The sequence below is a fragment of the Equus caballus genome, chromosome 3, assembly GCF_041296265.1.
Source record: "Equus caballus isolate H_3958 breed thoroughbred chromosome 3, TB-T2T, whole genome shotgun sequence".
Lineage (NCBI taxonomy): Eukaryota > Metazoa > Chordata > Mammalia > Perissodactyla > Equidae > Equus > Equus caballus.
This window is the reverse complement of record NC_091686.1, coordinates 66,452,428-66,503,274: the sequence shown is the minus strand read 5'-3', so window position 1 is coordinate 66,503,274 and position 50,847 is coordinate 66,452,428. Positions and strand designations below refer to the sequence as shown.

Sequence of the window (50,847 nt, the reverse complement as noted above, 5' to 3'; positions counted from 1 at the left end):
GACAAACCTCTCAACCAGACTCCAGCATGACCTGATTCCTCTCTACTAGTTTGAGAGGTGTGATACGATCACATTTCAATCAATATGTTCTAGTACGAAACACTGCTGGGGGTCTTTTCAAGGAATTTTTGCACATACAAGTACAGACATTCTATCAACTTCTTATGTAGTGAAAACTTGGGAACAAGTGTTTTTTTAATCTCACCAGAAATTCAACAAATTCTTACGAGCAAGGTATTATAAAAGATGAAAAGTTCCATCACTGTCCTCAAAAAGTAACAGGCTCTTCCTCTCACCCCCACCCGCACCAGCACGCGCACCAGATTAGGGAGCTTTCACAGCCCGCCTTGCTTGCCTCCACTGTAGCTTGCATCCTGTGTCTCCCGCACACACGTCACCTGCTAGAGGGCTTTCAGTAGCTTAGTTGTACCCCACCCCCTTCACCAGCTTTGTCCCTGGGAAGCTTTATATATATTGTTTCGTATACAATGTTAAAATGAGGAAGGGAAAGGCAAAAAATGAGCCAAGTAAAGGAAATGCTAATTCCTTCAAGACTGGTACAAAGTGCTGCAGTTTAGAAGAGCAAGAGGTTCCCACAGACTTTTGAATATTTATTAGCATTTATGGAGAAAGTAAACCTGGAACTGGACTATGAAGAAGAGGCAGGCCTTTGACAACCACATTTTTCTAAGAATGACTGTTCCATGAGGGATCAAAATTTCAGAGGTGTGTTTAAGAAATATATGTAAATGACTAAGGAAAAGTAAAACTGAAAAGATAAAATTAGAACAATATTGTAAAGACTTGAAAGCAAGTAATCTGGGCTTAAGACACAGTAGGGAAATTGTACATTATTTTGACCAAAATTATAACAAGTCTAAGCTTAGGAAAAGTAATCCGGCAGGATGAATGTGAGGGGACACAGAGAAGTGAAACTGGACATAAGACAACCAGGTAGGTATGAGATTATTATGGGAATGAAAACAGATATGTAAGAACAAACAAAAAAAGCAGACCTGCCAAATGGTGGCAAAAAATCCAAAGGATTAACTAGGCAAACACAAAGAGAAAATCCACATTAAAATGACAGTAAAAAACAAGTCCACTAGGTAAAAAATAAATCCAGTGAATATAATGCAAACAGCAAAACTTTAAGAGAACTTAATTTATAAGACCATCTTTCTTATTCACAGGAGAGTCAACTAGCTCCAAGCTGGAAATATAACTGGTGATTAATAAACACCCTTCAATTGATATGTACACATTTCGCTTCCTAACCTAAAGCTTTTTATAAACACGCAAAGTTGGATACTGGACACTACTGCAAAAGTTGCAGGATCATCTAGCATTTTCATGTACTTTGTTCTTGAATTAAGAGGTACATTTAATTTCATTACTTGAGCCCAAAGAAGTATTATAAAATCAGAGATCTTGTCAGGAATATTCTATGACCCTTCTACACATCTACACATCCATACCTACCTACCTGCAAGCATTCAAAGAAAGAATCTATTCATTTACAATACAGACAACCACTGCATGCATTAAAAAAAACAAGGAAAAGGCTAGTCAAGTACAAGGAACACCACAACGTACCTCCATGAGGGCAGGGACTTTTTATCTGTCTTGTTCACTGTTGTCTCCACAGCATCTAGAACCATATAGCACCCAGAGCTGCTCACTAAATACCTGCTGACTGACTGACTGAATTATTCTTTGAAGAAATATTTTGGATAACCAAAAGAAAATAATTTTCAATGTTGATGGTTTCTTAAGGCTTGGAAGAGTTCTATTATTTTACACATTTCCCAACTACTCTGATGGAAGAATATCTCAAAAGAAAGAAAAGAGGATTTATTTTACATTATAAGGCTATATTGCCCAAATTGAGCCAAAAATGGATAACCCTGGAAAAAACTTTCCATAAAATAGTTTCAATATAATTTTATTAGCAGTTATTACATCAAAATTCACATTTACAGGATCCATAGGACTGTCTTAGAAAATTCTAAAGCATATGTAGATTTTATCAGTAAGACAGAACACATTCTCATTACAGCACAGCCCTTACAAAGTCAAGAATAACACTTAGAATTAAGTGCAGTTCTATCAAGAACTAGAAATGAACTCTGCGTGCATAGTGTCACTTAAAGCAAACTTCCATGGAAGTATAACATACTTCTATGGATGTGAATTTCAGTGGCAGACATCAATGGCTTCCAAACAACTGACACTAAAGGAACTTCCAATCAAAACACAAGCACAGTGGCTTTTATCCAATATAGAGCTATGATAATCCTACAGAGAGACCCTGAATCCTCAAGTACTTGTTATATGATTTTATGCTGTGACACTAGTACAAAACACATCAACTCTAATGCATAGATTCTGACACATTATGACAACAGGATACTAAAGATAGCCTTTTTCTATATCAGAAAATGCCGAGTCTTCCAGTGCAGTATAGGCTGGTCATTGCTGACCTAGTGAAATTCTACATCCTCCAGCTTGAGCAGTATTGTAGGAGTCACAAATATTACATTTCATGCCTAATATATGGAACTGGACAGTAGATCTTCCATTGCAATCATTGCAGAGAATCTGAAAAGAGATGAATTCAAATTAGGTATATTGAACCTTATAAAGTGGCACTGCTCAAAAAAATTCCTCAAAAATCATATTGAAGATACGAAAACATATATATATATAAATCTAAACATTTTTATAAGTAGAAATATCTTTTATTTGTTCACTGAAAACTCTAAGGGGCTATTAAGGTAGCTTTGAATTTTGAAAATGAAAATGTGGATTTGAGCCAAGAAGTCTTACTTTAAAACAGCTCCCAAATAGTATAAATAATACTAATACGAAAATTAACATAGGCATAATGAAATCAACACCTATACTTACAATTCAAAATAGCATATGTGATTTCACTGTTTTTCATTGACACTTAGAAAATTATCTTAGTTAATAAAACAAATTTTTACATACTTATCATAATATTTTGCTTAAACTTTAGGTTTAATGTGCTAAGTTTCTAGTCTTCTATGCCTCAGGAATGAATTAAGTCCAAAAGAGTAGTTCCTAAAATTGAATAAAGAGAAGCTGTTGGCTTCTCTCTAAAATGACAATAAGATACTACTTAGGAACGACCCTCTTCTAGTACTAAGTGAGATCTTGAAAAATAAAAAAAGGAGTTAACCTGAAAATAGATCGATACATTATTATGTGAGAAAAACATCAGCTTTAGAATAGTCATACCATAATAAGTAGAAAACTTCTAAATTTGCTCTAAACTATAATTTGAAAAGTAATTCTTTTAAGAAAATGATCTAAATGTAGAAAGTAGATTAATGGTTGCCTAGAGGTAGGGGATTGGGGAATGATTGCTAACGGGTACAAGGTTTCTTTTTGGGGTGATGAAAACATTGTCATGTTGGTGATGTTTGCACAACTCCAAGAACATACTAAAAAGCAGTGAATTATACACTTTAAATGGATGAGTTGTATGGTATCATGAATTATATCTCAATAAAGCTGTTATTTTAAAAAATGGTCTACATCGAATATAGCAAACTGCAGCCTCTAGTAAAAAAATCACGATTATCAGTTAGTATTCCAAAAGTGATCTTTCCTGACCTTACTAACAATTTAATTATCCAAATGAATTATAAAACGCTCCAGTGTAAATAAAACGAAACATAATTTTTACCTGGCTTTGTTAAGTGGTTTTTAACCTTTGGTGTAGAAGTATCTGAACAACACTAAAGATGTTTAGAAAATTTATAATAAGCCCCAAAATTATTAAAGCACCAGAAAGCTATCTAGGTTTCTAATTCTGATCTATAATTCAATATACCATGCTGAGAACAGACAGCAGCACACCTCAATTAATGGAAAAAAGATGATCATTCTCTGTAAGGCAAAAGGCACAGAAATACTTCCTGTATTTTAGGGTGCAGGCTAATTAAGGCCAAATTTTAAAAGTCTAAGATAGAATAAAAAGAGTAATAAACATTAAAATCCAAAAAATAATCTACAAAAATCAGCAAATATGTTCACCTGAAATAAAATTTTAAATAATTAAAAATAAAACATAATTAAAATAAAACATCAGACCAGTAATCCACTTCTACTCAGTTACATAAGTGACTGACTCCGGCAAGTAATGTCTAAACAATTCAGAATAAAGTTTTTGCCTGCCATCTAGTGTTGAGAAGAACGGCACAAAGGTATTCTTAGGACTTTTTTTTCTCGTCTTCTGAGTTCAAAGTAACTAAAATTTAAAAAGATTATTTTGTCCTTCCCATTAATTATCACATTGGTATCTATGCCAAAGCAGTAGTTTTCAGACAGAGTTGACAGAGGGCAAACATAAACAAGAACATCATCAAGGAACCTGAAAAGTTTTAAGGATTGATTCTACTCACATCCACAGTCATGTTCTGATATTCTGACGGCATAGGCGTCTGTGCCACCTCATCATCCAGCTGTCTCCAGTACCGAGTCATGTCTAAAGCAGAGTGCATACACAACGGACATCTGTAGCCTCTAGGAAAGACAGAAAGGTTATTTTACAAACATTGAACAGGGAGCATATCAACTCAGGTATATAAGAAGATGCATGCTAACTAGTACACAGACCATCCAAGACAAGGCATTATTCTTCATTTCAAGGTAAACTGTTACGAACCTGGGAACCTTTACACTATAAAAGGTTCCAATTAAATCCTGTATCATGGTATTTTTTAAACGTACTTCTTTTCCCTCAGTTCTCTAAAACAGAAAGGAATTAATCTATATTCTTTGCAGAATATACTTGATATATTTTTTTAAAACCCACTAAGTTGCTTTTTAGCAAAACAACCTCAATTTCCTAACATATTTTAAGCAAAGAAGAAATTGTATTCCTTAAAACAGATCATATTATTTCCTTTCTAAAACTTCTGAGTAAGTTCCCTTCCATCTGGCTCTCATATTAAATTAAAATTTCTGCTCATCAATTTGCAGGACCAAAATACATTTACAAAGTCTCCTCTTTCCTAACTATTCTCATCTCATTCTAACATCCTTCCCCCACAATAAAGTCTCAGCTTTAGGTAATGTTGTCACCAGCTTTCTTTGCAGGTCACTAGACTGGACCAATATAAAGTCTTAACAGAATTTTGAGCAACACACCTCAGCATTTTTACAATGCTATGACTGCCTCTGGCAGAGACTGTGCTCCCTGGTAGGTACAGCCAGACAAGAAGAGGCATCTGCCTCAAGTGGTGAGATGAGATTGGAGACAAAGGTGTAGTCCTACAAACCCCAAGATGCTCTGCCCAGTCTAACATCACACATCTACCCTACCCAGCTCAAGACAAATATCTGCCACACCCAAGAAGGGATAAGCATCAGCAATGTTTGCCCACTTCCCTATCCCCACAACAAAAAAGCCCAGACATCTTACAATTTTAATTTTCTAAAATTCCATTAAACACTCACTCTTTCAACATTTCTTCATAACACGTTCTGAAAGAAAATGCAATATTATTTTAGTAAAGCAAAAACCACCTCCCCTATTTTCAAACATTTTTGAGGGGAAAAAAACAATGTTACTTTACCTATGTAAAAGATGTCCACATGGCAAGACATGAGCAACAACACGGGATGTATGAATGTCCTAAAGGAAATAAATGTTAGTCTTTGCATGGAGACAATACAAACACTCAAGTATTTTAAATTCAAGAGGGCATATTTCCAAAGGAAAAGATATTTTAAGTTTACCTCCAAACATATTGGACAATTCTGCCGGGAAACATTTTCAATACACTGTTTCAAAAGAGAAACTCAAGTTACCAAAAGTTTAAGTAGATGGAAATGACAGGCGTAACAATAGCATTAATAAAAACTAACAAAAAGGAAATAATAATACCAACTTACTAAGGATAATAATTAACATTAATTCATGTTTCTTATTTGTCAGACAAGAAATGAACAGATAACTCTCACAACTACTTCAGGCTTTGCACATTTACCTGAAACAATGAAACTGCTCAATGCATCTTAATTACTCAAATTACCTTCATTTTACAGATAAGCAAACTCAGTGAGTCAAGATTTACCAAACAGGCAGAGATATTAACATTTGGAACCTTTCTATTTTGTATGTGTTTTACTCCAAAGCTAAACTACTTAATATTGATAATAACAACACTTCATATTATTGAGATCTACTACATGCCACATGCTAAGTATATTACCTGTATTAGCTCAATTAATTCTCACAACTCTAAATGAAACAGGTACAATTATTACCCCATTCTACAGATGGGGCATTTGAGGCCTAGAGAAGCTAACTAACTTCCCAAGTCACACGACAGTAACAGGTAGAACTATATTTGAGTTCCAACAGGCTGCCTTCATGGCCTGAGTTCTTAACTTGACAAGACACTGTGTGAACAGATGTGGGGAGGTAGACGAAAGCACCAAGCCGTGGCTGATGCCCATGTTTGTTCAGTAAGCACTTGAGTAGATGGTGGGACCATTGCTAATACAGACAATAAAAAATAACTGAAAAATAAAACAAAAATACCACAAGAGAAAATGGTACGTAGTTTTTTAAAGACAACACAGCATATCTTGCTATCACCGCAAACTCAAGCCTATAAAACCAAACTCAATCTTTTATCTCCAACGAATTCACAATCTTTAATCAAGTACCTTAAGCCAAGGCTAAAAACCTTGGCAGTCATCTTTACTCAGCCCCATTCTTCCTTTATCCCTTGTCACCATATCCCATATGTTCACTATTCATCTCCATTTCTCTTACCACTCTACTATTTTAGGCCAGTTATTACCTAATATCTATTAATATCTCTAATTTCTATATTAGATAGAATCAGTACTATAATAAGACAGTTTATTATAGTCTTTTCTAAACAATGAAAAATAACTTTAAAGGCCTGGGATGACAACTGCTAATCCAGATTAAAAATATTTGTCTAATTATGAAAGGAAATATAAAAATATTTTCTGTATTTTCTTGGAATACTGTGCTAACAGATTATACTTAATATTTCTCCTGTACTATGTATGCATTTTTAAAGTTATTCTTAAAATCAGTACTAACGATAAGAATCCATAAACCTATTTAGAAGTTGTCAACATTATGCTCATAACTCATATAAGTAATCTCACACTATAGAGAAGAAAAAGAACCATAGATCAGATATTCTGAGGCATATATTTTGAAACATCTACTTCTTAATACTGCTTACAAATAAAAAGTGACATAGCTGTACCTGTCAATATCTGAAAATCAGTATGCTTCCAAACATACTAGGATAAGCTGATTTTTCAAAAACACCAACTTTTAAAATTATGCAAACTGAATTGCATACCTTGTGCTTTCCTTGGAGATTCATAGCTAGACATAAGTTACATTTCAAACAGTGGAAAAAATCTTCCTTTGGACCAATCCTAAAAAAAAACATAGGAAAGCCAAAAGATTTTATTCATTTGTTACTACAGTGCTAGTTTGCTCATTATATATGTTTAGTTTTCTTGTAAAGAAAGTTCAAACCACAGTGAAGAATATGAGGTAAACCCCGACCTCCACAACATCACTCCCCAAATGTAAGCACCGTGAACAGAATGGTGTCTACCCTTCTAAGTTTTTCTATAAAATTGCATACACACACACACACACTTTGGGTTTTATTTTTTACACAGATTCTTTCCAGATATCCTGTTCTGCAATTTTGTTTTCATTTAACAATATATCCTGAAGATTACTCTACCTCTGTCTACACAAAAACACTTCATTCTTCTTCATAGCTACATCGGATTAAATGGAATGGATATATCATAATTTTAAAAAATATTCTGTTGATATAATTTACTATCTTTAATACAATTATATAATAAATATCCTTATACAGACATCACTTAGCCCACAGGTTGATGATTTCTTGTAAGATTCCTAAAAGTGAAACTATGGGGTCAGAGGGTATTGCATCATCAGTTTTGATACTGCCAAACTGACCTCCAAAAAGACAGTACCAATCTGTACTCCCACCAACAGTGTATGACAGCACCTGTGTTCCCCACATCTTAATCAACAGTGATTACCTATATGATGGACAAATAAAAGACATCATTTTAAGCTGCATTTCTCAGATTATGAGACAGGGAGTATATTTTAATGTTTATGAACCATTTGGAGTTCTGTGAATTGTCTGTTCATGTGCTCTGTTCATTTTTCTATAGGGTGTCTTTTACCAATTTAAAACAGTTCTTTATATACATCCTGGATATTAATCTTTTTCACTTGTATATATTACAATTACTTTTCCAGTATGTCATCTATCTTTATATATCTTTTGTCATGTAGCTTATGTGACAAAAGGCCATTGATATTTTTTTTTCCCTGCTTTTTCTCCCCAAATCCCCCCAATACAGTTGTATATTTTAGTTGTGGGTCCTTCTAGTTGTGGCATGTGGGACACTGCCTCAGCATGGCCTGACGAGCAGTGCCATGTCCGCGCCCAGGATCCGAACCAGTGAAACCCTGGGTCGCTGAAGCAGAGCATGCGAACTTGACCACTCGGCCACGGGGCTGGCCCCAATACTTTTCTTTAGGGCTTATGCTTCTGATTCTTGTTTAGGAAAGACTTTTGTAACCTATAGATCATAAACATATTCTCCTATCTACGTCTATACTTAAGGATTTAATTTTTATGCTTTTCTTTCATCCATTTGAAATGTATTATGTATGTAAAGGCGAGATTGCTAATTGTCCCCAAATTTCTATTATCCCCTTCTTCCACAACAATAGGAGATTTAGCTAAGCTAGGCACAGGGCTGTCCTGAGTAAAGACTATTTTCCAACTTCTCTGGAGGTTGTGAACTGGAGATAAATGAAAATTCTGTGTTGTGCCCTTAGGAGAAAAGGATATACCTTCTCTTCACCATTTGCCCTGTTTCCACTGACCAGAGTACGTGCTCTTTTAAGCTATGTAGATAAGAAAACATCTTATGGATGGCAGGGCAAAAAAGTAAAGAGGAACCTGGACTCCTGTTTAACTACATGGCTCAGACTTTTCCATGAGAAATATAAACTTGTACCCTTTTTTAGCCACTGTTATTTTGGGTTTCTGTCACAAGATGCTAAAACCATATTCTAACGAATGCATACAGTTTTAGTAATCAATTTTTTGTTTCCCAAATGGATAATCAATTACCCTCATACTCTTTCCCCTGATTTGAAACGTCATTTTTGTTATAAATTCAGATGTATAAATATGTAAATGTATATACACACACTATGTTTTTCCATTTATCTGTCTATTCCTACACAAAGAGCACACCATTGGAATTACTCTAGCTTTATTACATTTTGATGTGTAGAAAGCCAATCTCTTCTCTGTCACTCTTCCTTTTCAAAATCTACTTAGCTATTGTGAATTTTATCTTCCAGATAAACTTTAGAATCAGCCTGTCAAATTCCAAGGGTAAAACCCTTTAGCGAGGCTTCCACTACTGCCCAAGATAGAATCACAGAGACTGGATCTACCCTCCTGCTTAAAACAACAACAAAAAAACAGACAAAACATATGACACAACAGTTTCACTGAACATCAGGCAATGAAGGACAGTGACGTGTGAAAGATGGGAAACAAACTAAGGGAGTCTTACAATTGGCCCAGTTTATTGCCTAGAGAGTTTTCAGGCAGTAGGACAGGGTGGAGAAACTGAGGCTTCAGCTGGAGGAACTGAAGACTTCCTGATTGAGAAGACAAGCTGAGAGTCCAGGGACAGCAGGGCAGCTAGAGGTCACAGGACAGAGTAACAGCAAGGAGAGAGCTGCACAGAGGAGCCCCTCAAGTATGTAGCAGGATCCACATAAGCACACACACGTGAGGAAACTACCCAAGGCCAGAGAAAGAACCATCCCAGAGGGCTAGAAGGAGCAGTGTTTGGTACCCAACAAGGCGAGGATCAGTGCCTACTGCCATCAGCCATGGGGAAAACCTTGTAATTCACGGGATACTGGGCAGAGTACCAGGAAGGTAGTGCCTCAATAGGGAGGAATAATTAGTGCTAGAATAAGCACTTCTCCAGATCCACCTAACAAATTATAAAGCAAGTCCCAGAAGTACCAAACTGTTTCCCAGTAACTCAACTGCAAAAATAAATAAGTTTCCAAGTACCTTAACCCAAAATAAAGCTCAAGAAGATTTATAGGAATACGAAAAAATTCAGCACCCAACAAGGCAAAAATCACAATGTCTGGTATCAATCAACAATGACCGGGCATGCAAAGAGGCAGAAAAACACAACTCAAAACAAGAATAAATCAATTAATCAAAATCAACCCAGATCTGACAGAGATTTAGAATTAGCAGAGAAAGACATTGAAACAATTATAACTATATTCCATATGCTCAGAGAGTTAGTATAGACATGGAAGATTTTAAAAAGACCCAAATCACACTTCCAGAGATAAAAACCAGAACAGTAGATTAGACATTGATAAAGAAAAGATTAGTTAATTTGAAGGCACAGTTACAGAAACTAACCAAAGTGAAAAAGAAAAAAGAATTTTAAAAAATGAACAGATCATTAAGCAAGCTGTGAGACTTCAGGCAACCCAATACACATGTAATTGGAGATCCCAAATGTGGCGGGGTAGGAGGAGGAGGCAGACAAAATAATATCTGAAGTAGTAATGGCCAAAAATTTTCTGAAATTGATGAAAACTGTAAACTCACAGGTTCAAGAAGCTCAACAAACCCTAGGCACAAATAACGTGGAAAAAACTATACCATGGAACATCATAATCAAACTGCTCAAAACCAGGATAAAGAAAAAAATCCTAAAAGCAGCCAGAGGAAAACATACAAGGACAAAGGAACAAAGATAAGCATGATACCAGACTTCTCACTGGAAACAATGCCCATGAGAATACAACAGAGTAACATTTTTAAAGTACTGAAAGAAAAAACTGTCAGCCTCGAATTTTATATGCATCAAAAATATCTTTCAAAAATGAGAGCAAAATAAAGATGTTTCAAATATACAAAAGTCAAAAGGATTCATTACCAGGAGACCCTGTTTCCATAAAAACAGTTAATTTGGTTTCAGCACTGAGAGTCACAGTTAGGGGCGATCCGGCAGGCTCTGGAGCAGTGTTTCTCAAACTTAACCTCAACACACATTAAGAAATATTTTTACATCCTGACCCAGTTCTTCCTTCCTCCTCTCACATGCATATCCACAGACACACTCAAAATGCTAACAAAAGTTCCACAAAACAATATTTACCCTTAGCATGTGTTTACCTATCTTTTATTCTTTTTCTAAATAGTGGTAATGATTCACTAGGTTCATTTCAGTTTAAAATATTCAATATATCCTTTTTACTTCTATCCTCAACCCCAGTCTCTAATACCACCTCCACTGCCCCTGACTCCACTCTTTCACTGCCTTCTCTCAGGCTTGGTTATTTATTTATATTTATTTATACCCCAGCCCACTCTGATCTACTCAGCCCTGGCCTATCCCTATTAAACTTTTACTTCAACTTTCCTACAAAAGACAGCTCCAATCCCGATAATCCAACAAACTCTGTGGTAGTGATTGCTCATTAAGCCCATTCTTCCAGAAACAGAACATAAATTTAAAGACAAAAATCCTGCCTTCCAATCCAAGTGTTCCATACATAGCAAAGATTTGTCTGATGTTTATTTCATAACTTGCAGACGTGAAAACACACATCCTTCCCTTGATTTAAAGCATTGTTTAATTAGTGGATGTTTTATTTCCCCAAATCAGTTATAAATTTATATTAACTTTTTAAATTTTAAAGGCAATATTTGTTCATTATTTAAAATGTGTAAAACTCAGAAGAACATAAACCAACAAACAAATAGACCAACTAAAACTTAAAACCACTCATGATCTCACCCCCCATGGGTAACTACTGCTAATATTTTGGTCCATGATGTCCTGACAGACTTTTTTACCATTCATTTTCCCAATCCCTAAAAATTACTCAAGAACATTACTTTTAATATGGGTTTGCAAATTTAACAGTCTCAAAAATATATAGGTTGTTTCTAATTTTTATTATATTTATTGTTACAATACATATTCTGTACATGATTCTTGGTATATATCTCTATTTCCTTGAGATAATCTCCTAAAAATAGAATTACAAAGTCAAAGAACTGGCACATTTTTAAAGATCAGAATCAGAACACAGGAACCACATCTGTATCATACTGTCATAAACACTAAGTACTCTGGTGCTTATTTAATAACAAAGGGAAATGATATTTCCCCATTTTTTATAATAAGCTCATTCTAGTACACTTCAGTAAGGATACACGTGCGCCCATTGCCAAAAGATTCAAGATCAGATGTTTGCCCCTGATTGAAGAAAAACTGAAACCCTATTTTTAGGCACATCACTCTTCTAGAAATAATGCCACAGTCAAAAGATAATCTATCACTACAACTATCATCAAGCTATTTTAAAATATATAATCAGGAATAATATATTATTAATTCTATAAGCACTGATTTCCTTGCAGTGATTATTGCTTAAGGATGAACAACAATTTTTCAAGCCCACACCTCCAGATCAGAGTCAAGGACAGCCTAGAAGAGCTGCAAGCACCAAGAGAAACAGAAATCTGAGCAGGAGAGCTACGCAAGGAAGACCTGGTCACCCTTGCCCTGCAGATTTATTTAATGGACCAAAAGCAATGACTAAGTTTTGTAATATACTTAAGACAAAAATGTTTGTTTTTAACATCCAAAGGAGGAATCGTCATAAAAGACTATCAAGAAGGTACAGCTACAAAGTAAAAAGACTGATATTTTAACAGAAATATAAGAACTCATACATTCAAATGACATAATCTCTTTAAATGTTATCATGAGAGGGTAAAGAGTTTCCAACAATGCTGCCATTGCACATTTTTTAACTTACCTTTAGATATTTTTACTGTTTAAAAATAAAGTCATTATTTGATGATAATATGTCATTTCTGATTAAATACGGTATTTGCCAATCTTATTTAATAGATTTTGCTCTTTTAGCAATTTTTTAAAAAATAAAAACAAACAGTTCTGAAAATCCTCGAGGGGGGTGAATTTTCAGTGCACCATAGGTACTCATTGAAAGAACTGTACAATAGACTTTTCAAAGATTTCTGAGCAATGACAACAGAAATAAGGCCTCCTAAAATATCTACCTGAAGTGATCATAATCATTTGTCTAAAACCTGACTCACATTACTTTGATACCCATAATATAAAATATGAAACTTCTTTATTTGAAAATCTCCTATTTATTTCATATTCTTTAGACATTTCCCAATTACAGTCCACTTAAAGTGACACTCCCAAAAAGGATTCTATAACCAAGTATTAGAAACCCTACAATCTCAGAGGTTTACACTGCACAATTAGCAAGTTGAAAGCTCTGAGAAGGAAAGTAGATTAAATGCAGCATTTACCAAAACTGTATGACTGCAAAGCCTTTTTCATACAATATCCATTTTGTACCAAGATCCAGTTTCTTTTCTAATCAATTCTGTTTTAAAGATGTCTTATGAGTTTTATGCTCTCTTAGAGATATTCCAAAGAATAAAGAGAAAATCTACTTTTTAAGAGCATCAACTCACTCTATTTTGCAATTACCATGTGGGTCCATTAAACCCTTTTATGAATCTGATACATTATGGGATCTTAGTGATCATATTTTTCCTATATTTTGAAATATTTTGCTATTTCAGCATCCTAGGAATTCTTTCACATTAGTCATCAATTATTGCTAATTATCCTAACAAAAAGACTAAAATGCAAAGTATGGTAGAAAATGGAAGTGAGGCAGAAAAACTTGAAAGGATGACACAATATGAAATAAATCATTACTATTACATCATCCTTTAGTTTTCTTTGTGCACTGCTCAAAGTATTACATCATCTTTCAAGATTAAAACAAAAAGTCTGGAGACATCTTCCTCGTAGGCTCTTTTTGTTTTCCTTGAACCCAGTTGAGGAATCAGAATTTTTTATTTTTCACCTATAATGGCAAATTGAAAAAACTGAAAAAGGGAAAAACTTCAGATAAAGCAGAAGATAAGTGCAAAGAGACACAGCAGCACCCTGGACTGGGGTTTCTCCACCTAGGCCCTACTGACATTTTGGGCGAGATAATTCCTTCTGGTGGGGGGACTGTCTTGCACACTGTAGGATGTTAAGCAGCATCCCTGCCATATATCCAATAGGTGCCAGTAACAGACAACCTACCTCCAGACTACCCACCAACAACCAAAATGTCTCCAGATACTACTAAATGTCCCCTGGGGGCAAAGTCATCCCTGATTGAGAACCACTGTTCCAGACTCTAATGATGATGGTGAAATTGACCACATAAGCAATAAATCAGATTATGGTTTTCAGATGATATCCTAGATGAATGGTCTCAGTCAAAAGAATGAATATCTTTCTAAGGACAAAAAGAGAATACAGTATCCTCATCTAGTTAGTCATTCAACAGGAAGGACTTCAGTTCACAATATTTTGTGAACCTGGATCGTTCCATTTTGCGAAAATAAAATGTGATAGAATTCTTCCACCTTTTATGATGCTTGTACACCAAAATTTACTTGATATGGCTCCTAAGTGGATAATGTTGAAGAGAAGTATATGTATAAAGTATTTGGAAGGAAACAGATGAAGTAAAAATTGAAAAAATTCATAGGATTGATCATCCTAGTAGGTGTTTATAAATTTAAAAATAAAAAAGGTTTTGCTATATTGGAGCTAAGAAGATAGCCACCTTTAGACAAAATTATGAGCTCTCGGAAGGTTTCAAAAGTACTGAATTTGGCAATGCATAGACAGAGTAACGATAAGCCAGAATCTATCAGTGATGTATTTGAGATCTGGAATCAGTATTGTATTTTGATGATACAAGTACAAGAAGAACCAGAAGTCATTATAAGCTAGAACCTATTAGAATTGTATCTAAAATCTGGAATTAGTTCTTTACAAGATGGATATTGCCAGACTCATGCATGACAAATAACCAGTAAATAATTACATTCAAAGGATACTGCCAAATTTAGTACATACATCTTCAAAACTAGGAAAATATGTAATCAAAATTTAGGTTTGCAATATTTAAAATCTTATTAAATTTCCAATGAAGTTGTTTTTCACTATGTTTACTCTTCCCTTGTTATGTTATTTGTAAAAGGACTTAAAAATATTACAAAGTAAAAAGAATCTATTGGACTTAGATGCTAAATGTCGATGACAAATTTTCCTCCTGTACTGAGAGAAATCATAACACCAAAAATATTTTGGCTAAAGATACACTGCCTACACATTACTGAGCACCTACTGCATACACGGCACTCCCATGTACAGGAATTTAAACTTTGAAAATATCCTGATCTCATGAAGCTTAGTATTTACCAGGTATAAGAATTTAAAATTTGAAAGTATCTTGATCTCATGAAGCTTAATATATACTAAGTAGGATGAGATATATATTTTTCAGTCTCAACAACTTGAAAGTCAATAAATCAACAAGAAAATGTGATTCCTTGGTTGTGATAGCAGTAATTAAAAGCTGTGTGCAGATCTGACACACAAAATAACACAACAGTGAAAATGAATTGGAATCAAATAGGATGAATCTTAAAAACAAGCCTCAGTCTAAAAAAAAACCCACAGAAGAATATATAAAGTTATGATTTTACTAATAAGCAAAACTGAACTCCACAATGATAAAGTAGTTTGTGGAGGACCAAGCTCCCACTGAGAACTACAAAGGCTGGATTTAAAGAAAACAAGCTGTTTGAAAGCAGTAAAGAGCAACTAAGGGCTTGAAGGATCAATTTCCCAGAGAGAAGGGAAATATACTGAGGCAAAGCTAATTCTCTGCTTCTTCCTTCTTGGGGGCTTTGCAGACCCTAAACTGTCCTGTGAGAAGCTAATAAGCTAAGCAGCAGGTAAGAGGCTAAGAGAAACCAACTAAAGCCTCTGGTAGTTTCCCTATGCTAGGGAGGCAAAAACTGGAGTCCAGGTTCCACCACAAAAGAAATGCCCTGGTAAACACCTTGGCTTTAAGTCAAGACCCATGTCCTAAGAGCCTGAGTGTAAGGGAAAACAAAACAGAACAGGACTTACAACTGAAACGTAGCCACTAACCATCTCAATCCTTAACTGGATTAAGGTGATCTGTCTCTACATTACTCCCTACCAAAAGAAAAGTAAATTCTCTCTGGAGAAAAAGAGCATAAAGAGTTTATACAATTTTTTTTACATATTATGTCCAACAACTAACTAAAAAAAATATCAAGCATGCCAAAAGGCAGAACCAAACACCAAGGCAGGTGGTGGGGGAATAGAACTGACCCACAAGTAATCAAGATGTTGACATTATCGAGCACAGCCTTTAAATTATCTGTGATTAATATGTTCAAGAAAAAAAAAGTGAACAATTTCACCTGAAAACTGGAATGGGGGAGTGATTAAATGTAAATTCTATAATAATTAAAAAAAAAACCTAAGATGAAAAACTCAATAGGTTTAATAGCAGATTCAACAGAGACTTGGAAGATAAATCAATAGAAACTATCCAACTTAAGCATGGAGGAAAAAAACGATAATAGGAAAAAAAATTTAAGAGAGAGATGAAATATGGTGAAAAGGTCTGTACCTAGAGAGCCAGGAGAGGTGAGAGAACAGGGCAAAAACGTTATCTGAAGAGATACTGGCCAAGAATATTTCAAAACTGACAGAAGACATCAAGCCACGGATTCAACAAAGTCTACAAACTGCAAGCCAGATAAATATCACATACACCTGGACACATCATAGAACAACTGCTAAAAACCAATCACTTCAAAACAGCAAGAGAGCAATAAAAGCCAGATTACCTTCAGAGAGGCAATAATAATTCTGATAGGTGACTTTTAAACAGAAACCATGGCAACAGAATATCTTTAAGATATTGAAGTGTCGAAGGAAACAAACTGTCAACTTAGAATTCTATACCCAGCAAAGATATAAGTTAAAAATGAAGGTAAAATAAAGACATTTCCAAGAAGACAGAAAACTTCATCACCAGCAGAATTTCACTAAAAGTAATACTAAAGAGAATTCTTCAAGCAGAAGGAAAATAATCCCAAAAATACAGGGGATGCAGAAAGGAAAGAAAAGCAATAGAAATGGAAAGCATGTACATAAATCAGAGAATACTGACTGTTCAAAACACTGTCTTACAGAGTTTAAAATATACATAGATTAAAATACACGACAACAATAGGATGTAAATCCTCTTAGTGTTCAAAGTTCTTGCATTGTCTGGGAAATAATAAACATAAGCCAAGGATGTATATTATGACTTCTAAGATAACCACTAATAATGGAAAAATGTATAACTAATGAGCTTATAGAGAATAAAAATAGAATAGAAAAATTGCTGATTAATCTAAAAGAAGGCAAGGAGAGAAAAGCAGACAAATACTAAGGCAATAGAAAATACACAAATTGTAGATTGAAATAAATTTATAATTATATTAATAATAATAAATGGACTAAATATTTTAATTAAAAGACAGAGTTTTTTGTTTTGTTTTGTTTTTTTAAAGATTTTATTTTTTTCCTTTTTCTCCCAAAGCCCCCTGGTACATAGTTGTATATTCTTCGCTGTGGGTCCCTCCATGTGACATGTGGGATGCTGCCTCAGCATGGTTTGATGAGCAGTGCCATGTCCGCGCCCAGGATTCGAACTAACGAAACACTGGGCCGCCTGCAGCGGAGCGCGCGAATTTAACCACTCGGCCACAGGGCCAGCCCCAAAAGACAGAGTTTTTATCAAACTCAATAAAAAGAAACTCAACTATACTCTGCTTACAAGACATATGCCTTAAATGTAAGTATACAAAATGTTTGGAAATTAAAAAATAAAAAAGATAAACATGCAAAATCTAATCTAGATATGAATATAGCAAATCTTTTTTTTTTTTTAAGATTAGCACCTGAGCTACTATCTGTTGCCAATCTTTTTTTTTGCTCCCTTCTCCTCCCCAAAACCCCCCAGTACATAGTTGTATACTACAGTTGCAGGTCCTTCTAGTTGTGCTATATGGGATGTCGGCTCAGCATGGCTTGATGAGCAGCACCATGTCCGTGCCCAGGAACGGAACTGGTGAAACACTGGGCTGCTGAAGCAGAGCATGCGAACTTAACCACTCAGCCACGGGGCCGGCCCCTATAGCAGATCTTAAGGCAGAAAACATTACTAAAGATAAAAAGAGACATTATATAATGACAAATGGTTCAATTGTAAAGGAAAATAGAACAATCCTATGTAAATATCTAATATTGCCTTAAAATGTATAAAACAGGGGGCCTGCCCCATGGCCCAGTGGTTAAATTCGTGCGCTCCACTTTGGTGGCCCAGGGTTTCACCAGTTCAGATCCTGGGCGTGGACATGGCATCGCTCATCAGGTCATGCTGAAGTGGCGTCCTACATGCCACAACTAGAAGGACCCACAACTAAAAAAAATATACAACTACGTACTGGGGGGATTTGAGGAGAAAAAGCAGAAGGAAAAAAATGTATAAAACAAAACACTACAGAGCATATACCGTATGATTCCATTTATAAAAAGTTCAGAAAGTCAACAGAGTGGTTACCTTTCGGGGAGTGTATTGACTTGGATGGAGCATAAGAAAGGACACTAAGATGTTATGAATATTCTATTTTTTGATCTGGGGGTAGTTAAAGGGTGTGTTCATAAGCAAACTCATAAGGTTGTTTGCTTATGATTTCTGCATCTTTTGGTATGTTTGGTACAGTATCCTTCCTTAAAAACAAACTACATAAAACAAAACCAAGAAAGTGATTAAAAATATTCAAATAGTGGTTACCTCCAATGAGAACAAGGAGAAAGGATTGGCACAGAACACTTGGAGCATCAACAGTATTGGTAACATTCTATTTCTTAAATTGAATGGCTTGTTGTTGTATTAGTATACTTTATAACATACATACAGTACATATATGCTTTTGTATATAGGTAATACTTCAGAATTTTTAGAAAGACAAAAATTCCTATATGCCAACATGGTCAATAGTAGCTTGTCAGCAGGTGGTTGTACTATAAGTTGTTTTATTTTTATTCTTCCTAGTTTTCTGTAATTTCCAATTTTTATAAAATCAACCTACACTTTTTTTTTTTTTTTTTTTTTTTTTTTTTTTTTAAAGATTTTATTTTTTCCTTTTTCTCCCCAAAGCCCCCCGGTACATAGTTGTGTATTCTTCGTTGTGGGTTCTTCTAGTTGTGGCATGTGGGACGCTGCCTCAGCATGGTCTGATGAGCAGTGCCATGTCCGCGCCCAGGATTCGAACTAACGAAACACTGGGCCGCCTGCAGCAGAGCGCGCGAACTTAACCACTCGGCCACGGGGCCAGCCCCCAACCTACACTTTTTGGTAATTTTTTTAAAAAGGAAAAATTCACCCTAATTTTCTGCCTCAGTTGCCTGCAAAACACTTCATATAAAAGTATATTTTATATCCCAAAGTTAAAATTTTAAATAGCCACCCAATAGTTGATGGGCTAACTAAATGACTATTGTCAAAGAGGCATGAAGAAATATTTTAGAATAACCAAAATGTTTTTTATCTTGATTGTGTTAATAGTAACACAGACATATATATTTGTCAAAACTTACTAGACCCTTAAAATGCATTGTATTTTATGTAAATTATACTCCAATAAAGTTGATTTTAAAAACCATTATTGCCTAGATATATTAGAAGTAATCAGAAAAGAACATTTTACATACAGTACCTACAAATTCCACAGTTTTCACAATGATACTGTTTCTTGTCTTTGTCAAACAGATGGCATATACTGCAATAATATTCTCCAAACAATGTGCTACATTCTTCACAAGTCTGTTGGGCCTAAAAAAGACACATGTAATTAAAATTTGGAATAATCTTACCAAAACATTTTGTATCACTATTTGAATATCCAGAACTTATGCTAAAGTATATGCAATTTTATTTTTACAAGTTTTAAAGCATTTAAATCAAAGATATTGCTTACTTTAAGAGTTAAAGAAGTCTTATTTGCAATATGCTTGACTAAATTTTTAAACCACCTTAGTAAAAAATTTTTAAAAGAAAATAGAAGTATGTGATAAAATCTTACATGCTGAATTTTTTCACAGTTTATGCACTGCACTTCCTTTACTTTAAAGCGATCAAGCTGATGATCTTCATTGTTATCATGACACAAGCGGCAAGTATAAAGCTTGTCACAGCAAGGTGCCTAACGCCCAGGGGAGAAAAAGAGTTATAAGAAGCAAGAGAAGACAAGTTTGCGATGCAAAAAAAATTTTCTTCCTCCTCCTCCTGGAACAAGGTCAAAGATGACAACCAATGGATCAGCTGGTAAACTGATCATACATGTAACATTTCACTGTTTTCTCCACATTTCAACTATTCCCTTCAACATCTATGACTGTATGAAGTTGAACACAACCTTGTCTTTAATGACAAAAGAATTACAAAGGATGGAAATTATGAAGGACTGAAAAACTAATCTCACAACACCCTAAACTCATTCTCGGCCTAAATGGCAAGCAGGCAACTTCTTAGACATTTCCAGATAAATTCATTTACCTACTCCAACCTCTAAACATTAAATATTACAAAGATTATATTTTAATTCTCTTGAGTTGTCTATATGCCTGATATTTGAAAGGATGCAATAAATGTAAGAGATAGCCCTTGTTTTCAAGAATGTCAAAGACTGCCAGCTGTCCACCAAAATCTATTCTCTCCTTCTGAGGCATACGATTGCCCAGCTATACTACAGTTCCCAGCCTTCCTTGCTGTTAGGTGTGGCCAAATTAAGCTCTTACCAACAGAATACGATCAGAAGAAATCAGCACCCCTCCTGGGCCTGAGAAACTTAAGAAACTGGGCCTGCCTCTTCCTCCATGCTCCATTTCCCCTGTCCATCAAATGAAACCTGGACATGGCAGCAACCCAGCTGATAACTATATGCCCTAAAACATGGCAAAATAATACAATGGAAAAAACTTGTCCCTGGAGTGATCATGTGGAACAGAGCCTCATCGCCAAACTTGATCACCCACCTTGGAATTGTTAGGTGGGAAAGAATAAACTCTTTATTTCTGTTGGGTGTTTTTGTTACAGCAACTTAGCCTTACCCTAACTAGTACATCAACAAGTTTCCAGGCCAGTAAAGCTAACCCAATACTTTCTGGTACACTGTGACCTTGCAGATCCACTCATTTCTCAAGACTTCCTATGCTGTGACTTACCACAATACAGTTCATTCCTTAAAGATTTTAACACTCAACTGGTTCCCTTTCTCTCCAACACTACTCTTCTCCTAAATCTTTGTGATCTGCACATCCACAATGATAATCCCTCCAACACCCTGAATTATCTTCCTTGACTTTCTCACTTCCAATGGCCTTGTCCTCCAACCCTCCTCAGCCACATATTCCCTTAGTCATACCATAGAAGAGTGGTTCTCAGACGTTTTGGTCTCAGGACGCCTTTACACTCTTAAAAATTACTGAGAATCCCAAAGTGCTTTTGTTTATGTGAGTTATATCTACTGACACTTATTACCATATTATAAATTAAAACTAATACGTTTTTAAAATATTACTTGTTAAAATAATAGTAACAAATTCATTACACATTAACATAACATTTTAATGAAAAATAACTGTATTTCCCCAAAAAATAGCAGGATTCTCATTTCTGCTTCTGCATTCAATCAGTTTTGGTTGAAGTATATGAAGAAACTTTGGCCTCACACAAATATGTAGCTGGAAAAAGGAAGAGTATTTTAATAGGCTTTTCAAAGAATTATGGATATTCTTCTCTGATACTATGCCAAAACTCAACAACTCTTATAATCAGTTAGTTGTAACATGGAATCTGAAATCCCATCAGTGAACTTTTCTCCCTCTGTTACACTAGAATCCACTCACCTATCTTGCACTCTGAATGTATCTTTTACCCATGCATTGGTCATTTGGAAAATATCAGTTCACTGAGTTACGCAGATCCTGCAAATGTTCACACATTTGACACGCAATATCAAAAAAGTCACATTTGTTACTATCACCACCCATTTCATCAGAAAAGTCTTTAGGTATTCAGAAGCTTTCAAGCTCACAGAGGCTAATACAAGTTTCCCAAAATTCTAGTTTTTATATGAAAGCTCAAACTTTATCAGTGCCAACTGTTTTCCTTGTAATGACAGTCTCACTTTCCTCCTTTTCAAGAAAATGCCCACCAAATACCCAAGTGTTAATAACCATAGTTCAAGCAAAACATGTTGTTCCATGAAAAAAGCAACCAGTTCAGTTCACAATCAAATTGCACAAGAGCTTTTCCTCATGAAACCACCAAACTTCAATTTGCAGAAATGTTTGATAAAAACATCCGATTTCATCAAACATGTATTAAAAAAATGCATTCAAGGGTTGAGATTTTATAAAATTAATCACTGTACCGCTTTAATGTTATCAATGACATTCTAGCTTTTTTTTTTTAAACTATAGGTGTTGTACAGGCCACTAACTTAATTTGTGCTAAGGTGCAACAGTTTTAATCATTGCTTTTGCACACACTGAAAAAGACAAATACCGTCTTAGTATTAGACAGTAATTTTGACCTTGAGGATCCCCTAAAAAGGCCTCAGGAATCCCCCATGGTCCATTCACCATACTTTGAGAACCACTGCTCTGGAAGAAGAACTGAATGCTATTTGTATCTTAATTTCAAGCATGAAATTCTCTAACCACTACCTACTCTCTTTCCAATTAATTCCATTTCTTCCCTTGTACATACCCTGGTTTCTTCCTTCCCTCTTCATACTCCTATCCAAAATCCCCACTCTGATTACATCCAATTCTCTCCTACTCAATCTACACAGGAACAGTTGAATATGGCTAAAGAAAGAGCACCACCAAAATGACTGGTCTTACTTTTAAGTCATAACCACTAATAAAAAGCAGGCTCTTACTACCATATTTCCCTAGTCAATTTCCTCATTCTTCTCGAGTCTAGGACCCAGGATCTAAACGGTTATTTCACACCTTCTCCTCTCTCTTTAAACCTCGAACAATCTCTTCCTCACTCCTTACACTCTGATGACCTTGCTTATTTCACTAGGAAAATAGAAATAAACAAGAGACTATCCTCCCACAAACTCTATCAACCTACTCGCAAATCTACCTCATACTCCCACTTCCCTTCTGTTAGAGTCTGCAGAGTCCACGTTTTTATCTAAGACCAACTCCTCCACTTGTGCACTAAATGTCACCTTCTCTTTGGCTTCTCAAAGACAGTACTCCTACAGTTTTTCCTCTCCCTCTTGCATTGTAACACATTCTCACTTTACTGGGTCATTTCCAAGAATATACAAACATGCTGCAATATCTCCCAACTCAAAGGGGAAAAAAGTCCCATGATGTCACATCTCCCAACAACCCACAGGCTCATTTTCTTGCTCTCTTTCACAGCAAAACTCCAAGAATTGTCTATAAAGGCTATTTCCAGTTCCACCACTTCTCTCCTCTCTTGAATCCTCTCTAATCAGGCTTTGCCCCCATCTCTCCACTCAAATGTTTCTTGTCAAGATCACCAGCTACCTCTTCTTTGCCAAATTAAAGGCCAATCTTCAGTTCTTATCTTACTCAAACAGCAGCATTTGATTTAGTTGATTACTTCCTCCTTAAAACTCTTCACTTGGCCTCTGGTATTTAAGAATAATGGAGGGAGAGGGCAAAAAGCATTTCACATTCAGGGCGAAGCATCTTAAGTGCTATGACACACAGATGTGTTTGTGTGGTTTCTTGGGGGAAGAGGGGCGGGCCAAGATGCTGAATTCAGTTTTAGACCTCAGGTTTGAAAGAATAACAGAACATCTCAGTGGAAATGAAATCCTAAGGATAGCATTCAATTTCCTTACACAACACTTGGTGAATGACCAACTTTGGAAGAGCTTCATCCAGTGCAGTTGGAGGAATGTTCACCAAACCACGGGCCACAAATAAGGCTTTAGGCTGTCCTTTCGGGCCCCATACTTTATGCAAGAACTTCCATCACCCCTGTTTTACATATGGCGCAAAGAGTAGCTTGCTCAAAAACACTGAGCTGTTAAGAGGCAAAGCTAAGATTTGGGAGAAGGGCTGTGGGACTCCAAAGCTTAAGCTTTCTAAGAAAAATCTTTACACTGCTTCTTGCAAGAAAAATCAAAAACTTTAACAGAATGGGTGCCAATTTAAAAAACTCTAGAGTGACGAGGAATTTTCCTCAAAGTAGACAGCAAAAGTAACAATATATGCATACTAGGCACGTTCCCATACATAATTTCCTAATTAGTGGCAATTACGTGATTGTCTTCCTCTTTCACATGTACATTTTCCCCTTGGCAGGTTTAGGCATACTCAGTGACTCTAAAATGAAGCTGCAAACTGTAAAACTTGTTTACGACAGGAGCTGAAATCGTATTCCGATTCTCCACCGGCTTATCGCTTTCCATTATATCATCAAACACCTGAAAATAATCCTGGGGAAAAGCCAGCAGAGGCCCGGGGCTGCCTCAGTCTACTTCCAGCAGCAAAAGACTAAATAGAGAAACTCATTGATAAAGTGACCGATGTGCAAGCTCAGGCTCTTCCCAAGCAAAACGGGCTTTGCCTGCAGACTACAAAACAGGAGGAAAGGTGGGGCGCGTGGTCGCCTTGCCAAAAACGTCCTCTACGGCAGGAACCCAGGTCGAGGTGGAGAAGGTATGCTGATAAACAGCCTAGCCTCAAACTTAAGCCCAAGCCTAACTGCCTTGCCCACCCGGCCCCCAGCCCAGCCCGGCGGCAGCTCGCAGGGGAAGAGCCCATTGAAGTCGTCACCTTCAGGAGACATCCTCTGTCATAGTGCTCGCAGCCCCGCCGCCCTTGCTCTTGGCCGCGGGCGCCATCTTCCCGCGCCGAGGCCGCCATCTCCTCCACCTCCCCTCACACTGCACCGACCCTTCCCCCAGGATGAAAACGACGCCCAGAGAAGCTGCGCCGCGCTAGCGCACCCCCTCACGGCGGCAGCTGCCACCCGAACCAATATGGCGGCTGGGCACGTGACCCGGGGCAGCCGGATTTCCGGTTCCCGCGGCGACGGGGCGGAAGCGAGGAGAGACGCAATCTCTGCCGTCGACGTTAGTCGCTGCCTTCGCTGTTAACGGTAATAACTCTTGGTTGACTCTTCTTTTCCCCCATCGCTGCCCGCCCACACCCCGGGCGTGGCTCGGGGCGAGGGAGAGCGCAGCCGTGCGGAGACGCGCGATGACCCCTGAGGAAGGGCGGCTCGCCGGCCGCATCCGCACCTGTGACTGGGCGGCCCCGCCCTCTCTCCCTGCGGCGGCCCCGAGCCGCGAGAAAGGGGCGGAGCCCGCCCGACCCCGGGCTCCGAGCGCGCCCGCGCGCGCTGCTGCTTGGCGGCCGAGTTCTCGTCTCCTTGACTTGCTCTTCATTACTTCCAAATACGTATTAACGTTTCCTGTGTGCCAGTCACCAGGTAAACCGTGGGGACAAAAAGTGAGAAAAAGCACACGCCCCCACCATGCCCTCGTGGAACTCACTCGCAGGCTGGTGGGGGAGGAAGACATTGATCAGAGAATCTCTGGGATAAATGTAAGATTACAACTTTGTGAAGTGCTGGGAGGGACACATGTGTGTTCTACGAGGGCTAATAATAGAGGGGATCTGACTTGATCTGGGTGTCAGGGAAGGTTTCCCTGGAGAAGCAACACAGGCTGAAAGATGAGCAGGAGTTAGTATGCCAGGAGGAGTCAGGGTGCAAAGGCCTAGTGGCAGAGGGAACGAGGTGCCTGGAAGAAGCGGTGGTTGGGAAATGTGCAAGCCTACGGAACTGAAATCAGACTCCTCAGTGCATAGCTAAATATGACTTGGCTTATTAAAGAGCCAAGGCCTTGGAAAATGTCACTAACAAAGCTGCAGGTGTTGGAAGAAAATATTTGCTTTTGGCTTCTAACATGATTTCATGATATCTAAAACATACAGGGAAAGGTGAATATGTTCCCCTTAGCTTTGAAGTTACTAACTTTTACCATTTTAATTTTCTTTCAGTTCTGTTATGAGTTGCTAAAATCATGGTGAAATGTTGCTCGGCCATTGGATGTGCTTCTCGCTGTTTGCCAAATTCCAAGTTAAAAGGACTGACATTTCACGTGTAAGATTTTGCTGTAGTTAAGCCAACCACTTTTGACTGTTATAAAAAGCAAAAGACAGTTCTACTTGAACCTTCGATTTTGAACTGTAGTTCCCAAATCCTTTTTAAATAACCTCTTTAGTTAAATTTGAAGTGACAGCAATATGTTTATACTTCTATAATTTAGTTTAGAAGTTTAAGATACATGCCAGGGTATCAGAAGCTGGTTAATAAAAATATCAAACTTACTTTTGCTAATATTATTACTCTGCATTTTAACATACCTGCAACGAAATTCAGTGTTTTTTACATCTAGTTTACAATCTGAAGGAAGGAAGGATCTTTGCCCAAATATATTCTGTGTTTTCTATTTAGAAATAGATCAAGCTAGGGTTGTAGAGAAAAAATATAAATTACAAGTTCAGACCAGGAGTTCTTTAGCTCTGTTGCAAATAAATCAGGATGATCCTAATTTAGTATTTCAGCCTTTCTTCTGACAGCATAGGAAAGAAGGAGCAATAAGATTTAATGATTATTCATTTGCTAAAGGTTTATTTTGCTGCTTTTGTGCCAGGTTCTGTGCTATGTGTTAGAGAAAGATCTGCTAACTACTTTGCTAAGTATGAGGACGTAAAAAATGAGTATGTGTATCCTCTCTTATTCTAACAAGGATTTTCACAACCAGCTTGGAAAATTGAAAGAGAGATGGTTATTGGCCTCCAGATCTCTCGAAATACTTCTGATCTCCAGAACTCTAAGCTCTGCAGCTGTTCTCTGCGTTCATTCATTAAGCATTTATAGACCTCTGGTGTATTCAGTGGTACTCTAAGCAATTTTCTGATGCTGATAGAAGAATGAAAGTACAGGGGCTGTGTTCAGCTGGGATAAATTCTAGATATCACTTCAGATAGGAAAAGGCCCAAGTGATATTCTTTACCATCTATAGGTGAAAAAAACCCTTCATTGTGGATCTTACCATAAGGTGTTAAATATCCGTTGAAACTTTTTTCTTTATGATATGAGAAAAATTGAAATGAGGACCATAGGTCTGCAGCATGATTGGTAGAAAAATCTGACTATTAAAACTGAAAATTATGAAAGCATGAATCATGGTGGTTTCCTAAATATTCCAGTTCCCCAGAGTAATAGCAGACTCGTTAAGGAATCAATTTAGTCACAGCCTTAATTCAACTATATATCAATAGTGTTTAATTTTAAAATCCTTTTTATATTTTTTTCCAGATTCCCCACAGATGAAAATGTCAAAAGAAAGTGGGTCCTAGCAATGAAAAGACTTGATGTGAATGCTGCAGGCATTTGGGAGCCTAAAAAAGGAGATGTATTGTGTTCCAGGCACTTTAAGAAGACAGATTTTGACAGAAGTGCTCCAAATATTAAACTGAAGCCTGGAGTCATTCCTTCTATCTTTGAGTCCCCATCTCACTTACAGGTTTGTTTATGAGATACTGCTTACCGTCATTACCCACTTTCTGTGGTACTGTAAGAACCTTCACCACTCTTGCAACATTTTTACTGCTTGAATATTCGTTGGAAGTCCATTCTTGGAGCTTTTAAATTTGTAAGCTGCTCCTTCAGCTTTTCCAGTGTGTAGTAGGAGTATTTTGCCAGTAGGTGCTCAGAAATATTTGGTCGTTAGTAAGGTTTGGTGAAGTGGACTGACTTTAGGAGTTGGCGTAACTCAAGTTTTGTGTCCAAAAACTGGAGGTTAACATAAGAGGATTGAACTCAAGTTCCAAGTGGGCGGTCCTCCTCAGGCTGGAGCCCAAGTCAAGAGCAGAGCCACTAACAGGACCAAAGTATACTTTTAGGGCCACAAGTTTAAAGCCTGCATAGGACTAAAAGGAAGAAAACCAAAAGAAATAAGAACAGGAGAAGGAAAAGAGAGAAAAAGTCAGAAAAAGAAAATGAAAGGATTATATAAGTAAACTCTAATTGCGTTTCCTGGGTTTTCTCAGTGATGTTAGTGCCATGGGTTGGCTGCCTCCCCCTCAGTAACTCTTGACTTCATATGCCTGAAAGTGTATTTGCTCCTAGACGCTGTAGACTGACCACCTCCAACGTGGAAAATTCAGGGAGAACCTGTGACTTCCCACAATAGTAACGAGCTTCCATTGAAAGCTGTCTCCCTCCTTCCTGACAGCTGGAGACAAGGGAGGGAGTCCAGAAGTGCACCAGCTCCCAGGCGGGCTTGGTCACTTTCTGCACTTGCTCATATTCCAGTGCCTGAGTGATCGAGCAGAGACTGCCTCACTTTCTTCTGTATTAATAAATGTGTAGTTACTTGAGCAATTTGCTCTAAAGGGTTTGTTTTCCTATAGCAAGGTGTCCTCCAGCTGTAATGTTAAGACGACCTTAAGAAATGTGGGCATAATAAATAAACCATAAATTACTAGCTTTCAAAAGCTACTATTTATTTCCTTATAACAAAGAAATTTTTAATTATAGGAAATTAGATGATACAAGCAACAGGAAAATAAAAATTAATAATAATCACATAATCTAGAGATAATACTGTTAACACTTTGATATGTATCTTTCCAGTCATTTGTGTGCATGTTGGTATATAAATTCATCTATATCTGTTCTTACAAAAATAGAATTACACTGTATATCCTTTATTTCTTATTTGCTTCTCTCTCTCTCTCCCTCTCTCTTTTTTTAATAACACTTATATAGTGTTTATTGTGTGCCAGGCACTATTCTAAGCACTTCATACATACATATATTAATTTATATATATATAAACTCATTAAGTCTTCACAACAACCATATGAGTAAACAGTATCATTATTTTCATTTTACCACTTGAGGAAACTGAGGCCAGGAAGGCTGGAATACTTTCCCCAGGCTCACACAGCTATTAGATGGCAGAGGCTGGATTTGAATCAGGCATTTTGGTTCCAGAGTCCACTGTTAACTACTATTTTCCATGATGTTAAATATTTTTCCACAACAATGGCTTTCAAACTTTAGTCTACGTAAGAGTTATCCAGGGAGCTTGTTTAAAATGCAGACTCTTGTGTCCCCCCTTCCAGAGAATTTGATTCGGTAAGTTTGGGTTGGAGTCTAGAAATCTGCACTTTGTAACAAGCACCCCACATGATTGGGTTGCAGATCTGTGGATCACGGGGTTTTTTTTTTTTAAAGATTTTATTTTTCCTTTTTCTCCCCTAAGCCCCCTGGTACATAGTTGTATATTTTTAGTTGTGGGCCCTTCTAGTTGTGGCATGTGGGATGCCGCCTCAGCATGGCTTGATGAGTGGTGCCATGTCCGCGCCCAGGATCCGAACTGGCGAAACTCTGGGCCGCCAAAGCAGAGTACACGAACTTAACCACTCGGCCACAGGGCCAGCCCCTGGATCACGTTTTTAAGAGAAACCTATATAGAACATCAATTTTTTAAACTAAATTTTATATTGACATGTAACATATATATAGAAAAGGGCACACATTGTAAGTGTACAGAGCAATAAATCTTCACTGAATGAATACACTGATGTAACTCCCCTCAGACCAAGATACAGAATATTACCAGGGCCCCAGAAGCCTTCTTCATGCCATTTCCCAGTCCTTACACCCCCGAAGGTGACTACTATCCTGACTTCTGTCACTGTCAGTTATATAAATGGAGTCATACTGTATCTACTCTGGCTTCTTTAGCTCAACATTTTGTTTGCCTGATTCATCGACATTGTAGTGTGTGATAATAGTCCACTTATTTTCTTTGCAATATAGTGTTCCATTTTGTAAATGAACTATACTTTTTCCAGTCTACTGTTGATGAACATTTGGGTGGTTTTCACTTTGGGGCAATTATGAATGGTGCAACTATGAACATTTTTGTCCATGTCTGTTGGTGCACTTATGTACACATTTCTCTAGAGTATATGTACACTTCTGTAAGAAGTGGAATTGCTGGGTCCCAGGGGTTTGTATGTTTAGCTTGAGTAGATATTGCCGTAGTTTTCCAAAGTTCTGCCAATTTATAGTCCCATTCTGAGCATATAAAAGTTCCTCTGGTTCCATATCCTCGCCAATACTTGGTGTTGGTTTTATAGAACACTTTTAATGACCATTTAACAGTTGATCCTATGTATGAACAATAGTTTATGTAATCAATCCTCACAATGGGTTGTAGGTTATCATCTTTCACTATTTTAAACAGCAAGTATAATGAACATTATTGTAGCTAAAACTTTGTACATATCCTAAAAAAAATTTCTGGAAATAAAATTGTTGGATCAAAATTATACACATTTTTAAGGCTTTTGCTTTTAATACAAATCACCCAAAGGCCCATGAAAAATTGTGCAGAATCCACTAATCTACTCCCATACTAGCTATGCACAAAAATGTCTGTCCACCCTAATCCTCAGTATGAGTTATGTTGTTAACCTTTGCTAAAATTGATAGGCAGTCAATTTTATTGATTTCTCTTGATTTCTTTAAATATTCGTGAGTTTCTACATTTTTTCGTGTGTTTATTAGACATTTGTACTACTTCTTTTGTGAATTACTTATTCGGGTCCTCTTCTGTTTTCATCTTTTTCTAAGCTATTTTGTAAAAACACGATCTATTGAAGATATGAATCATTTAATTGCCATCTTTGTTGTAGTTACTTTTTGTTGTTTGTCTTTAGTTCTAATTATGAAGTTGGTTTGTTTTGTTTTTTGACATTCACACTTTTTCTTAGTAGTAGTAAATTCTGTATTTTCTCTTGAGTTGTCTGATTTTAGCCTTCCCCACCTTAAGATCATATAAATATTCCCTATTTTTTCCCTAGTTCCTCATGGTTTCATTTTTACATAAATTTTCAGTACATAGAATTTCATCATGGTTTATTATATGTAAAGGATGTAACTGTTTTTCCTTTTTTTATAGCTGAAATTATTTTTTTAAAGCGTATGAACAGATATTTTATTTATTTTATTTTACTTTTTTTTTTTAGCTTTCAGATGTACATTGTAATATATTTCGAATATATTCTGTGTAGATTACATCATGTTCACCACCCAAAAACTAATTATGGTCCATCACCACACATGTGAGCCTAATCCCCTCTTTTGCCCTCCCCCCTTCCCCTAGGGTAACCACCAATCCATTCTCCGTTGCTATGTGTTTGTTTGTCATTGTTTTTATCTTCTACTTATGAGTGAGATCATAGGTATTTGACTTTCTCCTTCTGACTTGTTTCACTTAGCATAGTACCCTCTAATTAGTTCTCTTTTACATGATTTATAGCCTTTCTTCATTTATTCAGAATGCCAAATTTTATTGTAAAGGCTTTTATCTACTTGATCTACTTCTAGATTTTTCTGTGTAGTCTTAAGAGAGTAGCACATTATTTCAACTATTGTACTGTGTAACATATTTTTAATATGCTCCCTCATTTTCACTCTTCTTTTTTTAGGAAAATTTGTGTTTTCAGGTAAACTTTAGAGTTAGCGGGAAGTTACTTTAATCTTAGTGGAATTTAAAATTTATTGACATTTAAAAGCAAATCCATGAGAAGAAATATTGCATTAATTTTATTACACAAAGTTTAAACAGGAATAAAAATGTAAAAAAGGGCAGAAGTGTCAACAGTGATTGTTGTTAACTATCCTTAACAGGGGAAAAGAGAGAAGCTTCACTGTAGGAAAAACTTCACCCTCAAAACCCTTCCCGTCACAAACCGCAATCGCCAGTTGGTTGGTGCTTCCTCGTGTGTGGAAGAATTCCAATCCCAGTTCATATTTGTAAGTAAAATTACTCACTGAGCTAACATTGATATTTTTAAGATGAACATGTCCTCTTCATTAGGATTAAATGAGGGATTTAGGTGTTTGAGGATTTTTTTTTTTATATGTATTGTCCAAAAGTAATATTGCTTCCCAGGGCCATTATAATTTATTTATCCATAGCAAAAATATGGAGGTAGTTAATCATTTGGTTACGTATTTAGTTCAAAGAATGATTTTGCAAGGATATTTCTACCAAGAAAATGCAATAGTTAATTCTTCCTTTTTAGGTACTGTATTTTCTATATGGAAATATCTAATTAAAAAATAGTTATGTCTTTAGGTTTTCTTGAAGAACCGTCGTACATGTACAGAGCATTCAAGCTTACATTTATTTATTCATCTCATTGCTTCTTCATCTTAGAGCCTGGAACCCAGATCTGGTTTACTGTCCTGATGACAATAACTTTATAAGAGTTCTTGATGTCAGGCAGTGGTAATCTTCCAACTTTGTTCTTTTTCAAAGTTGCTTTAGATATTCTAGGTCTTTTGCATTCTCATATGAATTTTAGAATCACTCTTTAACAATTTCTACAGGAAAGGCTACTGGAACTTTGATTGAGATTGTGTTGAATCTACAGATCCATTTGGGAAGAATTGGCATCTTGATAAGACTTTCTTAAGTCTTTCAACTCATGAACTCATTGTATCTCTTAATTCATTCAAGTATTTAACGTCTCCCAGCAGTATTTTATAGTTCTCAGTGTAGACGTCTGTCATTTCATTTGTTAGATTTATCCCTAACTATTTTATCTGGATGCTATTATAAATGTTATCAGTTTATTTACTGCTAGTATATGGAAATTCAGTTGATTTTTGTATTGATTTTGTATTGTATCTGGGAAACTTGCTAAACTCACATATTAATTATAAAAGCTTTTTTATAGAAGCTGGCAGATTTTCTATATTGTCTGTCATTAAAAACAGGGGTTTTTTTGTTTTTTTCTTTTTTGTAGGGAAAGATTTGCCCCGAGCTAACATCTGTCGCCTATCTTCCTCTTTTTTTCTTTCTTCCTCCCCAAAGCCCCAGTGCATTGTTGTATATCCTAATTGTAACTTCTTCTAGTTCTTCTATGTGAGCAGCCACCACAGCATGGCACTGACAGACAGGTGGTGTGGTTCTGTGACTGGGAAGCAAACCCAGGGCCACTGAAGCAGTAAGCACCAAACCTTAACCACTAGGCCCTCAGGGCTGGCTCTTAAAGACAGTTTCCATTCTTCCTTTCCAACATGGATGCCTTTCACTTCTTTTTCTTGCTTTATTACACTGTCTTGAACCTCCGGGACTGTGCTAAATAGAGGCACTGAGAACCGACCTCCACACCTTGCTCCTCACTTTAGCAGGAAGGCATTCAGTCTTTCACCATTAAATGTGGTGTTAGCTGTAGGTTTTTTGTAAATGCCTTTTACCAGGTTGAGGAAGTGCCTTTCTCTTCCTGGTTTGCTGAGAGTCTTTGTCAGAACTGAATGTTAGTTTTGTCAAATGCTTTTTCTGTATCTATTGAGAGACCATATGGTTCTTCTCTTTTAGTTTAATATGATTAGTTACATCAATTGATTTTTGAATGTTAAACAAGCCTTGCATTCCTGGAATAAACCCTACTGCTTCATGATGTATTATCCCTTTTATATACTGTTGGATTGGATTGTCAGCATTTTATTTAGAATCTTTCGCGTTCAAGAGGCATATTGGCATGTAGTTTTCTTTCCTTTAATGTCTTTGACTGGTTTCAGTATCAGAATAATGCTGACTTCAAAGAATGAGTTGGAAAGTATTGCCTCCTTTTCGATTTTCTGGAAGAGTTTGTAGAGAATTGGTATTATTTCTTCCATAAATACTTGATAGAATTCCCCAGTAAAACATCTGGGCCAGTAATTTCTTTGTGGGAAAGATTTTGGTAGCTTGTGTCTTCCAAGGAATTTGTCCATTTCATCTCAGTTATCAAGTTTATTAGCTTAAAATTGTTCATAGCATTTCCTTATTATCCTTTTAATGTCTATAGAATCTATGGTGATATCATCCCTTCCATTTCTGATATTGGTAATTTGTTTCTTTTCTCTTTTATTGCTGATCAGACTGCCTAGAGATTTATCAATTTTGTTGATCTTGTGAAAGAACCAGCTTTCATTGATTTTCTCACTTTTTTGTTGTTTTTCTTTTCTACTTCAATGATTTCCACTCATCTTTATTATTTCCTTTATTCTACTTATTTCAATAAAATTGGCTTATCTTTTTCTAGTTTCTTTAAAGGGAAGCTGAGGTCATTGATATGAGGCTTCTTCCATTCTTTTTTTTTTTTTTTTTGGTGGGGAAGATGATTGGCCCTGAGCTAACATCCATTGCCAATCTTGCTCTTTTTGCTTGAGGAAGATTGTCACTAAACTAACATCTGTGCCAGTCTTCCTCTATTTTGTATGTGGGACACTGCCACAGCGTGGCTTGATGAGCGGTGTGTAGGTCCACGCCCAGGATCCAAACTTGTGAACCCCAGGCCGCCAAAGCAGAGCACATGAACTTAACCACTACACCACCAGGCTAGCCCCAAGGTTCCTTTCTTTCCAGTGTAGGCATTTATTGATATTAATTTCTCCCTAAGTGTTGCTTTAGCAGCCTTCCACAAATTAAATATGTTTTAATTTTCACTTAGTTCAAAATACTTTCAAATTCCATTTTGGTTTTTTCTTTGACCCATAGGTTATTTAGAAGTGTGCTATGTAGTTTCCAAATATTAGGGAATTTTCCAGATATCTTTCTATTAATTTCTAATTTAATTCTCTTATGATCAGAGAATATACATTGTATGACTTGAAATTGCTTGAAGTGCTTTTAAATTCATTGAGACACATAGCCTAAAATATGGTCTATTTTGGCAAATATTTTGTGTACTTTTACAAAGAATGTGCATTCTGCTAATGTTAGCTAGAATATTTTGTAAATGTCAATTAGGTCAAATTGTTTGATGGTGTTTTCAAATCTTCATCCTTAGTAAATTCCTGTCTACTTGTTCTACCTATCATTGAGAGAGAGGCGTTTAATCTTCCAGTGTAGTTGTGGATTTGTCTAATTCTCCTTGCAGTTGTGAGTTTCTGCTTGTTACATTTTCAGCACTGTTATTCGGTACTAAATGTTTAGGATTCTTATGTCTTGATAAGTTAACCCCTTTTTTATTACAAAATGACCTCCTTTATCCCTGGTAATGTTCTTTGCTCCAAAATCCACTTTATCTGATAATAATATTACACACTCTAACACTCTTTTTATTAGTCTTATCATAGTATATCTTTTTCCACTCTTTTACTTTCAACCTATTTGTGTCTTTTATCTTTGAAGTGCATTTTTTGTAGGCAGCATATACTTTTGGATCTTGGTTGTTTTTTTAAAGCTAGTAATTTCTGTCTTTTAATTGGGTTAGTTAGGCCATTTAATTTAGTGTGTTTATTGGTGTGATTTGGTTTAAATCTGTTATCTTATTTTTTTCCTATTTGTCCCATTTGTTCTTCGTTCCCATTTTCTTCTTTTTCTGCCTTCTTTTGGATTGACTAACATTTTTCATGATTCCATTTTCTCTCTTATTTTTGACTCATCAGCTATAACTCTGTTTAATTTTATTAGTTACTTTTGGGTCCATAGCATGCATCTTTAATTTATCCCAGGCTATATTCAAGTGATATTGTTTCACTTCACGTATGGTATGAGAATCTTAAACCATACTTTCATTTCTCCTCTCCCAAGCTTTGTGCTATACTGCTATACATTTTACTTTTACATATGCTATAAACCCAACAGTACATTGTTATTATTTTTGTTTAAACAGTAGATTGTCTTTTAAAGAGATTTAAATAAGAAAAAAATCTGGTCCATCACCCATGTAGCTGCCCTTGCCAGGGCTTTTCATTCCTTGTGTTTGTCCATATTTCCATCTGGTGTCATTCTGTCTGAGGACTTCAACATTTCTTACAGCGTAGCTATGCTGATGATGAATTCTTTCAGCTTTTATATGTCTGAGAAAATCGTTATTTAATCTTTGTTTTGGAAAGATATTTTCTCTAGGTTTGGGGATTTTGGGTTTTTTTTTTTTAGGTCTTTAAAGATAGTGCTCCACTGTATTCTCACATGCATTGTTTCTAATGAAAAATCTACTGTCATCCTTATCTTTATTCTCTGTACCTAACATTTGGTTCTTTCTTTGCTTTTAAGAATTTTTCTTTTCCAATGGTTTTGAGTAATTTGATTATGATATACCTTAGTTTAGTTTTCTTGATACTTCTTATGCTTGGGATTTGTTGAGCTTCTTTATCTAGGAGTTTTTAGTTTTCATCAAACTTGGAAAAAAATTTTGGCCATGATTTCTTCAAATATCTCTTTGTACCTCCACTTTTCTTTCCTCTCCTTTGGGGATTCTAATTTCCTGTGTATTAGGCTGTTTGAAGTTGTGCCACTGCTCACTGATGCTCTGTTGACTTTTTGTTCTCTTTTTGTTTTGCTTTTTTTATATTCCCTTTTCTCCCTATAGTCCATTCTGAATAGTTCATATTGCTGTATCTTCACCTTCACTACTCTTTTCTTTTGAATTGTCTAATCTACCGTTAATCCCCTCCAGTGTGTTTTTCACCTCACACGTTGTAGTTTTTATCTGTAGATCTTCTGATTCTTTTTATATCTTTCATGTCTCTACTTAACTTTTTGAACATGTAGAATACAGTTTTAATCATGTGTGTCTGTGTGTGAGGAAGATTGGCCCTGAGCTAACATCTGTTGGCCATCCTCCTCTTTTTGCTTGAGGAAGATTGTCTCTGAGCTAACATCCATGCCGATGTTCCTCCATTTTATGTGGGATGTCACCACAGTGTGGCCTGATGAGTGGTGCTAGGTCCGTGCCCAGGATCCGAACCTGTGAACCCAGTGCCACCGAAGCAGAGCACACAAACTTAACCACTACACCATTGGGCTGGCCCCTAATAACTTTCTTAATTCCTTTGTCTGCTAATTCTAATGTTTGCATCAGTTCTGGGTTGATTTCCATTGTTTTGTTTCTCTCTTATTATGGCTCACGTTTTCCTGCTTCTTTGCATGCCTGGTAAATTTGTGTGTCACACATTGTGGAGTTTACTTGGCTGGATGCTGGATCTTTTTGTGTCCTTTATTCTTGAGCTTAGTTCTGGGTACCATTAAGTTCTCTGGAAACAGTTTGATCCCTTTGAGTTTTGCTTTGTTAGGCAGGACTAGAGCAGTGCCCAGTCTAGGGCTATTCTCCACTGCTGAGCAAGGCTCTTTTGTATACTCTATTCAATACCCCATGACTCTTAAAATTTTCTGCTCTGGCTGGTGGAAATAGTGGCATGTCCTCTGAGCACAGAGCACTCCTAATCTTTTCTGGTCATTCTTTCCTCGGCTGTGGGCAGTTCCCTTACATGCATGCACTGATCTTATTCAGTGAAATACTCACGAGGGAGTCTCTGAACATCTCCAGAGTTCTCCCTTTGTGCAGCTCTCTCCTCTCCAGTACCTTGTCTGTGAACTCCAGCCACTTGGCCTCCCTGGACACTCTGCACTGTCTCCTCACCCTGTCTGCCAAGGTCTGCCTGGGTTTCCTCTCCTCGCACTGAAGCCTAGAAACTCTCTCAGGACGAGAAGCTGGGCAATCATAGGGCTCACTTCTCTGGTTCCCATCTCTCTGTGATTGCTGGCTTCCTTGCCTGATGTTTGTTACCTTCAAAACGTTTTTTATGTCTTTTGCCCGCACATTGGTTTTTTTAGACAGAAGTCAGTCCAGTCTGTTATTTCATCTTGGCTGGAAACGAAAGTCCTCTTGACTAATTTTAATATTAAATAACAGCTTTTCAAAATTATTTTATAGCAGTTTATAAAATACGTCAGTGTTATTTTCCCTATTTTTGAGTGAAAAGTAAGTATACCCAGCAAATGTAAGCATAACTATAATAGATATTGACAGAGCTTAAATTGTCTCTTTAAAAATCAAAGACTGGGGCCAGCCCCGTGGCCGAGTGGTTAAGTTCGCACACTCCACTTCGGCGGCCTGTGAGTTCACACGCTCCACTTCGGCGGCCCAGGGTTTCACCAGTTCAGCTCCTGGGTGCGGACATGGCACCGCTCATCAGGCCACACTGAGGTGGCGTCCCACATAGCACAACCAGAGGCACTCACAACTAGAATCTACAACTATGTACTGGGGGGCTTTGGGGAGAAGAATTTAAAAAAGAAGGTTGGCAACACTTGTTAGCTCAGGTGCCAATCTTTAAAAAAAATCCAAGACCAGAGCCAGCCCTGCTGGCCTAGCAGTTAAAGTTTGGCACACTCCGCTTCAGCGGCCCAGGTTCACTTCCAAGGCACAGAACCACACCTCTGGTCTGTCAGTAGCCCTGCTGTGGCAGCAGCTCTGGTAGAAGAACCAGAAGAACTTCGAACTATGCACAACTATGTACTGGGGCTTTGGAGCAGGGAGGAGGAAGGGAAAAAAAAGGAGGAAGATCGGCAACAGATGTTAGCTTAGGGCAACTCTTCCTCTGCAAAAAAAAAAATCCAAGACCAGAGTTCTCTCTAAATCCATAACACCCAGCCTGAGGACCTGCTCCAGTTCTCCTCTCCTGTCATCCCTTATAAGGTGAAATATTCATCAAAATAAAGTACCCCAGTTAAAGTTTAACAGTTTAAGTTTGTTTGATAGGTAAAAATTAAACTTAGCAGGCCCACACTTAGGGAACAGAATCTGTATACTCATTGTGAGTGTCAGGGTTTTCATAGCAGATCCCTCCCCCTGGAGAAGAAGTGCTTCCCATCCATAGGATTCTGCACTCTTCATGCAGGCCTAGCCTTAGACAAACGAGCGAGGCCTTAGACAATTGAAATACTGCTTCCACCCCTGTCCTCTTCCTGTGTTCTTTAAACCTTCTGATATCACCAACTTAACAGTCTTCCTTAAGCAACATAAATGAAGAAATAGCTGAGGCCTAGTTTTAAGCTTTTTTCTAACTACTTGTCAGTCTGGTTTAATAACTTGGTGTTTATGTTTTTAGGAGCATAGCTACAGTGTAATGGACAGCCCAAAGAAACTTAAGCATAAATTAGATCATGTGATCAGCGAGCTAGAAGATACCAAGAAAAGTCTGCGGAATGTTTTAGACCGAGAAAAGCGTTTCCAAAAATCCTTGAGGAAGACAATCAGGGAATTAAAGGATGAATGTCTCATCAGCCAAGAAACGGCAAACAGACTAGAAGCTTTCTGCTGGGAGTGTTGTCAGGAAAGCATAGAACGAGACTATTTCGTGAAGTGATTTTGTGTTATGTCCTACCTAAAACTGACATTGGTACAGCCTTTTAGAAAATAATTCTCACTTACCATCAGTAAATAGTACCTGTCATTTAGAGTGCTTCCTTGGGTCCTCTGCAGCATTCCGTATTATAGTTGTTATCAAAGGCTTCTTTTGAAGACATGCAGAAATTTGCGCTCAGTTATGTTTTTGTGTGACTTGTGACAATTGTGTTTTTGTAGACCTAAACTAGTGCCAGGTCACTATTGTAAGATGTTAAAAGATCAAGAAAGTTCTGCAGGACTGAGGAAATTATGTCAAATCAGCCACATTAAGCTGTAGTGGTAGGAACTTGGTACTTCTTCAGCGGCCTCAGATTTTTGGCTTCAAAGGAGTGCCTTTACTTATGTGTGCTTTAGGGTAAGTACGTTGAATTGTGCTTGAAATGTACTTTACTATAAAGCAGAATTCATTTATAACACAAATCCATCTTGGATCCAATCCAAGGTGCTTTTGTTACCATTAATAGCAAAAGATCTTTTTACAAGGCATCCCGTGGCGCTAACCCTGAGAACAGCATACAGTGCAGAACTTCTGACTTTTAATGTTGTTCAGAGCCAAGTTAAGAAGACCCCTGATGAAGTTTCAGTTTTTCGGGACACACGTCATCCTCCTCACTAGGAGCACGTTGATGTAAACCAGCCTAGCTTTAAAAAATGGTAAAGGGTCATAAATCTGATTTTTAAATGGTTCGTTACTCTGACAGTTCTCCTGAACATTTTGTTTCATGATTGTTATTTCATCATAAAAATATATCTTCAAAATCCGAATGCCAGCACAAGCTGGATACTTTGAATGCTGCTTATATTTTGCAGAAAGTAATATTGCTGGCATTTTTAAAAATACAAAATATAGAAGAAACCATTTAAAAATAATGTTATGGCTCTTCCAGTTGAAATAGGATTGGAGAAAAGGTTACAATATTTCCTTTAATTAGGAGAGTAGATTACTATCCAAGAGGTTTTATTTAAAGACTAGGCAAGGAAAACAGCAGCTTTAGAATAGCTTTTTGCTGAACTTACAAAAGAATAACTCTTAGCTATTTTTTGATTGATTCAAGTATCAGAAATTTAGGTTGTCTCCTAATTTCTTAGTAAAAACAACTGAAATTAAGAGCCATAGATACTGTGGTTAAAGTAAAAATTACTAGCCCAAAGCCAAATTCTACTTTGAAACACATGTACATCTATGAACCTCATTCAGGTGTCTATGCTATAGTAGTTAGAATTTGAGTATCAGTTATTTCAGTGTGTTAACTAGAAATGAACTGTGTTTTGTGCTGAAATGCTCATTGTCATTTTATTTGTGTTATATTAATATCAGTAAGGATATGGTCACGTGAATTTTTTTTATATTTAAGAATTTTCTGTGTTAATGCATGTCATATTTCTATGTAGGATTCCAAACCTTCCCTCTAAACGGGATTTTACCCACATTTGAGAAATGAGTATTATGCTAAGAAGAAATCACCAAGGTCATCTTTTTACTACCTTAAAACAAAACCTCTCATTAGCTACTCATTATTTATTTTAGTTATTTAATTTTGAATTCATAATGGACACTCTAATGGAGTTTGGGTGTGATCTTGGATTTTATGGAGATTCTGTGATAGAGGTGGAGACCTTTTCCCTCACCTTTTTTTTTGAGTATAAAAATTAAAGTCAATGGAGAATGGAGAAAAGTAAGAGGATAGCTCCAATTCTGTGGATCCATTGTCTAAATTCTGTTATCCGGTGTCTGATTCTAGCTCTCTACTGGCTGCTTAGAATAAATCAAGCACAGGAGACCTCTCCAAGAGTCAAGTCCCAGTTTCTGCCACCATCTCAGTTGCCACAGTCACTTTACTACATATTCAGAGAGAATTCAGCCCTAGTCTTCTTTTTTATTGGTCTTAGTGTCACTGAGAGAGAGCAAGAACTGTTGGCCAAATATTGGTATCATCAAGGACCTGGAGCCACCCATTTGCTCTTTATTTTTATGGAGAAATGATTACCGGTAGAAATCTGATATAAGAAGTAGGGTCCTTCCCACCTGCCACCCCAAACGAATGCCTGAACACAGTGTATACCTCAGTCCACTGTTCCCAGAGGTTCCAGTTTGGCCTGGGGAAGAACTGTCCTGTGCAGAGCACAACCAGTCATCCCCCACCAGAGGGCCCTCAGGCCCCGAGCCCAGCCTAAGGACCTCACTTTCCTTTAAAGCTGGGCGTGGCCTCCGGATCCTGGAACAAACCAATACACCACTTCAACCTCAGCACCAAATCAGGTACGAAGGACTTGACATGGCATTTTTCTCCATATCAAGTTTAAATCTCTAAAAATAGACTTTGGTTGCTAAAGATAATCACAATTATACCATAGTCTTTGATTTGAGAGAAGATGTATTAAAATATATATTTTAGTTTTAATAAAAAGATGAAATTATTACAGAAATAATGGAGGGGTGAAGAATCCATTATATATTTGAAAAATAAAATATTTTCTCCAGTAATGTAGTCTGTGTGGTTTTTATACATTCAGTTATTCAATAAAATAAGCAGAGAAAAATCAGGAGTACGTATCCAGTGGTTTTGCTTTAATTTCTTTCACATTTCTTCCCTCCACCAATAACTCTAATATCATAGAGTCTGCTAGGTTAGATGACCCAGGTGGCAGGCCTGCTTCCACACAGTGTCCCTTTCCTGCTTTGGGCCTCACTCAGAACTAGCAGCCTTTCCTGGTACCCAGAGTATAGCTAAGAACAGTATTCTTAGTTGTGAAATATGCTGCCTTCAGAACCCAAAGAGATCTATGAGGCATTGTGCTTCCTTCCGCATAGTAGGAGATGCGAGTTGTACTCATTTGTCTTTTACTCCAGAGGGGCTGTTCTAGCATGTCTCTGACCACGCACTGTTCACTCCTCCCCCCAAATTTTACTGAAGTAGTAGGCCACTAAATTTTATGGGTTTTATCTCACCCTCTGGAGCACATGTACTTCATCAAGGCCTCAAATTTACTAGTCACATCTTGCTCATCCCATTTAATTAACATACTCCCTCAATGTAGTGAACTAAGTGATTTTCTGTAGAAGTGACTGCTAGTCTTAAGTCTCTTTTCATTATAACAGAAGCAAGAGAGTTATAACCTAGGCTGTTAACATAGCCTATTGTTCATTCCATGTGAATATGAACTATTTCTGATCCTGTTTGCTTGGAGGGATGGAAAAGCATGCACCCACCAGATCAGTGGTCACGTACCAGGTAACCATAGTCATGTTAATCAGCTCTAGCAAGATATCACATCTGGCACACAGCTGTAGTCAGGGCTACTACTTGGTTGAATTTGACTTAGTCCACTCTCATCCTGCAGGATCTTGAATTTTGCAGGAGCCAAAGTGGTGAACTAAATGGAGATGTAATGGGGGCCACTGCTCTTATATCCTGTAAGACCTGTAAAGGTGGCACCTTAGCCAACTCCACAAAAAAATCTGAAGCTGGGGTGGTGTGAAAGAAGGAATTAACATAGCAGGCCTGAGTCTGCTGTCATTAAAAGGGCCAGCTTGTGAGGTTGGCTCTTGGCTGGCGTCTGGGAACTCGGATTTCAGGAGGGTTCCCACCATTTCCTAACTGATAAGGGGCTCACTGTGCCTGAACCGTTTGTAGAAGCAATGTGGTTTATGCCGAACATCTGCTTTCCTTCTGGGAGTCTGGAACTTGGGAATGTGTTAGGAAAGCATGCCTATGTGACCAGCCCCGGATAAAATCCTGGACACTGAATCCTTAATGAGCTTTCCTGGTAGACAACATTTCATATGTGTTGTCACAGTTCTATGCTACAGGAATTAAGTGTGTCCTGTCTGACTACACCGGAAGAGGACTCTTGGAAGCTTCCTCCAGACTTTGCACCATATGCCTTTTTCCGTTTACTGATTTTGCTTTTTCTGTGTATGCTTTTGCTGTAATCCTAGCCATGGGTACAAATATATGCTAAATTCTCTGAGTCCTCCTAGTGAATCATCAAACCTGGGGGGTGTTCTTGGGAACTCCTAACACATGGCCTTCTGGAATTGCCCTGAGTTGGGGCAAAGAAGCTGGGCCTTTATTTCCCTACATCAATCAGTCACTGGACGTGGGCCGTCCTAGGAAGATGGAATGCTGTTGGGCAAGGCAATTCGCTTCAGCTGAGGCAATTTCTGAAGCGGGCTGATAGCTGAGGTCTGCCTGCCAGCAGCATCCCAGCAGCTGGAGGAATAAGTCCTTTGTTCCTGAAGGGGGTTCTGGGTGGTACGTCAGAGTGCCCGTTGCTTCCTTGAACTCTCCCTAGCACCCGCTCCTCTCCATTCTGCTTTAACCCACAGTTACTCTAATGCTCTCATGAATGACAAAATTAGTGATATGTCAACCAACTCCAGAGTAAAACTGCTCTATCAGGTCCCTCTAGTTATGAGAAGGTGAATTTCTCAAACATGGTTCTGCTGCGTGTTGGGGACTTATTATGGTTTATTATATTTTGATACCATTTGCATTGAATTCAACATAGTCTGGGTAAAGACAGAAAACTAGACATGAGGTGGTATAATACCAAATAATCTGCAAAACCATCCAGACATCTAAAACAATGCCTTCATGTATTCCTGGCACTATTTTTATTGGGCTGGTCTTTTAATATCTTTCATCCTATAGTGTCTTTAAATTCCCCTCATCCCTCTTTCTGCCCAGAGAGAGTCTGGACTTCATGCAATGACCCCCCAGATCAGAAATGTTGTCAGATGTTTAGCTTCATGTCCATATATATACACATACACACATATACACACAATAGTACAATCAAGTACAATAGTACAATCAATAGAAATGGAGTTTGGACAGAGATTTGTGAGTCATCAGTGTAAGTACCTGAATGGATTCCAGTGTTTGGAAGATGTAATATATATTTATGAATATAAATATGTATGTTTATGTTCTACACCTGAAACTAATGTTATATGTCAATTATACCTCAATTAAAAAATTCAAAAATAAGTATTTTATGCAATATCTATTTATGAATATAGTACATCTTCAAAACATTGGAATCCATCCACTACCTATACCGATGACTCAACAAATCTCCGTCCAAGCTCCATTTCTATTGGTTGTACACCCTTAATGTCTCTCAGATACGGCCCCCATCCCACTCCATCTGCAGGACCATTGTCCTGGTTTAAACACTTTTTTCTCACCTTCATTACTGCAACAGAGTTCTTGGTTTCCCTGTCTCCAGTCTACCTCCAGAGAGGTCTTTCTAAACTGCATATATCAATAATCACATTAAGCATAAATTAACTAAGAACTCCAATTAAAAGGCAGAGATTGTGAGACTGGGTAAAAAACTAAGGCAGTCACCTTAAAAACAAAGATACAAATAGGTTAGGGTAAAAGGATAGAAAAAGATATACTATGTTAACACTAATCAAAAGAAAGTTGGAGTGGCTACATTAATAACAAAGTAGATTTCAGACCAAGGACTATAATGAGGGAAAATGAGGGTTATTTCATCATGATAAAAGGGTCAATTAGTGAAGAGGACTTAATAATCCTAAATATTTATGTACCTAACAACAATGCTTCAAAATTCATAATGCAAAACCTAATAGAATTACAAAGGGAAATAGACAAATCCACACAAGAGTTGTCAAAAATATGAGCATGGGCAGAGCTGAAAACAGCCATGGAGGGAGAGGACCATGGTCTGAAAAATCCAAGAGGTCATCAAAACCAGTGGGGCTGTGGTAGGCAGAATAGTGCCCCCAACCAAAAACAAGATGTAACAGCCATGAGCCAAAGACTGTGGGCAATGTCTATAAACTGGAAAAGCAAGAAAATGAATTCTCCCTTAGAGTCTCCAGAGGGAATGCAGGCTTGCCCACCCATTTTAGACTTGCGACCTCTGAAACAACTGTGTTGTGTTTTAAGCCCCTGAGTTTGTGGTGATTCGTTACAACAGGAATAGGCAACTAATACCTGGGCCAAGACAATATCAGAGAACCAAGCCAGGAAAGTGGGAGCAACTGCAAAGCAAGCCACACTCAACAGGAGACAAAGAGGAAATCTATAGCAAAAAACTGGTTCTGGTTTGATTTAATGAGCCAGTTGACGCATGGTGCATGGATGGACAGCCCCAGTTTAGGGGACAGAGTAAAAAGAGATCCTTGAACACTCTAGCAAGGGACTCTGGACTTGCCTATATAGTGACCCCAAACAGGAAATTATGTACACGACCCAGAGAGTAGGATACAGAGATTCTCAAAAACAGATAAATGTGAACTGGCCTAGGAAGTTCTGTGTCTCACAGGCTCAACGCTACAAAAGGAAACAAGAAGACAGGAATGTGGTTGGGATGGCCAGGGAAGCCTGGCTTGTGCCCACAGGGTCCCTCCCTCTAATCTGGCACTCCTGCTTATAGAGGGCCTGATTCTCTGCCCAAAGGAAGAAATACTCTATCCCTAGGAAGGTCAGAGGTATAATTGGCTCCTCCATTGGGTTCCTGGGGAGAATGTGATATTCGAGTCTGAGAGGCAAGCCAGGTTCTAACATGGAGAGGCAAGTCTGGGTGGGGCCTGAGCCGTCAGTGATCCCCATTGACTACCTTCTCCGTAGGCCTCATGGTCTTCTTTTCATTTTGCTTCCTCAAACTTCATTTCACTGTAGTTCTAACAACTGTCAACATCTCCCTTTTGGAGATGTGCTCTGGAGAAACAACTGGCCCGTGGTCCCACATCCCACACCCTCCTTCCAGCCATGCTTCTGATCATGGAATTGTGCCTGATGCAAAGCAGGAGCTGGCAGAGACGGAAATGGAAGAAGAAAATGTTGGATCTGGACCAGGAAACCCAGGAGCAGAAGACAGATATAATTTTTTAATCTAAGAACCACACAGTGGCCGATGGTGAGTGCTAGTAACAGCAGTTTAGGAGGAAATGCTGACAACTTAGCACATTCAACAATTCCACACATTTTTTCAAGCGCCAGGAACCGAATGCCAGGGAAGGTGCTAGGCACTAGAGAACCAACAAAGAAAAGGCCCAGTTCCTGCCGTCAAGAAACTAGTAAGAAATTCCAAAAGCCATAACCCAGGGATACCGAGGGGTGCCTCTCAGGAGGATGGCCTCTTCACTGTGCACTGCTCTACTGGGCGACACACATGCTCAATAGATTTCCCACCATAACATGACTTCAAATTTAAGTGTTTGAGTCTCATTCATTTGATATTTATCTTAGGCAGATAAAGAAGTTTACAGACTAACGTATTTAATGCAATAACCCATTGCATGTGCTGCTTTCAAAGCCCCATACACTACTGCAAAGGATACAAAGATGATAAGATGAAGGCATTCACAACCTACAAGGACACACAAGCATGTAACACAAAGTGTCAATGTGGGAGGATGGTGGCAACTGAACGTGTGGAGCCTCAGAGTTCTAAAATGGAACATTCTTGTGTCAGTGTGGGCGCTTTTAAAGTTCTGTCCAGGACCTGGATTCTGTTAGCACCCTCCTCGGATGTGAGAGTAGGAAACAAAACCACCAGGAGAGAACCACACAGATGTAGGTTCACATTATGCCACTTTATGACATATGGGACCTCGACCAAGTGACTGAACCCCTCTGAGCACCTACAAAGCAGACAGTAATACCTTCCTCGCCCAGTTGTGGTGAGAATTGTATTTAATTGTGTGTAAAATATAGACCATGCAATGAGCCTTCCATATATGGTTCTGCTTTCTTCTTTAAATCCCACACCAGAAGCACAGGAAAAGGAGATAACAGGAGGAAGGGCAAAAAGTAAGAAGGGGAAAGGCATTGGATGGGGAATGATAGTGGTGCAGGCAATGGTGCCAGGCAGGCTTTCTGTGCCTTAAACAACCTTCCCTCTCTGTGACAGCTCAAAAGCAGGCAAGGAACATTGTCCCATTAAAAGAGAAAATTTGATTTAATCATCATCTTCCCCTCCACTCTCCCACCCCAACCCTACAAAGCCATTTAATCCATCTTAGATGTGTCTCATTCATTCATTCACTTATTCATTCAATTTCATAAAGCACTTTAAACAGTACTACTCAAAATGTAGCTCACAGACCAGTGTGCACGTTAAGGAGCTTGCACCAGAACGTAAACCAACTGCATCACGAAGCACACTCTTCAGTCAACATTTTTTCGTAGCAAGACTTTCTTGGTGAATGAAATAATGTGTTGGTTTGCATTATGGCATGAGCAGCTTGTCTCATTGTGGACCAGTCAAAAAGAGTTCACAGACTACGTTGAGTAGCACCATCTCAGAATATCAAGTCACTTACTCAGTCAGTAGACAACCTTTGAACCAACCTTCGCTCTATGGTTTGTGGTCCGTTGACAGCAGAGGAGTTCCTGACAGATTTGTGTCAGATAATAAACTTCCCAGATCCTTGTGGTTGAGCTTGTGCAGTTGAAAGATAGCATCACATCTGACTCAGCAGATCTGGGCCTCGTGCTTTTTAAAACAGAAGTGTTTTATTAAACAAAGATGATGAAGTGGACAGACTGTCCAGGATGATAACCGCAAATATCAGTGATGAGCATCTTGTGGAGACGGACATTCAGCTGCAGACTTGCCAGCACAGTGTACATGACATATAATTTAACTAAAAATGAAGGGTACTGGTGCCTATAAAAGAGGTAGATTTTATAGTGGTACAAAACGTTGCCAGGCTACACAGCTGAAGGATTATCTCTGAAATTCTGAGGATTTTAAAAAATGTTTGTTACCACTCTGACTGTGACACTTGTAGATGGATCTTAAGAGCATGGAAGGCTTTATTAACATGTACATTTCCCCTTTCTGTGGCCATCACCATTACCTGGCCATACTTGGTTGAAAAAGTGAGAAATGGTTTTAACCAGCAATAAAATGTGGCTGTCCAAAGGCTCAAACTCACCAAGGCCCAACGGGGACTGGCAAATTTTAGAGTGAAACGAAAATGTATTCTGTGATTTAAATCTAAAAACAGTTTCAGCAAGTTATCTTTAAATGTAAAGGGACAGTACATGTGGCCAAAGAGGGCTATGGGAAGATTGTTTGTAAGAGCAGAAAATGGAAAGCAGCCCAAATTCCATCAAGTGGCGAATGGATAAATAGAACTATGGTCCACCCAAATAATGCAATCATAAGCAACAATTTGAAAGAGAGGGATTGATCTATATGTATTGGCATGGAAGGAAAAGACATTTTAAGTGAAAAGGAATAATTTAGAAGGCAACTCAAAATATTATCCTATTTATACAAAAATTTTTAAAACCCACCTACAAAACAATTTCTAAGTGTATGTCTGTGTAAATATATAGAAAAAGGAATAGAAGGATATATGCCAAACTGTTAAAAGTAGTTACCTCTGGATAGGGGAGCATATACTTCCTGTGAAACAGAGAGAGAAAGGAAAGAGAAAGGGAAAAAGGCAGGCAGGGAAGGGAAGAAAAGAACTATTATAACAACAGCATTCTACAAACTTAGATCAAAACCATTTCATCTCTAAAAAATTAGAAGTTGCTTGTTGTCATTTGCCTCACCATCTCCTTAAGACATTGGCTAAAGACGGATCCAAGTCTTGAATTACTACCGTTTCCTGTGACATCTGGATATTTCAAAGAACTCTCTCAACCCCTGCCAGCTTCCCTATTGAGATTCACAGAAACCACTGTCTGGGTAGGTGTGGCTACAAGACTTTAGTTAGCTCGCCTGTGACCGGTCACCAGAACCCTAAACAAAGCCCACCTCATCCCCTGTTGTGAACCTTCCAATCCAGCTTTCCAACCAACTCCCCACCTCAGAAAACTAAGACGTGACTTCACAGCACCCATGTCTGAGAAGTGTTGCACACTCTCATAGAGCGCTTCACAATTTTCATAAATCCTATTTCTGCCTTCTCTTTGTTTCAGATATCCAGGTTCTACAGGAAATGTTTGTCCAAGGCAGGAAATTCTTATTTTCCAGTAATACTGACAGCTAACATTTACAAGGTACCACTCCCTGTTCAAAGCGCGCAAATGTTATTAACTCATTTAACCTCGCAACAACACTATGAGATAGGTACTATTACTGTTCTCATTTTATAGATGAGGAAATCAAATAGAGAAAAGTTAGGTAAGTTGCCCAAGGTCTCACAGTTGGTCTAACAATATCTATTTTCATCATCATACAAAGAGACATGTTGTCAACCCTGATCTACGACGCCAGACCCAGAGATTTCCATTCACTAAGTGGTGAATTGCTGTTGAACCTTCATGGCACCTGAAGGCGAAACTTCAATCATTCCATTCAGAAGCTCCACATGGGGCGGGGAGAGGCTAATGGGTGAAATATGATCTCATCCTGTGTCTGAAGCTGGGAAAGCCCTTCGTTACTCATCACCACAATCTGGATCTGTCTGATGCTACCGCCAAGCATAACCAGGGTGGCTGAGCACTCAGGGTGAAGTCACCTTACCACATACATGGGCAAGACACTCAGGCATCCACGGGTTTCACCTGCACAGGAGTCTATCTAACCACCTGGTTTCTCTCAGCTCTCAAGAAGAATGCATGGAATGGTCAAAAGATTGGTCTTAATCCCTGCAAATGTTTTACCCAACCAGTGGAACTGACACAATTTTCTACTCCATGTCTACATCTGTAGTTTGTAATCAATACAAGAGTATAAAAGTTAATAGCTCTTCTTTCTGCTTAGCAAGCAACACTAGCCTTAAAATAGAATCTTCATTCCCTATGTGACTTGCTACTATAAGACTGTGTTGGTAGTATTTCAGAATCAGTCTTAGCAAACCACATGCAGAACACTGTGTATGGCTTCAGGTACAGCTGGATCTAGGGTTCAAATGATCTTGGAAGAATCTGATATACCTCCACACTACTTTATCAAGCAAGCTATCCCTTCATATAGGTATGTCTCTTTGCAACTTCAAGTCCAAAGGCAAAATATGTGTCTCTTTTTCAGTCACTTGTACAAAAGTCCCAGGACTAGTTTTAATTGTGCCTAGTTGACTTGGTTTGAGTCAAATGCCCATCCCTAAACCCATCACTGTGGCCAGAGGAATGCTATGCTATGATTGGCCAGTGTGGGTTACAGACAATCCTGGAGCCAGGATTGTAGGGAAATGATGGCTCCCCAGAGGGAACTTGGGGTAATCAGAAGAATTGGGAGGGATGCTGGGCTAGACAAGTAAAAACAATGGCCATGAAGCTCAGAGCAGAGCGTGGGCTCTGAGAGGTGTGGCGGTGCGGACATGGCTTCAGAGTGAAGATTTTTGTGTTAGCACATTTGTCCTAGGATAAGGTGAAATGGTATAGGAGTTTTTTGCTTCTTTTTATGATCATGGTAGAAAAAGATGCCTTTAAATGCACAATTTGGTTAACTGGGAAA

The 50,847-nt window shown here is 37.8% G+C and overlaps 2 protein-coding genes across 12 annotated transcripts; one reads left to right on the top strand and one right to left on the bottom strand.

Annotated features, from left to right (window-relative positions):
- Nucleotides 1–1,929: 1,929 nt before the first annotated feature.
- On the bottom strand, nt 1,930–25,610 carry RCHY1 (ring finger and CHY zinc finger domain containing 1). 7 transcript variants are annotated; one of them, XM_023637956.2, is made up of 9 exons: nt 25,170–25,610; nt 20,244–20,363; nt 19,878–19,993; nt 7,389–7,467; nt 5,773–5,817; nt 5,610–5,668; nt 5,491–5,517; nt 4,434–4,554; nt 1,930–2,601 (listed from the first exon to the last, which is right to left on the bottom strand). In XM_023637956.2, exons 1-9 carry the CDS (start codon nt 25,608–25,610, stop codon nt 2,473–2,475), a joined length of 1,137 nt encoding a protein of 378 aa, XP_023493724.2. In that variant the 3' UTR covers nt 1,930–2,472. The 7 variants fall into 7 exon arrangements, with proteins under 7 accessions (XP_023493724.2, XP_023493725.2, XP_023493727.1 ...); XM_023637957.2 differs by having other exon boundaries at nt 25,464–25,610; XM_023637959.2 differs by having other exon boundaries at nt 24,997–25,317.
- Nucleotides 25,181–41,929, top strand: THAP6 (THAP domain containing 6). Of its 5 annotated transcripts, none has more exons than XM_023637962.2 (5): nt 25,181–25,321; nt 26,227–26,329; nt 27,551–27,758; nt 31,943–32,068; nt 39,146–41,929. In XM_023637962.2, exons 2-5 carry the CDS (start codon nt 26,250–26,252, stop codon nt 39,401–39,403), a joined length of 672 nt encoding a protein of 223 aa, XP_023493730.1. In that variant the 5' UTR covers nt 25,181–25,321; nt 26,227–26,249; the 3' UTR covers nt 39,404–41,929. The 5 variants fall into 5 exon arrangements, with proteins under 5 accessions (XP_023493730.1, XP_023493731.1, XP_001490782.2 ...); XM_001490732.7 differs by lacking the exon at nt 25,181–25,321 and adding an exon at nt 25,518–25,654; XM_005608705.4 differs by lacking the exon at nt 25,181–25,321 and adding an exon at nt 25,519–25,770.
- The last annotated feature ends 8,918 nt before the right edge of the window (nt 41,930–50,847 follow it).

Excerpts from the sequence above, each read along its gene's own strand:
- RCHY1 (XM_023637956.2), bottom strand. The coding sequence starts at position 25,610 with ATGAAGAGCAAGTCAAGGAGACGAGAACTCGGCCGCCAAGCAGCAGCG. Across the intron at positions 20,364-25,169 it reads GCAGCTGCCGCCGTGAGGGG|GCACCTTGCTGTGACAAGCT; the intron begins GTGCGCTAGCGC and ends CCTGGGCGTTAG. Across the intron at positions 19,994-20,243 it reads ACTGTGAAAAAATTCAGCAT|GCCCAACAGACTTGTGAAGA; the intron begins GTAAGATTTTAT and ends TGTCTTTTTTAG.
- THAP6 (XM_023637962.2), top strand. The coding sequence starts at position 26,250 with ATGGTGAAATGTTGCTCGGCCATTGGATGTGCTTCTCGCTGTTTGCCA. Across the intron at positions 27,759-31,942 it reads AGTCCCCATCTCACTTACAG|GGGAAAAGAGAGAAGCTTCA; the intron begins GTTTGTTTATGA and ends TATCCTTAACAG. Across the intron at positions 32,069-39,145 it reads TCCAATCCCAGTTCATATTT|GAGCATAGCTACAGTGTAAT; the intron begins GTAAGTAAAATT and ends TTATGTTTTTAG.